Source organism: Musa acuminata, chromosome BXJ3-10 (assembly GCF_036884655.1).
Source record: "Musa acuminata AAA Group cultivar baxijiao chromosome BXJ3-10, Cavendish_Baxijiao_AAA, whole genome shotgun sequence".
Lineage (NCBI taxonomy): Eukaryota > Viridiplantae > Streptophyta > Magnoliopsida > Zingiberales > Musaceae > Musa > Musa acuminata.
In genome coordinates, this window is record NC_088358.1 from 28,489,546 (window position 1) to 28,558,616 (window position 69,071).

At 40.6% G+C, this 69,071-nt stretch overlaps 8 protein-coding genes and 1 long non-coding RNA gene across 16 annotated transcripts in view; 4 read left to right on the forward strand and 5 right to left on the reverse strand.

The window, feature by feature from the left end:
- Positions 1-4,528: 4,528 nt before the first annotated feature.
- Positions 4,529-9,918, forward strand: LOC103968581 (putative pentatricopeptide repeat-containing protein At5g13230, mitochondrial). 2 transcript variants are annotated; one of them, XM_065170664.1, is made up of 4 exons: positions 4,529-7,396; positions 7,548-7,631; positions 8,733-8,845; positions 9,431-9,918. In XM_065170664.1, exon 1 carries the CDS (start codon positions 4,690-4,692, stop codon positions 7,186-7,188), a length of 2,499 nt encoding a protein of 832 aa, XP_065026736.1. In that variant the 5' UTR covers positions 4,529-4,689; the 3' UTR covers positions 7,189-7,396; positions 7,548-7,631; positions 8,733-8,845; positions 9,431-9,918. The 2 variants fall into 2 exon arrangements, with proteins under 2 accessions (XP_065026736.1, XP_009380120.2); XM_009381845.3 differs by lacking the exon at positions 8,733-8,845.
- Positions 9,919-13,334: 3,416 nt separating this feature from the next.
- On the reverse strand, positions 13,335-15,243 carry LOC103969802 (basic helix-loop-helix protein 80-like). 2 transcript variants are annotated; one of them, XM_065170346.1, is made up of 7 exons: positions 14,799-15,243; positions 14,569-14,715; positions 14,348-14,482; positions 14,188-14,271; positions 13,992-14,093; positions 13,817-13,906; positions 13,335-13,717 (listed from the first exon to the last, which is right to left on the reverse strand). In XM_065170346.1, exons 1-6 carry the CDS (start codon positions 15,096-15,098, stop codon positions 13,856-13,858), a joined length of 819 nt encoding a protein of 272 aa, XP_065026418.1. In that variant the 5' UTR covers positions 15,099-15,243; the 3' UTR covers positions 13,335-13,717; positions 13,817-13,855. The 2 variants fall into 2 exon arrangements, with proteins under 2 accessions (XP_065026418.1, XP_065026417.1); XM_065170345.1 differs by having other exon boundaries at positions 13,337-13,717; positions 13,817-13,913; positions 14,799-15,242.
- Positions 15,244-16,812: 1,569 nt separating this feature from the next.
- LOC103968583 (protein TIFY 9) lies at positions 16,813-18,696 on the reverse strand. Its single transcript, XM_009381846.3, has 6 exons — positions 18,510-18,696; positions 18,233-18,389; positions 18,059-18,146; positions 17,865-17,946; positions 17,713-17,773; positions 16,813-17,169 (listed from the first exon to the last, which is right to left on the reverse strand). Exons 1-6 carry the CDS (start codon positions 18,607-18,609, stop codon positions 17,082-17,084), a joined length of 576 nt encoding a protein of 191 aa, XP_009380121.2. The 5' UTR covers positions 18,610-18,696; the 3' UTR covers positions 16,813-17,081.
- Positions 18,697-19,693: 997 nt separating this feature from the next.
- On the forward strand, positions 19,694-22,452 carry LOC135650460 (uncharacterized). Its single transcript, XR_010501536.1, has 2 exons — positions 19,694-20,192; positions 22,203-22,452. It is a non-coding gene; the product is annotated as an uncharacterized LOC135650460 (long non-coding RNA).
- Positions 22,453-27,325: 4,873 nt separating this feature from the next.
- Positions 27,326-28,691, forward strand: LOC135650572 (protein CURLY FLAG LEAF 1-like). The gene is made up of 2 exons (XM_065170045.1): positions 27,326-27,708; positions 28,236-28,691. The coding sequence occupies exons 1-2, from the start codon at positions 27,490-27,492 to the stop codon at positions 28,623-28,625; spliced, it is 609 nt and encodes a 202-aa protein (XP_065026117.1). The 5' UTR covers positions 27,326-27,489; the 3' UTR covers positions 28,626-28,691.
- Positions 28,692-31,554: 2,863 nt separating this feature from the next.
- LOC103968585 (uncharacterized) lies at positions 31,555-34,914 on the reverse strand. 3 transcript variants are annotated; one of them, XR_010501575.1, is made up of 6 exons: positions 34,644-34,914; positions 32,795-32,893; positions 32,609-32,717; positions 32,434-32,517; positions 31,978-32,194; positions 31,555-31,891 (listed from the first exon to the last, which is right to left on the reverse strand). XR_010501575.1 is itself a non-coding variant. In XM_009381848.3 (6 exons), the coding sequence occupies exons 1-6, from the start codon at positions 34,838-34,840 to the stop codon at positions 31,784-31,786; spliced, it is 591 nt and encodes a 196-aa protein (XP_009380123.2). In that variant the 5' UTR covers positions 34,841-34,910; the 3' UTR covers positions 31,555-31,783. The 3 variants fall into 3 exon arrangements, 2 of the variants coding, with proteins under 2 accessions (XP_009380123.2, XP_065026116.1); XM_009381848.3 differs by lacking the exon at positions 32,434-32,517 and having other exon boundaries at positions 31,978-31,983; positions 32,123-32,194; positions 34,644-34,910; XM_065170044.1 differs by lacking the exon at positions 31,555-31,891 and having other exon boundaries at positions 32,133-32,194; positions 32,400-32,517; positions 34,644-34,908.
- A 3,222-nt stretch (positions 34,915-38,136) lies between these two features.
- On the forward strand, positions 38,137-44,436 carry LOC103968586 (vacuolar protein 8). Of its 4 annotated transcripts, XM_065171723.1 has the most exons (4): positions 38,137-40,013; positions 41,784-41,881; positions 43,050-43,650; positions 43,737-44,436. In XM_065171723.1, exon 1 carries the CDS (start codon positions 38,266-38,268, stop codon positions 39,958-39,960), a length of 1,695 nt encoding a protein of 564 aa, XP_065027795.1. In that variant the 5' UTR covers positions 38,137-38,265; the 3' UTR covers positions 39,961-40,013; positions 41,784-41,881; positions 43,050-43,650; positions 43,737-44,436. The 4 variants fall into 4 exon arrangements, with proteins under 4 accessions (XP_065027795.1, XP_065027794.1, XP_065027797.1 ...); XM_065171722.1 differs by lacking the exon at positions 41,784-41,881; XM_065171725.1 differs by lacking the exon at positions 41,784-41,881 and having other exon boundaries at positions 43,740-44,436.
- A 772-nt stretch (positions 44,437-45,208) lies between these two features.
- On the reverse strand, positions 45,209-48,604 carry LOC135651559 (chloroplastic import inner membrane translocase subunit TIM22-2-like). Its single transcript, XM_065171726.1, has 5 exons — positions 48,360-48,604; positions 47,108-47,172; positions 46,918-46,990; positions 46,779-46,832; positions 45,209-45,616 (listed from the first exon to the last, which is right to left on the reverse strand). The coding sequence occupies exons 1-5, from the start codon at positions 48,556-48,558 to the stop codon at positions 45,378-45,380; spliced, it is 630 nt and encodes a 209-aa protein (XP_065027798.1). The 5' UTR covers positions 48,559-48,604; the 3' UTR covers positions 45,209-45,377.
- A 15,448-nt stretch (positions 48,605-64,052) lies between these two features.
- Positions 64,053-69,071, reverse strand: part of LOC103968589 (kinesin-like protein KIN-12C) — a 6,713-nt gene continuing 1,694 nt past the window's right edge. Inside the window, exons 7-16 of the mRNA XM_009381851.3 lie at positions 68,956-69,048; positions 67,957-68,052; positions 67,608-67,756; positions 67,215-67,364; positions 66,989-67,118; positions 65,940-66,908; positions 65,738-65,836; positions 65,584-65,646; positions 64,786-65,508; positions 64,053-64,612 (exon numbers count right to left, since the gene is read on the reverse strand). Of these exons, the coding sequence (XP_009380126.2) occupies positions 64,373-64,612; positions 64,786-65,508; positions 65,584-65,646; positions 65,738-65,836; positions 65,940-66,908; positions 66,989-67,118; positions 67,215-67,364; positions 67,608-67,756; positions 67,957-68,052; positions 68,956-69,048 (2,712 nt within the window). The 3' untranslated portion in view covers positions 64,053-64,372. The remainder of the gene's footprint in view (positions 64,613-64,785; positions 65,509-65,583; positions 65,647-65,737; positions 65,837-65,939; positions 66,909-66,988; positions 67,119-67,214; positions 67,365-67,607; positions 67,757-67,956; positions 68,053-68,955; positions 69,049-69,071) is intronic.

The following is a 69,071-nucleotide window of genomic DNA, read 5'->3' on the forward strand; positions in this document are numbered from 1 at the left end:
GGAGGCCTCCCCGTGCTTTTCCCCTTCCCACGTGGCTCCCTTCGTCGCCTGCCTGACCGTGGGACCCACGCCTCGGCAGAAGAGAAATTGTTTTTTCAGAGAAATCTTCTCGTGAACTTTGAAGCTCGCAATAATTGTTGATGTACTTCAAATTCATCTTGAATTTAACTTCAGCTTTCATGCAAACTCGGCCGGAAAGATGATCGACGATCCGAGAAGAAAACACCGGCTGTGTTTCTGCAACTTGCCAAACGCCAATGAGAACAATCCGAACATTAGACTGGCACCCTGAGAAAAGAGAATCATCCCCCCACAGTTTTCCTCAGAGGTAAATCCTGCAGCAAAAACTGTAGCCGCTGCCGTATCACCCTCCCTCCATCCTCTCATCATCATCTCGATGGATGATTGACAGGTGGGTTTTTGTCTTGGCTCTGTCAGATGTAATCCCACAAGGCTGCGCTCTCCGATGACGATGGCAGTCGTCTGCAAAGCTAGCGGTCAAGGACGTCACCGGCTCTCTCTCTCTCTCCTTCGAAGCAAGAGGACACGACATGGTTCCTGGTGTTAATTTGTTCATGCACACATGCGAGAATGATATGGCGTGGGAATCTCCACAGTCGCTGCTGCTCATTTGTTCACTGTAGCGTTGCTCTCTTCCTCTGTGCTGATGCAGTAGCAGTGGCTAAACGAATCTCCAGACTCTCTCGCCCGATCGATTAGAACAAGTTATAGGAAAGGATCAAACACTCGCCACCAACGAGACAAAGATTGCTTGTTCGTTTCGATTTGTATTCGTGTGTGCTCTCCTGCAAACTTTACCCAGTGGTCAGCTGGCATGGACGAAGGGACCAGTCCTCGCCTGGAATTCGAAACCATCAATCGGTCACACCTCCTGCTACAGGCAACCTCTGCAAGGAGCCTTAACCCGATTCCCCAAACATGCAAACACTTGCATTCTCTTCATCATCAGTGTATGTGAGTAGCGTGAGGTTTGGGATATGTGGGGAGTCGAACGCTACCCTTCGGCTCTTCCTCTTGGAGCCTTGCGAAGAAAGCAAAGGAGGAGAAGGCTTTTGGTGTTTCTCTTCCCTTCTGCTGCTTCAACTTTTGATCCCAGTCACAATCCGGTTCAACATTTACCAGCGAATGAATGGCACAACCGGAGACAGTAACCACACCAAAAGATTGGCATGGCATCGAGGGGAGGGGCTGACAACATAATGATTCCAACAAAAGGGGTTGCATGACTCAACAGCGGTCGGGATGGGGTCACCTTGGGTAACGTGAACCGGGCCGAACCGGGTTCTTTATTGCCATTGGCTTTTCGGTCCCCCTTCTTTTCGCTTTTTTTACTTTTCGGCCCCCTGTGATAATGCTGTCAGATGGCCGCCATCATTTCCAGCGCAGTGCGGGGTGGGAGACAGAATGCAAAAGCGGGGTGTGGCGTGCGGTGATGGGGTTGCCGATGACGCGGCGACCAATTCCCCCGGTGGGTCCCGTCCCCTCGCCCCACTTTGACCCCCTTTCCTTGACCTCCATCTACCCTTCGTATCTGTCGCCTGTTCAACGGAGGAATGGCTATTGGGCATTCGGTCAGCGAGAGAGCTCCCTAGGGTGGTCCATGGCGTCGCTGCTGCACCAGTAGATCCTGTTTGGGTCGATGACCGTGAAGGAACCACTCATCGACATGAATAATTGGAAAAGGCCGGTGTTAGTGAGGCTCGGCCCATTAGCCGAGCTACTTCGATCCACGAACATCGATGGGTATTCAATCTCAAACATAGATTTGATTTGAGTACAATATTGGGAATTCAAATGACTACGTGGCGTTCACTGGATTGGATCATTCATATGAAAAAAGGATCTAAACGACAGCAAATGCTTGTGAGTTGTTGGGAGGAAAGAACAGAACATACGACATTATGGTGAATCCGTAGCACCAAATGCGATCGTGAAAAGAGCCTTCATCTTGGAGAGAGGTGCACTGTGCTTGGAAATGAGAGCAAAAGACGTCGAACGGTTCCGTGCCTCGGTTTCACATGTTAGCTTTTGGAGTCTCAGATGAAGAGACCCATTGTCTTCCATCAACTTCTTCTTGTTCTCCTGCAGCGCCTGGTTCTCGTTCTGACTCCACAGATCTTTTATTGCTTCTCTCTTCCCCTCGTTCCTTCTCGTCAATTCATTCAACCGCCTACAGTTTTCCTCTACGTTGTTTGCACGAAGGATTGGAGCACAGTGGATGCTCCATCCACGTCTTCTGTACTCGTTTCATGTGCAGGAAAGACATGTTTGTGGTGCATCTCAAGTTCAGGATCTTCCACTGTGGATTCAGGGTATGAATCAGATGGCTACGACATGACAGCTTTGCTGACGCCATGGGCGTCGTAAAGCTGTTGCATGGGGGCTGACGAAGTGAGGATCGAGCAGAAGCTTGGCTGAAACGTTCTGCCAACGGACAATGTAACCCGTACAAGTCCTCGATCCTCTTCACCGTCTCTGGTTTCTCTGGGCGGTGGACCTCTTCTCCCTGAGCAGAGGAATCATCATCCTCTTGTTTTATGACTGCCAACAAAGCTGACATGGTTTCTTCGTACTCTGCATCAAACATCAAAGGCTGTATCAATCCACCTCAATCGTCAACATGTTTCTTCAGAAAACACATTGTCTAATAAGTGCAACGAGAGTATTAGCATAGAATTCAAGGATAAGGAACAGATGCAGCACAAGAACCTAATCGGGTCAGCAGAAACCTGATAGTTCTGATTGAAGCCATGGAGATTGGGGTGAGCCGTTGTGACCATTCCACCACCAAGTGTACACAGCATCCATTCCAAAGAGATTATATAAAGGCATAGGGTGGAACAGCGATGCCAGGATGACTTGTTAGCAATCAAAGAAATTTCAACGTTTGGGCCGAAAATTTTCCTTTTTATTTGATTCTTTGAATCGATGGAGACGAATTTATTGCAGAAGAGGTAGCCGATTGAAGCGTCACCCGTTCACCTACCTGCTTGTTTATTAGCGGCATCAATAGCCCCACGAGTGAGACGAGGGAGCGCAGACGGGTAAAGTAAACATTAGGGGGACGGAGAGGGAGATACCCTGATCACGTACGTATTAATGCAGAATTAGCCAATTATTATCTGTCAGATCTAAATGAAAAAAAATATCATGTGAATATGAATTTAGAATCAGATGATCTACTTTGTTAAGCAAAGAATAATCTATTGGTGATTCTATTCTCTGAAAGGATCACAGACTTCTTTCGCACGAGCACCAAATGAATGGAAGAACGAAGAACAAATCATGTCCGTGAACCGATCAATAGCTTCAACGGAAGCTTTGTTCACTGGACTGCGCCCCGGCTTTCTGCTCAACCAGCAGCTTCTCTATCAGTTCTGCTGCTTCTTGAACCCTGGTGATGGTTCTGGGAATTGTCTTCCTCGATGTTGATGCCAAACTGCTCCTCGGTGCACATCACGATCTCCACCTGAAACCTCAGGTCATGCCATCTGCGGCAATGGGAAGGTACGCAGTGCAGAAGACATGGGTGGATATGATTTAGATGAGCTACAATACCATGTTCAGTGAATCCGCTCCAAAGAAAGAATCTTTAATGTCATGTTCTTCCCACGCATTAGCAGCAAGAAGAAGAACAACAACAAAAAAGAGCTGAAAAGATGTGGACGAACCAAGACAAGACGATACCATGCAGCAGATGTGAAAGAGACGAGCTTCACTGGAGATCATCCCATTTGTCTGCATCACTCACGGTCATCAGGCTGTAGAGATCATTTCAAACGTTAAATTTATAGTCAACAAAAAGTATCGTATCTAAAGCATACTGTGCTTACAACGAGTAGAATGCCGTAAAAATGAGCCCTTTCAAACAAATAATATTCCCCAGGTTTGTGCGAGAGTATAAACTTGCTTTGATAGTTACTACAATTGGACTCCGAAAGGACTACTGCAGAAGCATTCATGCGAACGAGTCTTCCAGAAGAAGAGTATGTCACCTAGTTGCTCTGCCTCGCTGGCTTCAAGGATCAAGGCGTCAAAGTGGCAGCAGATACAGCAGCCATTGGAACCGGAGGGAATGGAGGAGACAGGAGTCGAGGTAGAGGAAACTAGCAAGGGGGGGAGGGTGAGCGGGGAACGGTGCAATCATCCACATTTGAAATGTTGAGAGGTCCACGTTGGCAATCTCTATCTGGTGCGTGGGTCCCCTTCGGTCATCAGCCATATTATGGCTGTGATTTTTTTCGATATTTATTTTATTTTTAAATATCGTTATTTTCAATTGTTTAATTAGTATTCATTTATGAATTTTATGATGCTGAAATTTAGATTATTAATTTGATACGAATGTAATTATGTGTCGAAGAAGCGATTATGTATATATATATATATATATATATATATATATATATATATATATATATATATATATATATATATATATTCTCATAAACAGCCCTATATATATATATATATATAGGGCTGTTTATGAGAATATGCCCGCAACAATTTCGCGAGCTCTTCGAACTCTTCCGGCCGTCGCCGCTTTTGCTGCGCTGCCGGAGGCCACTGCGTCGAGATGCGAAATAGTCTAATTCCGCTCAAACACTATGAAGATTGATTGGGATCTGATCTACGCCTTTTCTCATTCTCCCCATTGATTTCAGCGTTATGATCAGATTTTTGCGGCTCAGGGGACCCAAATTTTGGCCAGTCTTCTCGTTTGTCCAACGAAACACTTCTTCGGCTCACCTCCGTCGGCGTAGCTCTCTGTCGAGCGCCGCATTATATGCTGTAGAAGGAGAGGATTATATTGGCCGGTCACCGGTGTTCGATTCTTATGCTTATGCACGAGCATTTCAGGAATGCATTGCCGAAGTCGATCATGTTAGAGGAAGAGCTGTTCACTGTCATTCCCTGAAACATGGCGGCTGTTTGGATTTGTTCTGCCTAAATATCTTGCTGAACATGTATGCAAAATTTGATATTGTAGACGATGCGTGTCTATTGTTTGCAGAAATGCCCGAAAGAAATATGGTTTCTTTCGTCACCTTAATTCAGGCTTATGCCAAGTGCGGCAAGCTCATTGAAGCAGTGCAGCTTTTTCACAGGCTTCATAGAGAAGGCCACCAACTTAACCAGTTCGTGTTCACCACAGTTTTAAAGCTATTTGTTGTTATGGAGCTGCCAGAGCTTGGTCGTCATGTGCACGCCTGCATTTGTAGGCTTGGTCATGAGTCAAATGCGTATGTTGGTGCCGCTTTACTTGATACTTATTCGCTCTGTGGTTATGTCGATGAGGCAAGAAAGGTTTTTGATGGGATTGTCGAAAAAGACATTGTTGCTTGGACAGGGATGATTTCTTGCTATGCTGATAATGATTGTGCTGAGGATGCCTTGCAACTATTCTCTAGGATGACCATTTCTGGCTTGAGACCAAACAACATCACGCTTACTAGCCTGATCAAGGCATCTGTCTCCCTTTCATCATTAACATTGGGAAAGAGTATACATGGTTGTTCAATTAAAACTTGCTATGAGTTGGACCCTTATGTGGGTGGTTCACTGCTTGATGTGTATGCAAAATATGGGGACATCAAGGATGCTCGTGCAATTTTTGAGGCAGTTCCCCAGATTGATGTGATCCTTTGGAGTTTTATGATTGCACGTTATGCACAAATTGATCAAAATGAAGAGGCATTGGCGATTTTCATGCGGATGATGAGGGTCCCAGTAGAGCCCAATGAATACAGTTTTTCTAGTGTTTTACAAGCTTGTGCAAACAGTAGAGGCTTGGACATGGGAAGGCAAGTCCATGGCCGTGTTGTTAAGATAGGTCTTGATACAGAGATTTTTGTTGCAAATCCTCTAATTAATCTTTATGCTAAGTGTGGGAATATGGATGCATCAATGGTTATTTTCTCAGACTTGTCCAATAGCAATGATGTGAGTTGGAACACACTCATTGTAGGTTATATGCAACTAGGCTTTGGTGAGGAGGCATTGAAACTCTTTAGTCAGATGCATGTTGCTCAAGTACCAAAATCTCAAGTCACCTACTCTAGTGCACTTCAAGCTTGTGTGAGCATAGCTGCCATCGAGCAGGCAAGGCAGGTTCATTCATTGATTGCAAAGACCACACTAAGTGACGATGCTGTTGTTAGTAATTCTCTAATAGATACATATGCCAAATGTGGGAGCATCAAAGATGCTCACAAGGTCTTTGATGTAATGAAGGAATGTGATTTGATATCTTGGAATGCTTTGATCTGTGGATATGCACTACATGGCTTAGGTACCAATGCCTTAGGCCTGTTCAAAAAGATGAGGGACAACAAGGTTGAGCCCAATGGTGTGACTTTCGTCGGTGTCTTATCAGCATGCAGTAATGTGGGTTTAGTGGACCAAGGTCTGTCTTATTTTAACTCTATGGCTGAGGATTATGGCATTGTGCCAAGTATGGAACATTATACTTGCATGGCCAGCCTTTTAGGGCGTTCTGGTCGTCTGAATGAAGCGAAGGAATTTATTGACCGGATGACAGTAAAACCTAGTGTTATGGTCTGGCGTGCACTACTTGGTGGTTGTTTGATTCACAAAAATATTGAGCTAGGGAACCTGTGTGCAGAAAGGATACTTGAGATGGAACCTCAGGATGAGACAACATATGTCTTAATGTCAAACTTGTATGCTGCAGGAAAAAGTTGGGATCATGTGGCTCTTGTCAGGAAATCCATGAGAGCCAAAGGAGTGAAAAAGGAACCTGGTCGTAGCTGGATTGAGTTTCATGGTGAAATTCACTCCTTTTGCATGGGAGATTACTCACATCCTGACACTAGGGCGATCAATGCTATGCTAGAATGGTTACATATTAAAGTTAACAGAGCAGGTTATGTTCCGGACGTTAATGTGGTATTGCATGATATTGATGATGATAAAAAAGAACGAATTGTATGGGTGCATAGTGAGAGGTTGGCCTTGGCATTTGCGGTTATAAGACTTCCACCTGGAAGCCCAATTTGTATAATCAAGAATCTCCGTTTCTGCCAAGATTGTCATGCTGCATTCAAAGTAATATCTAAAGTCATTCAGCGGGATATCACTGTGAGAGATATTAATCGCTTTCATCATTTTGAAGATGGAACTTGTTCCTGTGGTGATTATTGGTGATGCTTATGTGCCTGGAAGAGGCTAGCAATTGCAGACGAGAAAAGAAAATTCCACACGTCAGCAAATATAAGGGGAAAATGTGGAATGTTCACTTTCATGATATGTTGCTTTTACATATCAAAATTTCCTATCAGAAAGGATGCTTGTAGTTGAGAGTGCATGTGAATTGCATTAGAATAAACAAGAACTTTTCGCTTGATTTGTTATGGTAAGAACATTACTGTGTGATGTGTATATTTTACCCTAGTTTATGTTATCATTATTGTGTAAACTTTCTCTGTAAACCCCCACCATTAGAGAGTCCTTTTTGGCTTAAAAACTGCTGCTCATAATACTTCTCTTTTCTCTCTCTTTGTTAGGTCCAACTCTAAACATGGATCACCAGAGTGGCATATTTCTTCAGAGATTCTTCCTTGGTGACTTATTAACTTGCACCACTATAGGTATGCCAGTTTTACCTTTTTGTCATTTGATTTTATGTAGCATATCCTTTTTTTTTCCACATATGCTTTTTCTGCCTTCCATCTTCATCCCTCCTCTCTTTTTTGCATGTATGTGAAAGGTGGGCATTCTTCATCTCATTTTATTGATTCTTCACCTATGTTTTCCTCTTGAGCTGTGAATTCACTAGAGATACATCATATCACTATCAGTGGATATCCAATACAGGGAATATATGAATTTTCTTCCATAACAAAAAGGCTTTTTTATCAACCTTGATGCCTGCTTTCTGTTACTTCTGTTGAAAAATAGTCATAGGCTTTATTAATCTTGCATATGTATACTTGGGAATATTCTTATTTAGTCATCAAACACAAATCTTGCTAACATTACATTTATGCAAGCTAAATGTTCCCCGATGGATTCTTCCTTTTCATGTTCTCTTCCAGTTTTGATTCATAAACCTATGCATGCCTTACAGGACTTATTACAAGTTGATTTATACTGTGAGTACCATATTTCTATTTAACTAAATCTGGTCCATACTAGCCCATTAAGCTTTTTATGACTATCAAGAAAAATCAAAGGTGGAAAAGGGAAAGAAAGAACTGAAGCCTGAGTAGTGTCCTTCATCCACTATGAGTCCAAACTATATATCGTTGAGTTCATCATGCTTACTGTTGTATGAATTATGGAATTAAGTTATCATGGCAAATGCACCTCATAGAAGATCAGAATCATGCCAGAAGGAAATTTCGAGTGGTATAGCTTAGCCTCTTTCAACTGAGTGAATTTTGCAGTTTTGTAATGATAGCTTTATGAAGGATTCTTGATATTACTAAAGAAAAACAATAAAAGCAGAAATTTTCTAGAACTTACGGTCATCTATTTTCTTGGAATTAAGTAATGCTGAATGCTTTTTTTATACTTATCTGGAAGCATAAAGAGGTTTTCATGACCACAGTCCATTTCCATTTACTTCCTGCCCCAAAGCAACGGTAAATTATTTCCTTCATTGGTGGTTCATTAATTATTTTTTCCTTCATGGTATATCTTCTGCGAGAAATATTGATTAAGTGCCATTTTTGATACAAAACTAGTAGGTTGCAAATGGCCTCATGCTGTGCCAAACAAATGAAGAGTTAGTAAGCTGATTTGATAAACTGCCATGAAGAGAACACTGGACCTTGTTCTTTCCCTCTTGCACTTCTATTTGGTATACATTTCAAAGATGTATCTTAGTTGACATTTATGAATTCCAGCAATCTTTACTCTATTCCTTGGATAAAAGAATTTGTTCTAGTTGTTGCAGCTGCAAGTAAAGTCACGTTGAATTAATCAAGTATTTATTTTGTAATGTGTGTCTATTAGTAACTTGTGACTTTGCTTTTTCAACTTCTAAGTAGGCCTTCACTGTTGAAGGCTGCAGAGGAAAATTACATGTGAAGTCAGTATGTCACAACTGTCTAGATGTAAAACCTTGTTTAGGTCATGGAACCACAAAAAAACTGTCACCCGATATGTGTGTTTGAACCTTTTTTCTCTCATTCTTTGACATTTCTTTCTTCTCTCTTTAGAAGGGTGCCACCTACAGAAACACTTTCGTATCAAAAAGTTTGTCCAGCCCTCAGTTCTGAGGAGTTGCGATTGTCATCATAAAGGTGTCAAGAACTAATGTAACCGTTAAAATCAACTGCTTCGCAGATGTTATTGCCTATGCATAGGTATTGCTTGTCTTGGTAAGCAGAGGCCACTGTTAATACCGTGTTAATTCTATTTATGTGTTCTTATATGTCAACAGAAGCAGCCTTAATGCTTTGAACCACTCCCAAGAGGCCCAGATGGTTCGACATCCCAACTGATGACCTATAGTTGCTACAGTTGTTTCTGCTACCACATCCAGCAACAATTCGGCAAAATGAGCACACCATTATAAGAAAGCAAGCCATTTGGAGGAATCAGACATGAAGAAACATGGAGCATGGTCATCTGCAAAGACAGGTTGCCTATGTAATCAGAAAATCACATGCCATCAGAGTAGCATTCCATGGCCTCCCAGAGCAGCATGACCCCTCGAAAGCTCAAGTGTTTATGTCCTGTCTATGAGTCTCCTTGTGGATTTATGCATCACAATTTAGTTTGCGATCATTTAAGATGGTAAGAAGTACGAGGGATGACACATTTAAACGTTTAGCAGTTGATGATTTGTAAAATTTATGATATAAGTTCTTTCTTCTGTACCATAAACATCTTCTTAGCAGTAAATTGACACTGCCAAGCTTCCTTCAAGAGACTCATTGCTCAATTGGTACCTATATTTCCACTTTGTGAAGGAAATGAATTATTATCTGGATTGCAGAAAAGATCAAGAATATGAAATGTGGAGATAATTATACTGGCTTTTGTGCTCCAAATCCTTCTCCCTTTGGCAACTGGCTTATATTGAATCATACCAGTGCATCATTTTCTTAAGCAATCACCAGGCCATGCAACCTTTGCATCTGTGGATGTGAGAGGCACTGTTTCATTACTGGTGGAATCTTTCTCCAAACATATTGGACAATGCTGGTTCTTGTCATGGATATAGCATGCTGCAGACCGCACTAGTAACTCTTACAGACAGAGTAGAAAAGATGGTGATATTTGAAGGCTCCTAAGAGGAACGGATTCAAAGTGGTGAAGACAAAAGAACAAGGTCAATTTGTTCCAACTATTATTTTTTGGTGTCTTCATTATTCATTTTTATCGGATGACACCTCTTTTTTTTCTTTTCCTTTTTCAAATTTGAACAAAAATACTCTCATTCTTTAGATTAAATTATATTGAAATTTATATAAAATTTATGGTTTGATTTTCTTTTTTATTAATCTGGTTCGGTTCTATCAATTCACCTCCTTCTCATTCCCTTTTACCATCTCTTCCTTTTTCTTCGTCGCCTTTTCCTTCTCTTCGTTTTAGTCTCGTCTCTTCTCACTTCGCTCTCCTTCTTCTCTTTCTTCTACTCTTCCACTATTTCTAATCCCTCGCCTCATCCTCTTCCTTATAGTTTGCTCAAAAGAGTCATTACATTTGAGTTATACTCATAACATATTAAAAGATATATTAATTTATATATAAAATTATCTTAAATTTATCATAAAACTAAAAACTATAAGGAATTATCCTCAACAAAATATTAATTTTTATATAAAATTATTATGAATTACTTAGAAGAGTTGTTACACTTGATTTACATTCATTCATAAAATATATTAATTATTATCTAAAATTATTTTAAATTCACCATAAAACGAATCACAAAAATTTTATATTTTATATTTTCTATTTCCTATGTTGACATACCTACACTTGAGATTGAACTAAGTTAGACTCCATCACCTAACCTATTTTAAATTTAGTAATATATATATTTTTAGATAATTTTAATAAAAAATACTAATTTTTATTTAATGATGAATTCAAGATAATTTTAAATTAATATATTTTTTAATAGATTCTATGATTTAAGTATAACTCGAGTACAACTTAATTATAATCCAAGTACAATTCAAGTATAATAAATTTTTTTAAAATAAATTATGAGTAATAGAAAATGAAGAAAGCAATGAAGGAGTAAAAGACAAACGAAAAGGACGAGGAAGGATAAGAAGACGAGGTAGAGTGAGAAATGATAAAAAGGAAGGAAGCCGAGTGAGAAAGAGAGAGGCCGAAAGAGATGGAGATGGAGGTGAAAACGGAGGAGGAGGAGGGTTGATCCGAACAGATTTATTGATCTAAACTTATTTATGGGTTTAAGAATATTTCAAAATGAGAATAAAATTGATGTTTATAAGATAAAAATGAATAGCGAAAATGTCATATGGTAAAAAGAAAGGAAAAAAAAAGAGAACAGTGGGGATGCTAATTGATACTTTGGCCCAGGAACAAACGCCATGTGGGGGATCTGTCACTCTTTTATCTGTTCCGAGGACAGCCCGCCCCTGCAGCAGTACGCCATGCCACATTAAGTCCATCGTCAGCTTCTCTCCCTCATCAGCCTCCCGACGCCCTGCACCATGCCGCCGTGCTCCCTCCTCGCCGCCAATACCGGCGCAGTCTAACATCAGTCCCAGGCTCCAACAGTGGACGTGCACAAGGATCCCACCCCTCGTATCATTCGATCTTATCCTTGGTCCTCCAGAGTAACAGGAACAGTGGAGAGGGACAGTGCATGAACCATGGTCGTCGGCCTCTTTGTGGTACTCGAAAGCTGACACCAAGTGTGCCTTTTCTTTTACCTTGGAGGGACCTCCTCCGGGAAACGTGCATATCAACAAACACTTTGTACCCTATTCCTTATGATTATGAGTGCATGGATTTCTCGAGCAATTATGAAGCAGCAGAAGACCCACAATGAGCTGGAGGCATACTACGGAGGCAGCAACGAGTCGACAGGACCTTTAAATGGGTGCGTCTTCTTTCTTCAGAATTCAACATCTTAAAAGGAAAACAGTAAAAAGGAGGGTTATTATTATTATTATTATTATTATTATTTTATTTTAACATAAGAGATAATAATTTAAATCATAAAAATATTTTTTTAAAAATTTTAAAAATAAAACTATATACATTGATCATCCCGACGAGAGTCTCGTGCATTGAATATATATATTTAAAATAATTATAAGGAACACAAATTGCTGCTGTTAAAATGGAATATAAGCTGAGATAAAAATGTTTAATAATCAGGATTAATCAACATTTTTTAGATCAAAATGCAAGTTTTTCTCTTTTGAAATGAATACCACTGTAGAGATTCTCTCATTTGTAATATACATAATGCAATATTGTTTGTTTGTTGGTACGTATATATATTTTTTCAGATCAACTATTTGATTTTGGATAGCTTCATTCACCGCAAAATCTCTATGTTTATTTGTTAAATCATGAGAAATCTTGTGACTGTCCAATCACTACAAAGCAGGAATGATTTTTATTACTTGACATTTATTTATAAATGATGGTTGATTAATGATATTATTTCCTGTTGTTAAATGATATCTTTTAGATGAGTTCATTTGATTTTGTCAGTTTGAATTGAGCCTCAAAGAACACCTCTTAGATTAAACATATTTAACGGTGCCCTCGATAAGGGAGTCGAGGTCTCGTGAACCCTCTTGTAACCTTAAGAGGATGTAATCTTAACATGATAGTTAACCTATGAGAGTTTTTACTGTTAGTAGTGAGACTGTTACATGTTGGATCATGATTGAAGGCATATATTCCTTATATCAATGTATATCCGTTATCCTAGTTATAATATGTTAAACACCTTCACAAAAATATTATAATCCTATAAAAAAAATATAATTAAGAAACAAAAACTTAAAAAAATAATATAAATTAATTTATTATCCTCTATGAGATTTCAAATCAGTAATCTTATCATTTAGGTATTTTCATAAAAAAAAAATATTGTGATCGAGACTCAAAAAAATAGAGAAAAACAAAATAAAAAAAACACCATTGGATATATAAGTTTGGAGTTTCTTTACGAGGACTGATCCTAATATCCTCGCACAAGTTTGAAAAAGCAGGCTGCATTGTCAAACCGGAAAGTGGATCACAAACTTTCCACAGGACAGTGAAGTGAATCCAAGCAAAAAGTAGTACAGTGGACAGAGCTTTCGAGCTCGTGAAGGAGAAGAGGTGATAGCAATGATGTAAGAATTTATCTCTCTCTCTCTCTCTCGATCTCGGTGTAATACTGTCAGACAATGAAGAAGAAAGATACCAGTAAACTAGCAATACGATATTATTTATGAGAACATATGCAAGCTAGTTAACATGACAAATTGTCTCCAGATATGTGCATCACTTCACTGGCCAAATAGCCAACATCGCCTCCTCATTTTTGAGTCTCTTCTCTGACTTCCTGCCTTGCCCTTGCTCTCTCTCTGCCTTCTCTCCTTCAGCACAGTGCAGTCTTGTAGAGAGACACTGTTTCACATGGGTCTTGAAATGATACTGCGACTGCAGAAGCCGATGCAAGAACATTGAGTGCTTCTGTCTGGGTCTGCAGCTGTGTTGTCCTTCGTCCATGTACATGCTGTGGTAAGAATGCACGATAAGAGAAGATTAATCTCTTAGGAATCCAACTAGGATGCAAATAATAATTCCATCATCGATATCCAAGTTTGTGACTCACCATTTATTCTCTACTCAAAAGAGTACATGTTGGTGAACCCTATTTGATCGACGAACCCTTGTGTTTGTTCACCCATTTGCAGTGCACTGCCTTCATCCTGTAAAATATCATCATGTCCAGGATTTGCTACCTGCGTTTGTTCTTGATTCGGATAAAGCTGAGTAAGAGACCAAACCTGAGAGAAGGTTGTGGTTCCACTGTCAAAAGCTTTGGCTTGAAGATGATTCATCTGGTCTACATAGGACAATGGTTGTGGTATGCTTCTCGTGATCAGTTTCTGAGATTTCAGATGCCACAAGCACATTAACATCACCCCGATTCACTGATGATAGCCAAACAAACACAAGAGAAGTATGAGGTTTGCAGATCACCTGTGGCTGGTTTATGCAATCGGCAAAACCGACGTCGAAATCGTATAATACGGGGCTCAAAGAAGCAATCTTCATGGAGAGAAACTGGACAAAACCTAATAGATTTAGCAATTGCAGAACAAGAGGGGTGCCCATCAACAACACATCATTTGCAGTTTACCTCAACTTGGTTCTGCAAGCACTGCACATAGTTAATTATCTCATCCAGGATCAGTGCTTTACCGGTGACCTTGTCACAGCCAGGAACAAGACCTTGCAGCATCTTCATCCTTTCACTAATCTTCTTCCTTCTCACCTGAAACCATGACATGGTTTGAAGCTTTGTGATTATGGAGGTCTGAAGCTATGGCGTCAAGTGTCATATAGTGGTAGTAGTAGTACCCTTTCCGAGAGGCTGTGGTTGTCCGTTGCTTGACCTCTCCTTGCCCTCACATGAACGTATCCATCAGAGGAGCTCCTCAGTTCCTCTGTTATCTTTAACCCACCTTTAGGCCTCTTCTGTTTCTTGCACTTGCCATCCCTGATCCCCTAGCAACAGAAAGAGAGGAAACAAGGTATTGAGGAAGCAAAACAGCTAAGCTACCAACAGTTCAACTTGATGATGTTCTTACCTCGGATTCACCAGTGACCAAACTAGCCTCGTCTTTGGTCTTTCTTTTATGATCCACACGGCCATGTTGGTTCTGGTTCTGGACCTTTTTAGATTCATGGAGTTCACTCGACAATGGCGAACTAATTATGACTCCATCAGCCGAGGGAGCATCTGTACCAGTATCAAGGGAGCTGCTGCTATCGAAGTCTGTGACAGCAGCTGCTGCTGCTGCCACTGCGACTTGCTGCTGCGGCATGAGGAGGAGCATCTCAGCCGTGGTCTTTGAAACGCAAGCAGAGTCCCAATGCGAGGAAGCCATAATGCAGTGACAGAATCGATGTCAACAGCTGAAAGAAGAAGAAGAAGAAGAAGAAGAAGAAGAAGAAGAAGAAGAAGAAGAGGCGAGAAAGAGGAGACCGATACAGCGAGATCAGTGGCAGCAATGAGTTAGCAGGGTTGGGACTCTGATGGCAGTCTTTAAGCTGGTTATAAAGAAGCTGGGAAGAGATCCATCTCAATCCTACAATTCCATCATTAACTCTTCCATCAGTTCCATCGTCAATAGAGGAATGATTGGCTATTGAGAGCTCAGCCAAATTGATATTTACCAGTATTATTAATCCTATCTCGATTTTGACTTGCATCGAAATAATGGATACAGCACTAAATGGTCCACTGTCATTTTTGTAAGCTTAAATATTTTGAATTGAGTTGGTCCAGAAAAATTATAGATATTTGGATGTAAGTTAGCTTTTTACGAAAAATGTCAGTAATTATTGAATTAGTTTGTCTTTATTGCATGCGGAACAAATCATTCGTATAGATTGAGAATATCTTATATCGAATTACATAAAGATCGAAATCGAGCGAGATTTTTAACGTAATATCTCCCACGATTAAGTTAGTAATGAAATAAAATAATAAATCAAGTAAATATTAATTGAACTCGATTATTGTAATATGATTAGCTTTTCATAATTGGTTCATCTTGAAAAAATATTTTACAATTTGAATAGAAATAACGTCGATACTCAATTGTTCACCAAAATCTTGACCATCTCGATCCGATTGGTCTATGACATGTGGAGTCCTAATTGAGATGGATATTTTCCCTAACGATCCTAAACCTTGTTGGAAACATGCAGATGAGTCTTTTAAGTTTTGTTGTGTCCATTGTTCCCCGTAAAGTATAATAAAGTTGAAACGCATCTACAGGAATCTTATCACCATTGTCAGTTGTTTCCTTGGCGTTGATCACCAAATGGCGTTAGGTGCCACATGTATTGATGATACTATATATAGTAATGGTAAGAACAGTAAGCACTTGAGTCAAATCACATTATATATAAATTTTCGTTTTATAATACGTATATGCTATGCTTCGGTTGATAAGCCGTATCCATAGCTGTTGGCCCATGTTCAACATGGCGGAATGCAAGTTCGATAGATCACTTCATGGAGAAGTTATATCATAAAGTTGATTCCATCAAATCATGTGATTGAGTGAGAGAAAATTGTGAAAATGAACGGTCGAGGACGAGTCTTCATAAGCCTGCAAGTTCCACTCGCCGATGTGGTGTTGCACGGAAGCTTCTTGCGCTGTCATAGAATTCTCTATGTTGAAGCTTCTTCCACTGTTGTAGAAATCGAAAAGTTAATTTGTTTGTTCATGCCACACGCACTTGTAATGATGTCTCGGTTATATTAAGATATTATATACAAAGGAGATGACCACGAGCTGTGGGCAACGCCGTACTCCATTAGAGAGAGAAGGAAAATACTGCGACGGTGTCATTTTTCTGGACGGCCCTCAGGTACGAAAGAACTCTGTTTAGTCACAGAAGAAATACCACGAACAGAACACACAAAGGTACTTCGTTGCCAACCAAAGAAAACAGAAGGAGAAATGTGATTTTGAGATATGATTCTTGTACTGGATCATCAGACAGCAGGTATAGATCAAAATTTAGAGGTATGAATTATGACGTTCCGTTCTGAGCAATATAAACGAAGGTTCAGCAGGAGCAAGTAGGGAACGAAAAAGTAGACCTTACCGGCTTTCTCTGTGCAATTCATACAAGCAAAGAAAACACATAGTCCTCCTCGTCGCTAAAACACATCCTTGGCAAGTATTCATTGCCACAGTCTTGAAGAATTAAATCTTCAAGTCAACATCCACGTCCATCAAAGAAGGTTAAACATACGGAACCATAGTGCACAAAATGGACCGGCAACTTAAGGCCACCCTTTCTACCTTAACGCAATGAAACCAAAGCAAACTAAAGAACGACAGCGTTGGATGTCAGAAGCCAGACAAGGGATCCGAAGTCGTCTTCTCCGACGAACCCGCCACCTCAGTTTCCCTGACGAATGGCCCGGACGCCGTCATCCTGCACATGACAAACAACCCATTAGAATCATGAAAACGATACTAAAACATACTACTAAATATTAGACTTTGTCCGGTCTCATCTGCACCACATATTCCTCGCTTGCCGTAAATATCTGTTCCAAGTCAACTTAAAGTAAAGTATTAATAATACGTAGGATGCGGTTGGTATAGGTTGTTCTCACGTTTTATTTTCCTTTTCGTATTGAAGCTATTATTCGTCAGTAAAAATATGTGGACAGTGACAACCATGCTGAGGTGCATTCGTATATGTATATCTATTACATGTGGTTAAGAAGGAACGTGCGTCCCGCTTATGTTAATATAATTTGAAACATACCATTCTCGTGACCTCGCCATGCCACCAACAATTAATCTGATCACGTGAAAATAATAATAAAAACTTATTGTTAATTACTAAATACACTCCTCTCCCGTACTTCGTTGGCCGTGAGATCCGCGGTCCGATTCAAGGCGGGAGGGACTGACGGACGGTGGATTCGAGACCCGCATGGATATTTGTAAGTGAAATAAATTATATTACCTTCGCTTGCGCTTCTCGAGGAATCGCTGCAGCGACTTCCTCCGCGCCATCGGCAGCGAGTCTGCACGAAGAAGAGAGGCTTCCATTTCAGGCAAATGCTCGGTTAACGCATCCTAAACGACGTTAGAGGAGTTTTTGGATTTGGTGGCTACCTTGGTTAAGTTCGTCGAGCGACCGATTCCTCCGGCCGTTACCCGCGTTACCGTCCTCCGCCAGCTTCAAAATAACCTCCACCTACAGCATTTATTAATATTTAGTGATGTTTCTTTGGATAAGAAACGGAGAGAAAAAGGAGACCGGAGAGCGCGAGAATGAGAGGGGGAACGGAACGGGATGGGGAACAAACCCTTTCTTTTGGGAGGTCGAAAACGGCCACCGCACCGTTGTAGAAGATCGTCAGCGGCGCTGTTCCCTTCGACATCTCCCAAATCGGCCTTGAAATTGTTTGAGAAAATAATACAAATCCGATTCAGTTTTTTGCACGAAGAAAAAGTTGAAGACAAATAGTAGAATGGCGAACCGGAAGGAGGGATTCAGAACCGGCAGCGGCGACGAAGACGGGGAGGGGAAGAACATGGCGGTCTCAGCAAGCGGCTGTGGAGTCGCGGCCGGCCATGAGTGGCCGGGGGCGATCGCGCTCCTGATAAGTTGGGGGTTGACCCTGGAGAGTTGTTTACCTTAACCAAAGCGCAAGACGATAACAACCATCAAGAACGACCACAAGATCCGAGAACAAACACGCCAAACGCAAGAAAAGGCCATATACTAAGAAAAAGAAGGGAGAGACAGAGGAGGACCTCGGGCGGGACTTGTTCGATCCAAGGCGTGGAAGCTGGCCGCCATCTCCTTCTCGATCCCGAAGAAATCGAGCTCCACCAAGGTATTACCCATCGCCATTCCTTCTCCCTTCGGCTGCTCCCTTTGCTTATTTCCGTTATATTTTTGTTGTCGTGGTGAGGAATGATACTGCAGAAGCAGCAGCGCGGCAGCGCCAGCAGCGAGAAATAGCAGCGCGCCTTCCTTCCATTAGTTTTTTAACTTCCCCGAATCACCCATCTACTGGCGATGTAATATCATCCGTTGGTGTCACTCGGTGGTGAGATCAAACGGCTGCAGAGTTCGAGTAACGGAGGGGTAATTTAAAAATTTTGGGAAAGCATAAGGGCGAGATATGGAGACATGCGATTTGATGAATCGCGGGTTCGGCTGGTGTCCACGCGGGCGTCGTGGGCGATCGAATGCACGTGACGCCAGCGTGTTTTACTGAAACGGACACGTGTCGAGAGAAGGAAGGTGAAACGCGAAACAACCTTGGGACTTCCGCGGTAGGTACGGATTCTGCTACGCAGTCTGCGGCATTTCTCTACGGACCATAAGTTGCCACGTAATGGATTCAAAGGGGATCCCTGAAGTCGACGTTGGACCGGATCCTGGGAGTCCTCGGGCAACCGTACCCGTACCAGCTGTGTCTGGTCACCGCCCGTATGTACGATGCATTTGTGATATTTTTCGCGGAGGATTGCACGGACGCGTATAGGGCCTGTAAAATACCCTTATTAGGGCTGCTGCACACGTGACAGTCGAATACTCCAAAGCATGGGAAAGTGATCGAATGAAACGAGGATAGGAATAGGCCGGGAAACGGGGAGAGGTGCGGACTATGGTCGGTGGCGTTTGGGTGTCCCGCAAGTTTCTAAGGTCAAAAAAGCCATCACTTGTGAGGCAGGTGTCCAATGCGAAACGTATGTTTGTTGATCGATAAGGTTCATTGGATGCTTAGATCACTAACGAGTCGGAAGAACTTAATCAGGTGTCGAATACGATATATATATATATATATATATATATATATATATATATATATATATATATATATATATATATATAACCCTCTTAATGTGTACACTCTAATTTCAAAAGCGTCCCGCAGGTTAACTATAAAATGGCACCACCGCAACAAGACCCAATCCAAGCACCGTCTTCCCGGAGCAAACCCCTAACTTTTCATGGCCAAGACCAATGGAGAGCCTTGTTCCCGAACCCTAGAACCAGAATGAAGCGCAAGCGTGATCTCGAACCCCTCGTGGAAGGGGAGGGCGAGCGAGAGCAGAAGCATCAAAAGCTGGAGATGGCCTCTGTTCTGCACCTCCTCCTACCCGCTGTCGATGAAGGGACGGGAGCTCTCACCTCTGTGGACAAGGGAAAAGGGATAGTGGTGGAGGAGGAAGAGGGGGATAAGGAGGCCGATGATGACGACAGCGACGACGGTAGCGATGTGGGTAGTGAAGACGAGAGTGGCGGGGAGGGAGATGATGACAGCGATTTCGTTGATGATCCGTTGGTGGAGGTCGATCCGGAGAACATCCTTCCTTCAAGTACGCAGCGGCGGGAACCTCCGCCGCCGGGGGTTTATGTCGACCCTGATCAGGATGAGGATGACAGCGGGGACAGCGAGTAAGATGATGCGAGGCGAAAAGGAGGTAACTTTGGCTGCAGATTCATGTCTTTACTTTTGGTTTGACGTTAATTCTCTTGTTAGGACTTGGGATTCTTATATGAATTCTGGATTCACCCCCGACTGGGTATCAGATCGTTCTCATCATTCGTTTCCTCTTAGAGCAACAAAAATGGGGAGTTCATGTAGCACATATGTATATAGTTAATGCATCAGAACTCGGCTCTTTGTAGTCAGTATTTAGCAGATGAAAGAGCCCTTTGGATTGATTTCAAATGTTTATCTGGTTTACTATTATGATTTGCTTGGTCTGAAATAGATTTTTATTTTTGGTTAGGTGTCTTGAGAATAGACAATTTTATGTTTTAAATTGGATAGTAACAAGAGTAAATAGTAGGTTTCTAAAACCAGATGAAACAACATACTGTATGACCTTAAGTTGACTGTTGACAAGACTGCGGATTGTGTTACAGCTTGCTGGGTTTGCATGTTGAAGCTTAAAAGACATGGTAACATAAAAATTTGACTATATTCTGAAGACTATTGCAAGATTACCACATGGTAATGTTACTACATGATAACGTAAAAGTAAATACAAAAGATGGGTATGCAATTTTTATATGAAGTTATTAGACCTAGTTCTTGTCCTGTTACTTTAAGTTTGCAAGAATGTTATTTTATTTTTTATGGTTAGTTTCTGTCAGTTTCCGAATTGTGCATGAGATCCCAAGAGCTGGTAGCACAGTGGAACACTGGAAGGTGCATATGCAAAATCTAATTGCGCATGGTTTTTCATTCTTTTGCCACCAAAGACCCTGGTTGTGTCATCTCACCGTTGCTCTAGTAGATATCCAGAACTATAAGAACACAACTTTGGTGAAAAGTGAAAGCATATTAAAGGATGTCAGAAATGCAAAGCTGATCTCCGTTTTATCAAGAACATAGCCTTGCATCCACTCCAAGACTGCAAGACCTTATTCTGACCATGCCAAAACAATATTTTTTATGGATCAGCCAAACTGAAATGTCTGTTCAGCAAGATTGAATTGAGTTTCAAGGGCAAGAGGAATCATAGTAATTAGTTAAGATTGTACTTGAAATTTGTGAGTCACTGAAAAGGGCATTTGTGTTAGCATGATACTTCTGACTTCTTCTTTACTTTCATTTGTCTTTAGATTTCAGTTTTTTGGGAGTGAAAAATGATATTCAAAAGGGAGGGTCATCATGGTTATGGAACAAAACTTGCTCTAGTCTAGTTTCGGGGGGCAGGGGCTATCTCAAATTTCTGGATTTTTTTTTTGGTTCAATCAATCAGAACTAAGATGCATTAGAAATAAGATCTTGTTTCGAAGAAGCAGAGATGGACATGGCACGCACCGATCTACAATCTCATCTAATCTCTGATCTGAAACTTTTTTAGTTTCCTTGATTTCAAGTGTTGAGAGGAGGCAAGAAATTAGCAGAGGAGAGGCATAATAGGGTATGCAAGGTGATACCTTCAGAATTTTCTTTTTAATGTTCTTTCCAGAATTTGTTTCTCTGCTTTGTATGCATGAAAACATGACATATTTAAACATTACTATTAAGCAACTCATTGGCAATGTCAGACTCGAATTCCATGGTTTTGAACTTAAAGAAATCCAAATATTTTACCCATACGGAGCTACAGGAGATTGCATTTCGGGGCATGAAGCGGTGAGATAGAATAAAATAGGGGGCCTAAACCATAGTCCACTAAATCCATAGAGGAGCTTGCAGATGCACCACCATGGATGAAAAGCATGTACTGACTGGAAAAAGAGACCTTTTTTATTTTATTTTACAAGATGTCTAATAGATATTTTCTGCATCATATTCGTTTCGACTGGTACTTATCATAAACACTTGCAGCAGCTTCTACATAGAAGCCTATTGAATACATTGTTATGCTTAGATGATGTATCAATTATCATAAGGACCAAATTATGCTACGATATTAATTTTCCTTCACTTGAGCACCTTGATCATTTGTCTTTGCCATGTTGATGTGATACAGGCCGGGTAACTACTGATCGAAGATAACATCTGCATTCTTCGTCTTCTTAATAGTTGGGACTGGGTGCAGAGAGTTGCCATGTTGAAGAATGAGCTTTATCGTCTACGAGTCAATAATTCCAAGCTACAATTTGTAAAACTTATGAGGAGGCATGTAACTTGTAATGAGATGTTTGAACTTTTGCTGTTTTATTCGGAATGATTGCCTTGTAAACGTTTGCAAAACCAAGTAATATGCTTCTCTGTGTCTTTTGATTCTGGATATGAACCTGGAAATCTGAATCAATTTCTCAGTAAGATTTGCTTCTCTTAACTATGTAACATATTGCATATCTTGTTGCTTGGTAATGTATTCTTTTGTAATGCAGGAATGTAGAAGTTGGCAGAGGACCTTCTCCCTGGAGATGTTTGCAACTCAGCATTATACGGTGAATTATTTGATGAGATATATCCTTCTCCCTGGTTCCATATGGATCAGATTAAGGCACCAGAGTGGCATAGATCATTTGGTGCCTGGTGAGTTTATCATTTTGATTTCTTTTCTATCGAGTTGCTAGAGTTTGTGTTCAGTTTCTTTTATTCTTCCACGTAAATGAACAGTGACATGGATACGAGACCGATAGATCTCTCTTTCCACTTCGTTTCTGCTCTTTAGCTCTTTGCATCAAAAGATCAGAAACAAGTTCTTCCTCTCCCCCTCCCTCGGTAATCTCTTCTGTTTTGCCCGACTGTTTTGAAGCGAGAGAGAGAGAGAGAGATGGGCGCGGCGCGGAAAGGAAGGATTTTGACGGCCGAATCGGTCCCACAACCGCATTTTTGAGGCTAGGGGTTGGGCATTTATGATCAATGATTGGCGATACGGAGAGGCGCATTTAAGGAGGGGAGGACGGGAGGGAGATCGCACCCGCATGTCAAGGCACTGCTCCCAGTGGTACGGGAGGGCGGTGTCGGAGTTCAGCTCCACCGTGATTCCCCCAGCGCTCTCGTCGGTCGCCTCGGCGAGGTGCGGCGGCGGCTGGTCCCCGCATCAACGGGCAGCTCCTCAACAAGGCGGCGATCATATCGATATTGGGAGCCGCCATCGCCGAAGGCGAAGCCCACAACCAATGCAATACGAGAGGAGGAGGAGGAGGAGGGGGTGCGAAGAAAGTCGGTGCAAGCAGTTGAAGAAGAAGAAGAAGAAGAAGAAGAAGAAGAAAGAGTTTTTTTTGTGTTTCAGGGGAGTGTTTGGGTGGAGAATAAAACGGAAGCAGAGTTGGGAACGCCGGTTTTAACGCGGCCTTCTCAAAATAAAAGAAAATAAAATTCATTTTTCTAAAAAGAAAAGAAAAGAGGATTTGTTATGTTGTGATAATAGGTTTGGAGAATGACTTCTTTCAATGAGTTGGCAAAAGTTCATAGGGGAGGTTTTTGAACTAATGTATGCTTGTCTTTTATCTTATGAACCCTAACGTAAAATATCGTTCAATTTTGATGATGGAACAATATACAATACCGATAAGTCCATCTCTACTCTTTTTGATGAGGATGCTCTATGGCACATCCACAAGGTTTAGTCTCTATCATGTAACTCAATCTATTATTTTTCTATAATAATTTTATTTTACTACTATAGCAGTCACGATTTTAGAAGGATCATATCATAGCAAAATATCTTCATGATTCTTCTGTACAATCATATAAAAACTTATTTATACGTGAGAAGGATATTCGAGAATCGATCAAGAGAAGAATAAAAAGAGCGAGGATGATAGATTGGGATTGAGGGATGCAAATATTCTTCATGACCTAAGAGCCTCTTCGTGACCTAAGGGATGCAAATATTGAGGGAGAAATCCTCATATGCGAAGGGGATAACTCTAAGAGGAATAAACAAGGAGAATCTTTATCTATACTTTACTATAAGTCTTTTTTTTTCCTTCTAATTTATAGTTCATTAAACTCGCGCAAAGTATCGAAAAGAATCATCCTTTGACACAGTAAAGCTGAGAAAAACCATTTGCCTATTAGTGGATTAGTATTTAGGGTGACAATGATTTGGATTGATTGTTTATCGATGGGAATCATGGATGGGATAGAAATATTTCCTAACTTGATCTATCTATCTACATGTTGTGCATGTCTAGGTATTAATATTTATTTTTATTAGATCAAATTCAAGTCGGCCCACATTTTGGTTGCAGGGATAAGAGTAAAGTTGACATAAAACAGAATGCTGCAAATAACACACGACAAGAGACAATCGATCGACATTGACATCGTATCATTGAGATTGAGAATCTACAAACATCATCATCGCAACTCCCACTATGTGCATTCCTGTTTCATTTTATATTTAATTAATAATAGTTAATTATGTAAGATAAATAATCTAATTTTCAAAGGAAAAAGACCAATTTGATCCACTAATTAGATTATTTGAAAATAAAAAATAAAAAAAAAACATTTCTAATCCCTTTTTTTATTATCTAGTACATTTATATTTTATTTCAAAGCTTTCGAGTCTTTTTTCTTTTACTGTAAGGTTAAAAGAGAAAAATAAAGTATTTGCTACTTTCTTTCACACACACACATATATATATATATATATATATATATATATATATATATATATATATATATATATATATATATATATATATATATATATATATATATATATAAAATTAAATTCAACAAATGAATGGAATCTTGACGGAGTCGATGTCCGATTTGATTATAATAATTATGCGATAGATAATTAAACTTGTATTAAGTGAATTGTGGGACCCAACAGGGTTACAGGGTAGTAGTCTTCGATGGGGTCTGGGACGCAATGTGATGCACACTCGTTCTGAAATCAACAAGAGCAGCGGTACCAGAAGGGGTACGTACCTCCAAAGGTCGCCGACATGAACATGGCTGACATGAGGGAATAAAACTTTCTTTGCATATGCATCGATTTTGGTGCTTAATAATTCAGACTCATCACACTCCGATTCAAATTAAAATCGGAATATAGGCATATATGATTCGTTACAGATCCAATATGATTTTAAACCGATAAAATATGAATATGTTTCATAGTGATTTGTACTTTAGATTTAATAGTATATTTGACTTGGGTGAAGTGAACTCCTCCTCACGCAACTAAAATCTAAGACTTTATTGCAGTCCACATTGTCTAATTCGCTTGATCATACGATGTTGCATTGGGTTTGATCGGATAATGTTTGACCAGCATTGACGTACCTAAGTAAAATAATTTCATTTTACTGCGATAGTGTTTTACAAAATAATTTCATTTTACATATATAAACCCATAAAATTAATAAGTAGGATAGGATAGGTTAGATTGAGGTGGAAGATGATATTTCGCAAAAGTGATCCATTAAATTGAAATCAGAGGTAGCTTTTTTGTCAGAGCAAATATTATACAAGTGTCGCGCTATTAAACACGTTTCACATCATATCGATAGTAAGAGAACACAAAGTCAATTTTTACCATTATAATTATTTTTTTGACTCATGTAAAATCACGTGGACCATCCAAAGTGAAGAATTTCTCACGAGTCCTTATGCTCATACTATAAGTAAAATCGTATGAGACCGTTCGAAGTATATAATTCCTCACAAGCCCTCATACTTGTATTGATAACGACAAATGATGATTTATCACTCGTATACTCATACTTTATCTTTACCATATGATATTTTTAAGTGATTCTCATATTATATTAGTATATTTGTGTGAAATTTGATGAGACCTTAATTCCATCATGTATAGGCCATCTATCTATTTGATAATGGCTGAGCTTGATAGCCCTATTTTGATGCTATATGATTTCGTTAATCTAGCTATAATTTATTCAACATTTGATATTCCATCCACATCTTTCCTAACTCATAAAAGGATATGTCATCTTATGTTAGAGTTATTGATACAAAACATGCAAGATAACTAGAGAAAGGATGTTAAAATTTGATTGATAATCCTCTTAAGTCAGAACGTATCATACTATGGCACGAGCTCAGTACAATCATGTCGATAATGACAAATGATGAGTAAAATCGTACGAGTCCATCCAAAGCGAAGAATTCCTCACATTGCCCTCGTACTCATGTCATAAATGATGACTTATCACTCGTGTGCTCATATTTTGTCTTAATCATATGATGTCTTTAAGTGATTTTCCTATTATATTAATATGTATGAAATTTGATGGGTGCTGAATTCCATTAGGCCATCTATCTATTTGATAATTTCGGAGCTCAATAGGCCTATTTTGGTGCTCTAGATTTTATTAACCTAGTCACAATTCATTCAACATTTAAAATTTCATCCATGTCTTTCCCAACTCATAAAAGAATAAGTCATCATGATCTCATATTAGAGTCATTGAAACAAAGCATGCAAAATAGTCAAATAAGACATGTCAAAGGTTAATTGATAATCCTCATAATTTAAGTCAGAGCGTATCGTACTATAGAAGTATTTCTCTTCGTTAGAGAGAGAAAGACTCGTAATAAAATATAGATAAAGGTTCTCTTCGTTTATTCCTCTTAGAGTCATCCACTTCCCATAGGAGTATTTCTCCTCATAGGAGGATGAGGCTCTTAGTTTATCTACAGTAGATTTCATCGTCTTCCTCACTCGAAGGAGATAATATTTTTTTAAAAAAAGATTTATATCCCTCGATCCCAATCTATCATACTCGCTCTTTGATCGATTCCCAACAAGTAAGTCTTTTAAATGATGATATAAAAAAAATAAAGTGTGGCTGAGAAAAAACTCTGATAAATCTTGTAGTGTTTGGATATATTTTGCTACGATACGCACCTTCTAAAATTGAGATTGTTATAATTATAAAATAAATTTATTGTAGGGAAATAATAGATGGAGTTACATGGTAGAGACGCAACATCCTCATATATTCGAAGAAATTTGGAGCCATGCAGACGTTAGTTTTAAAACCTCCTCTATGAACTTTTGCCAACTCATTGAAAGAAGTCATTCTCCAAACCAATTATCACAACATAACAAATCCTCTTTTCTTTTCTTTTCTTTTTAGAAAAATGGATTTTATTTTATTTTATTTTATTTTGAGAAGGCCGCGTTAAAACCGGCGTTCCCAACTCTGCTTCCGTTTTATTCTCCATCCAAAAACTCCCCCAAAACAAAAAGCCTCTTTCTTCTTCTTCTTCTTCTTCTTCAACTGCTTCCACCAACTTTCTCCGCACCCCCTCCTCCTCCTCCTCCTCCTCCTCCTCATCTCGTCTTGCATTGGTTGTGGGCTTCGCCTTCGGCGATGGCGGCTCCCAACATCGAGATGATCGCCGCCTCGTTGAGGAGCTGCTCGTTGGGGGGAGGCGGAGGAGGGGACCAGTCGCCGCCACGGCCGCCGCCGCCACGGCCGCCGCCGCCGCACCTCGCCGAGGCGACCGACGAGAGCGCTGGGGGAATCACGGTGGAGCTGAACTCCGACACCGCCCTCCCGTACCACTGGGAGCAGTGCCTTGACATGCGGGTGCGATCTCCCTCCCGTCCTCCCCTCCTTAAATGCGCCTCTCCCTATCGCCAATCATTGATCATAAATGCCCAACCCTAGCCTCAAAAATGCGGTTTTGGGACCGATTCGGCCGTCAAAATCCTTCCTTTCCGCGCCGCACCCATATCTCTCTCTCTCTCTCTCTCTCTCTCTCTCTCTCGCTTCAAAATAGTCGGGCAAAACAGAAGAGATTCCCGAGGGAGGGAGGGAGGGAGAACTTGTTTCTGATCTTTTGATGCAAAGAGCTAAAGAGCGGAAACGAAGTGGAAAGAGAGATCTATCGATCTCTCTGTCTGCTGTTCTCTTTCTCTGTGCCTTTTGGTGCTTATCTTGTCACTACTTTCCTTGGTTGTCTTGTAGATTCCTCTTCTGTGCAGTTTTGTTCTACATTTCTTCGCAAAACAGTGCCAAAGATTCGATTTTTTACTTCTGTAAGATGAACTTTTCAGCTAACTTTTCCTACTGGTAGATCTCTCCTATTCCAACTCCTCCTTTCGGTTTTGCAGACGGGAGAAATCTACTACATCAACCGGGAGACCGGCGTCAGGACCGCCGAGGACCCTCGCACCGCCGCTGCCTCTTCCTCAGCCTACTCTTCGAGCTACTACTGCGACGGAGACGGGACATCCGATGAGTACAGCTGCTCCCGTGTCGGCAGCGAGGACGTCGACTACGAGGAGGAGGAGGAGGAGGATGACGGCGACACCGCTGACTCCTCCACCCTCTCCTGCACTTCCCCACCGGAGTCCTCCGCCAACGAGGAGCCCGGCGGCCAAATCCTCGTCGCCGCTGGCTGCAAGGCCTGCTTCATGTACTTCATGGTCCCCAAGCGCGTGGACGCCTGCCCCAAGTGCGGCGGCGGCCTCCTCCACCTCGGCCGCAACGGCTGCGTTTGAAACTTCGATCTTGTTCTTATATGTTGGAGCACTTCAGTGAGAAAAAGATCGAAGTTTTAGCACAAAGTTCCAATTTTTTCGCTTCCGTTCGACGCGAATCAGTGTGAATTCCTCTTCTCCTCTTTCCATGCTTTGCTTCTCCTGCATTCGTTATCACATCCACCAACTGCGTCCTCTGTTTCATTCTTTTCGGGATTCCTCTCAGGATGCTTCCGTCTTCGTCCAAGGAGCAGCGATGCGATCTCTGCATGATGGATATGATTCGTCTTCTTCTGTCTCTTTCCATCTTTGTTTCTCCACGTCGTACCAATCCACAATCCATACTATGGCCTGCCTCTGCCGCTGAGAGTGATTGCATCCATTTCTAATCAAATCTGTATACTGCATCATCATCATCATCATCATCATCATCATGTAGTATAAAACCTTCTCCAGTTCTTGGATTGTTGATCATTGTGCATTAATTGCCTCTCGTCGACCGCTTGCTTGAGGTCTGCAGACAACGCAGATTCGACACCGGACCCACCCAAGTACCAAAATATTCCTTTTCCTTTATCTCGTAGTTCTACTCTGGATTGCCTCATGCCAAACAAAGGGAGTCTGAGGAGTGAAACCATCCGTTACTATCGTATTGTTACTTACATTGGGCTCCTTACTGCTTTCTTCAGCCACAAGGAGAAGCCCTTGATGAACATGAAAGAATTGTATCATAAAAGAAGAGATGGAGAGGAGGTAAATAATAAGGCGTGAAGGGAGAGAGATGAGTGCTTCAGACAAAGGGACCTTTCCTCGGTTTGGCAGCAAGGAATCTGCGCAGAGAGGAGAGGCATTGAATGCAACCAGACCAGATCACGGTCTACGCCACTGTGGGTGGGGGTATGAGGGGGAGGGAGGGAGGGAGAGAGAGAGAGAGACACACACACACACACAAACACACAGACTGACACGAATACCACCAACAGTGGCACAACTCTCAGCTCTCCTTTTGCCTTGGGTAGGGGAAGTCCCCACCCCTTTATTTGAGGCCAGAACCGAAGACAGAACTTTTGATGGAAGCAAGACAGTAGCAGCAGCAGCTACTGCTGCATCAACTTTCCTCATTGCTGAGACCCCATTAATCTCCTACACAGCCCTATCATCTTTTTGCTGTTGTGACTTGGGGGTGATGCCCTCTACCCGAGGGATGCTCGGTGGCTCTTTCTACTGTTTACTTTGGTGAAACGACTGTGGCTGGAATCATAGCCAAATGATGCAATCCTAAGTCTCTACTGGCTCCTTTCTTCCCTCAGGCAACGCAGGCCCTACCTCAGCTCTCTCAAGTACCGAGTGGGGGAAGTGAGATAGCTTTACGTCGAGAGGGAGAAGACTTGCCAAACTGTTGACCACCTTTCGCTTGCTTGGCCTTGAGCTTTCTTTCTTCCGGTTCCACCCACAGCACACAACTCGCAGTTGCAGAAACATACATCATTTTCTGATCAAAGAAGCTTAAAGGTTCGGACTACTGCAACCATGTACTGATTTCATAGGGGAGCAGAGGTTGTGATTCCCACTTGGTGATGACGGTCCGACATCCAATCACACAGCACCAGTACATGAAGAAACCTAAACATGTCATGTGGTAGGGTGGCATTGCACTCCTGTGCATGAGAAAGGTTATGATGAGGTGAAGACAGGCTAATTAGTAGGACAAAGCTCGCGACCCACTGTGCGCGTCTCCAGTTTCCAGTTGACACCAGCCATCTCTCGAGGGCGAAACACTGGAAGCAACGGTAGATCTCATTTCCATCTCATCGGATGCTACAGCGAGGAATCTCGATAGAGAATATGAGTGTGGTAATTGCAACTCTATATATATATATATATATATAATCCCATACGACACCTATCACTCGTTCAGCAATGCATGAACCATACGACACCAATCCCATACTAAAAAAAAAATACTATTATCCGTAGATGCATTCTTTTTATGAGAATTAAAAAAACGAAGAGATTTGAGAAGAAAATTCTATTGTCGATAACATTGGAGTAAAAAATATTTCCTCTAAAACATATATTTATAAAAGATGTCGCTTATAGACTGATGACATAGTTTGTTGTCCGATATATTCTTATACCAAAATTATTTATTAAAAATCGATATGATGATGATGATGCACTAAATTAATTTTTAATAATTTAAAATTTTCAAAAAACTCATCCACCCCTTCTCATCATTTACTCTTTTGCCGAAAACCAAAACAAAAAAAGGATAACGATTGAAACGCCGGAAATGAACCCTTAATCTTAAACAAAATACACATGTGATGGTACAGCTAAGATTCGACAAGCGTCGTGGGGCCATCTAAGATTCGGGCAGGGAGCCGGTGAGGTGGCAACGGGACCACCCGATCCAACGGCTGCCGCGAAAGCGACTGGTGGAAACCCACCCTGCCCACCGCAAACACAGTCGGGTGCACACAGAAACCCTCCACGAACCAGTAATTTAGACAAGCCATCTCACGTTCATTTTTATTCCCTCAGCATCATGAGATCGAGTACCCTATTGCAGGTGCATGAAATCCTTAATCCACTGATAAAAGCAAAGCATGCCAAGAAATTTCAAACCAAGGAATAGGGAAGGGGGGGAAAACAGCAGACCTCGACAGCGGCAGTACTATTTTTTGGATGCTCTGTGATTACCTGAGGATGACCATCGAACACCTTTAAGTACAGCCACCAGGCGATGGCCTCACGCGTCCATTTCCAGACAGCTGGGTTGTGCTCAGACGCGGCAGCCGGACAGTGGTGGTTCCAGCGGGGTCCACCTTCGCGAGCTTGGGCCCCTGCAGCCTCGGCCAACGACCGGTTACCGTGTCCTGCGACAAGCACTGAGCCAGGACAGCAGAGCCACGCCCCTCAGATCTGGATGGCTTTAGACAGATGCCTGTGGGAAGTAAAAGTTTCGATGCATACGTTTCATCCAAATTCAAATTCTAGTGGATTTAAGAACGCTACAAATATCAGCCAAGGACAAAGGTTAAACACCCTTGAAGCCTCTACCAGTCCTAGCGACGGCACAAGGTTATGTTTTAAGCATGACGAAGCAAAACTCAGCTTACAGTCCTCCAGGGTATCTTCAAAGAAAAATCAAGCAAACATCCACCAGATACTGCAATTTACCGCCTCTTCTTGCTCGTCATCTTCGATGGAGTTGCAATCACATAGATGAACAATCCGACCAGTGTCAGAACCGACACCAGAGATCCATACTTTGCCAACAGCCTCTGCATAACAATGGTTGCTTTTAGGTCGAGAAGCTCATGGATCATAAGCTCTTCTACTATAATGAACATACAGCAAGGAGACTTACCTTTGCCTGCACCAGGTTGGATCATAGCATGACGGTTTTTAAAGTAGAGACATCACATGAAAGTTGCAACCGAACATTAGTAAGTGATAAAACAAAGGAAACAACCAGTGTACAACGGATGAATAGTGGTATGTGGATAACTCACCCATTCTAACTTCTTTTCAGGAGGCTTGTCAGCAAGAACATCTAATGGCAAAATGGGAGTAGAATACGCTTCCTACGAAAGGGAGACATGAATTTTAAGCCACAACATTCAGCAACAATAATAAATCACTGTGCACATCAACCAAAAGTTCAGAATATATGTATGAGTCGTTATATACCAAAAATTAATTTAGAATTTCTACGATTTCTGCAGCAAAATATCTGAGAAAGGTTTCTGAATAGATTCCGTGAAAAATCATTATGCATTCCAGCAATACCTAGAATGGGCTAAGGAGACTAATCATAATTTACACTGATATTCTCTCGCAGATTTCTCAAGCAGTAACTCAGGGAAATGAAACACCAAAGGTCTTCCTTCATGGCCAACATTAATGACTGGAAGCCAAAATGGCACGCATCATAAACTCAAAAATGTATCTCTCCAAATTTTATTTACATGCTTTTACGAGCAAGATAAAGACCAGACCTGCAGTGCAGCCTTTGTGGGGATACGGAATTTGATGACAGCGGGAGAACCATGGAACATGCCTTTTGTTTTAGACTCCAAGATAAAGGAGTGAGAAGCAGAGGAACCACTGAAAAACACAAATTATGTTAATTGCGAAAACTAATAGTTTTGTCATGCAAAGTTATAGGAGGAAAAAATACTCACACATCAAGCCTTTCCCATGTCTTTGATGTGCTGTCAGAGACGAGATTAAACATATCTTGGGACCAACTATCATCATTCAGACTCACATCATATGCAGTCCTGAATGGTTCAACATAAGTTACCATGTGTTTAGACATATGAAGTACATCATTTGAAATCCTAGCAAGATAGCAAGTTAATCCCTCGTCTCTTATGTGGAAGTGATACACTTGAGAAGACATTTCAGGATTTAATGATAAAAATTTGATCATGTAAATGATAACGACACAAAGAGAAACAAACAACTGCAACAGTGTGAAGTAGCAAAAAGCCACAATTATGTGCATATCAGTATTTAACTTGAATCAAGTATTCAGGGTTTATCTCCTGAAAGCATTTTGAGATGAACCTAGAACAGTTCAATGAGTCATTTTCTATGGTTATTTTCTATATGCATAAGTCATGTGAGTTCAGAATCTAATTGGGACTTAATAAGATGCATCCATCAGCTAGGAATAGCAAAAATAGTCGTCCACTGTTAGCTGAATTTTCTGCTCTATAAACCATCGGTAATCTTCAGCTATAAGTTTTCATCAAGTTAAATATTTTTTATATAAAATGTAAATGACATACATTCCTCGATTAGGTTCTAGTCGGTAAACATAATACCTTTGACTTGTTCCCCGTGTTCCTAAATTTATCAGGCACCAGTGATGAACAAGGAAATATCAGCTGTTGAGGGAAGTATCTTGTACATCGATGATGTAAAAATAAGATCGTATTTGATGTGGCCACTTTCACCCTTATTAATATTTTTTTATCCTTTGCCTTCTGAATATCCAATTAATATCAAACACTCTATTCATCATACTCATTTAGTGATTTACTCATATAGAAGAAGATTTCTTGCCGTTTAATTAACGCATCATTACTTAAATTGCTAACGTTACTACTGTCAGCGTTCTTAATAATACCAAGGCCACAACAATAACCTATTGGAAACAAACACATATATGTCTTCATAATACTTATTAAAAAAGATACAAGACCAACTAAGAAAATTTGGACAATCCAATAGCTAACCTAGTGACAATAAATGTCACATTTTTCATTTCGGACTGGATTATCATCAGTCAAAATCAGAATTCAGGAAATTTAAAAAGATCAGCAAGTTCTGCAAAAATTACGAAATGAATGTGATAGATTTGCATTGGAACGAGTAAAAGAAGTCCGAGAATGAAGGTTGATGCATTTTATATACCTAGTATGCAAAGAAAAAAAAAAGGAAACTAAGTAAAATAAACAAAAAAGTCACCACCAAAAGAACAGGTGACACCACTAGCTTGTAATCCCAGAATGTTCACCCTTGCCACTACGCTACGGACCTTATTTAATATAAGGAAAGACCAATCAAATTTTTACAGCTGACCACTATTGATATAGTATATTACATAATAACTAAGTATTTGATATCTCGGGATCAATAATGAAGGCATCACTCACAGGTTCACACTCACACCAGAGAGGTTATTTCACGCATCCAACCCCATCGGATAGCAAATCATTCGATCAATCATTTTAGACCCGGAACAGAATCTAGAAGCCACAGTACGCTACATAATCGAACATAAGCCAAAACCAGATCCAAGCATACCAATCTACAGCAAAATTAAACATATCAAGTACATCTGTACAAACATTTATAAACAAAATCAGTGTATATGGAAGAAATACAATAGCCAAGATAAAAAAGGATCACGGCTTTCTTGGATCTGATACGACAAGCATAAATCCTAACATATCAGACGATTAAAAGGCGCAACAGAATTCTAGAAAGAACAGGAAACCGTAGATCTCTGGGGTTACTCACGAGGATCCTTGGTTGTAGAGGTCGATCGAGACGGAGACTCGGTCCACGCCAGATTTATGCCGCGTGAGGCTCACCTTCTTGTGCGCAACCATGAAGGGGGCATCGGAGGTCGCCAACGCCGCAGGAGAGGCGGCGAGGACAAGAGCCGCGAGGAGGAGGACGACGACGACGAGGAATCCCGATCTAGGCTTCGCCATGGCTAGGGTTCCGTGGGGTCTCGGAAGACCTCAACAGAGAGCCGTAGCCACGTACTACCGCTCATAATAAGGCCGCCATGACTTTCAAAAATGCCTTTTTTTTCTTTTTTTTTTTTTTCCCTCTTTTGACAAATTCCACCTTCTCCTTATATAAATGATAAATCGAAATTTCAAAATAATATTTTTAAATCATTGTTTTTTCAACACCAATCATTAATTAGGAACTCTAAATTCAATTAGTGAGAGATTAATTTAAGGCATTTTTGAAATTAACCAGGAAGATAACTTATTTTCACTACTGAACATTAATTAGGAACTCTAAATATTAATCAGAAATATATATATATATATATATATATATATATATATATATATATATATATATATATGTGTGTGTGTGTGTGTGTGTGTGTGTGTGTGTGTGTGTGTGTGTGTGTGTGTGTGTGTGTATCAAAAGATTAGTTAATTTAACTCGAGCCCAATTCGTATGTTGGACTCGATTTGGGATCGGAGACAAGTTAATCTATGGATGTGTGCATATATCAATCGATGCATTATCACCAAATATCAAATGGATGATAAATCATGCACCGAATCAGAAGGAGACACAAATAAACGTTGGTTGCGATGAGCAGTGCTCCACGTGCTTCCTCTTCTTCGTCTTCGTCTTCTCCATGACGACAGCCGTGAGAGAGAAGGTAGAACAGTCCTGCGTCTGGATACGAGCCTCTTAGAGTAGCCAAGGAGACTGCCTACTGCAAACTCAACGATCTAATGATGTGTTTGGGATTCACGAAGAGACTGTAGGCAAGTCATCCTTGGCTTATCAAAGACACTCTTATCCTCTTCTGCCCAAATGTGAGATGCTGTGGTTTTCTGCTCCATTCGCTGCTATTTATAATGCAGCAGAGAGAGAGAGAGAGAGAGAGAGAGAGAGAGAGAGAGAGAGAACAGATGGCACTGATCTGCTTAATCCATCGATGAGCCTTTTCTTCCTGATGCATCCACTAACACAGCATAGTCTTGTAATCTTCTCAAAAACATTCATCCTACTAATTTGATAGGGTAGGAACGAGTGTAATCCTGTACGCAGAAAGAGAAACATCCAATTTCACAATCTCTTCGTCGTTTCATCTTTTAGCTCCTTCAAGTGGCGGCATCATGTGGAAGAGGATTCCACATCTCACTTGAATCCATGCATCTTACTGATGAAGACAAGGTGGAAAGGATTCATGAACTGATCATGCCTTGGGGCTATGCTATCTGAATCCAAACAAAGTCTACCCGCTAATTACGGTTCTTTGTTCCCATCAGGCTTTCCAGGTGATGGCAATTGAGCCAAAACGTGGTGTGAGAGATGACCGGTTGCGTATTGCTTTCGGCCATGCTAACCCTGCCAACATTCACTGAATTGAGAAGAGATAAGATAGTGCAGGTGTCTCAAAGCAGTTCTTCATCTGCTTGCCTTGGATTCATCTCACAGACTGACTCCTTTGATGCATGCATGTTCCAGTCTCTGCGATCAACCCAAAACCTTATCGTTCTCCCTCTCTGCTCTTGTCAATCCAATTCTTTGATTCATCTCTTCGCAGCATCATCGAATACCACCTCAGACCGGATCGCAATGCACTGAAAGTTACCTACCCAAAGTGAACCTAAGTATGTCGACATAAATGCACCATCAATCAGAGATCTGACTGCAGATCTTTAGTCAATGGCTCGAAGAGGGAAGAAAGAGCAAACAACAATGCACTTCTGGGAGATGCGAAGAGTTAGTAGATACAAGATCCCCGACAAGAACATTACAGTGACAGAAGACCGAGCTCCTCCTCGTAATAGGAGTCATAAATTTGGGGGTTACTGTTGGCCAGCACTTTAGTGCCGTGATTAATGTCTCGACTGTGCAGATATATATACATATCAGAAACGTCCAAAGATGCAGCTTAGACATTATAATCCGTGCCAGAACAATTAATAGCTTTAGCACCCCGCAGTGTCCGTCTCTATTTGGACAACGTATCTTTGTTTCAGGCTTTGGAAGCCATGGGTAACTTGTGCTTGCCGACATGACATGGTAAAAAAGCTTCATTGAGTCAGATCGATGATCAAAATCAACCACGTCGATATCATAATAAGCCAGGAACAGATTCCACAATAGAATAGCAAACATGCGCTGTCTTCTTCATCGCTCGTCAGTCTTGCTCGAGAAACTACTGTTGGTATGACACTGGAACAGTCTTTCGTCATTAATCTAGCATTGTACAGCTGCCTTGTCCTTCCAGGAGTTCATTACACAGGCGATCCCGTCTCCAACACTCATCAGTCCGGCAATGATTTGTTCTCTTAATCATGTCTAATCTCAATTATTAGCCACCTTTGCAGATTCCCTTCATCAAACGCCAACACTCCATCTTAGATGAGAAATCTATAGTCTATTTAAGCTCGTTGAATTCTCTTTTACTCACTCCAACAATTAGTTGATGTGTATGACCTGTAAACAGCAGCACAGTGTTAATTGGCATCATCTTTGTTAGTTGACATCAGCACAGTGTCGATGTCACGAAACGGGCACACTGTCCGACCGTGCAATCGAAGGTGACGATGCAGTGTGAGTCGAGACTCTCGTGGCTGTTGCCGTGCGTTGCACTGTTTGACCATCCCCATCGAGTGCAGCTTCTTCTCTTGGTGTTTCAATTATTGATCGATGATCACTTTAAGGCCATCTCATCTTTTGTTTTCCTCTTTTCTTGAATCATGTGACTGCTACAGTTCTGTTGATGTGGATCGATCCCCAGTAACTCTACACAAATGACATCAACGCTTTTCCATGAGATTTTTTCCTTCGACTTCACGAATGACATCAGAAAAAGAAGAACCACAAAGAGCAGCAGCATTTCCTATTCGTGAAATCCTGTCTGTGTCCGGTGAAGCATTAGTCGCCTCCTGGAGGTCATGGAAGTCGAACACAGTGGCCTCCTCATTTCCAAAAGTCAAAAAAGTCGAAAGTCAAAAAAGTCGACGCAAAATGGAAAGGCGGGTCCCACAGCATCTCCGCGTCACAGGTAAAAAGTTGGGTTCGGCAATAATGTAGCCATCATTCTTCTTTGCTCTCTGGGAATCCATTAAATACTTCTGAAACCACATGTTTCCTGACCGAAAGACCTGAGGCCCATTTACATCACCTGCAGAGTAAGTCATCCGACAGGACAACAATGTGGGACCCACGTAATATATCTTTTTTGCCTCCGTCTTTTTCGGTGGTGGAAAGGAAGGTGATCTTAACGTTTCCTCTTTATACTTTCTCATGTGCTCTGTGGTTCCTCTGCTGCTTTCTCATATTTCTATTGTGTCGTGTGAACGAACACTCCGTGGTGGTGCTCTTAATCCTTTTTTTTGTGTTTTCCCGAACTGCCCCTGTTCCCGCCATGGAGGCGACGCTTCCCGCCGACGAGGGCGACGAGCTCGGCCGCTGCCGCCGCCTCCTGGCCTCTCTGTCCGCCGCCGCCTCCGACGCCCAGTCGTTCCGCAGCAGGTGGACCTCCGTCTCCGTCGCTGTCGCCCGCCTCTCCGCCGCTCTCGACGACCTCCCCGCACTCCCAACGAACCCCCTCGCCGCGGACCTCCTCCGCTCCCTCGCCCAGACACTCGCCCCAGCACTCGATCTCGCTGCCCACTGCCGCTCCCCCGAACCCCCCGCCGCCAGGCTCCGCACCCAGAGCGATATCGCCGCCGCCTCCGCGGCCCTTCACCAGCTCGCTGCCGACGCCGACCTGCTTCTCCGCTCCGGTACCCTCCCCGAGCCACCTTCGCCGCCGCCGGAGGCGGCGGGGGGGAGCTCGCGCCGCGAGCTCGTCCGGGTGGAGGCCAGGAGCCTCGTGACACGCCTACAGATTGGGAGTTCCGCTTCGAGGATCTCCGCCTTGGATTCTCTTCTCGACCTACTCCGCGAGGACGACAAGAACGTCGTGGTCGTCGCCGCCCATGGGGTGGTACCGGCGCTGGTCCGCCTCCTTGACTCCACCGCGGTCGCCGCCTCCTGCCACGAGGCGAGGGACAAGGCTGCGGCGGCGATCGCGAGGATCTCTGCCGTGCCGAGCTGTCGCCATCTTCTGCTGGCTGAGGGCGCAACCCTCCTCAATCACCTCGCCCGCGTCCTCGAGTCCGAGGGCGGCGCCGCCAAGGAGAAAGCTTGCGTGGCCCTTCAAACCCTAACGCTGACCAGGGAAAATGCGATCATCATCGGGTCCCGCGGTGGAATCGCAGCACTCCTCGAGATCTGCCGCGCCGGAACACCCTCCGCCCAGGCTACCGCCGCTGCAGTGCTGAAGAACCTCGCCACAGTTCAAGAACTTCGACAGAACTTCCTGGAAGAGAACGGAGTCCCCGTCCTCCTCAGGGTTTTGGCCTCGGGGATTCCTCTTGCCCAAGAGAACGCTGTTGGTTGCCTCTGTAATCTATCAGCTGGCGAAGAATCACAGAGCATAAAGCTGTCTATCTTTAAAGAGGGGGCTTTGGAATGCATAAAGAACTACTGGGAAGCAGGCGGCAGTGCAGATGATCGAAATCTCGAGCCTGCAATCGGTTTACTAAGAAATCTGGCATCGTTTAGGTACATTGCTGAGATCATTGTCACTGCTGGCTTCCTTCCTCTCATTATTGCTGCACTGGAAGACAGCAAGCCAGGAACAAGAACGGAGGCAGCCAAGTCAGTCGCTGAATTGGGTTTGGTCATACGGAGGACGAGGAAGGAGCTTGGGGATGCCGTGTCTCGACTAGTCCGCATGTTGGAGGCCAAAGCTGTGGAAGAGAAGGAAGCTGCCACAAGGGCTTTGGCCTCACTCATGTCGTTCCCCGGATACCAAAGATTGTTAAGGAAGGAGGAGAAGGGGATTGTAAATGTAGTGCAGCTCCTTGATCCCTTGGTCCTTGATTTCGATAAGAGGTATGCAATCTCGGTATTGCGATCAATTTCGCAGTCAAGGAAGTGCAGGAAGCAAATGGTGGCTGCAGGAGCTTGCGGGTACCTGCAGAGACTTGTGGAGATGGAGGTGGATGGAGCAAAGAAGCTTCTTGAGAACTTGGGAAGGGGAAAGATATTGGGGGTGTTTCCAAGAACTTAGTTACAGAGTCAGCAACAAGAAGGATCCAGCGTTTGAAGGTTACTTCTTGATCTGTATGTAACATTCACACTATCCCAGTGATTGTTATCTGATGTCTATTCATCCTTTCTGTAGATAATTTTGTTATGTTTCCATCGTGTATATGCTCTAGATTGTTGAGTTCTGGATGAGATTGTTGATGTGTAAGTGAAAATAAAGGAATTGTTTTGAATCCAAATGAAGTAATTTTCATGTCATAGTTGTATGTCATTGTGAATCCAAATGAAGTTTATGTTTTGATTGGTTTATGTAGTAGAGGCATTTCGCAGTCAGTATAGCTCTAAAACTTGAATGCACGAGAAAGGACACTCTTGAAGCCTAGGTTGTATGTGAGATTACTTGCTCCACTTTTATTAGGATCTTCATTGGAGAGATCTTGTCTCCCTTAATCTTTTGAAGTCAAATAAATTCTCCCAAGTGAATCTTTATGTCAAAAAGTCCTTTTAGAAGGAATCTACTGCCGTTGGTTCTTTTTTTCTTTTAGGTTATTGAAGAAAGACATTCAATAGGGTTTAACTTCTCCACCCACCACAAGATACAAGAATACATCATGGAGCTAAATAGGGAATTTGGTGCTATGTTGTACCACAAATTTGGAATATTACCACATGACAAACAGAAAGTGTCGAGAATAGGAAAGTATTCTTTGCATGTAAGGTACATTTGTTTTGGCCTTTCCACTGAAGCAACATGGACATATGTCTGTTCTGTAGTTCCTGTCCCGGTGCCTCCTAATCAGGCAGGTACATATTTTTCCTACATTTTGGATGATCATAATAGTCGGTTAGAATTTATTATGAACATTGACTATCATGTAAATTAATTAGCATGTGAATTGGTTGGGAGCTCCCACTTGCTCTTATGTAGCTACTTACGGATTGAATATAGGTGTTGTTGGGGTAATAATGTTTTGGTATCTGCTTTATGAGTTTACCTTTAGGTCTATGATTACTAAACCATAGACTTTGCTGATTTCATAATCACGGTATTGCATCGTTCATCCAGTTATGTCTCGACTCAAAGGCTGATGAGTGAGTGACAAGTGAAGATGGAGATAAACTTCTGTGAAGTTGTTCCTGTCATAGCTTGATGTTTTAAGTACAAGCTAATTTCATCCCTTAGGACACTACTATATTTGATTCTGGTGCCCTGAGGCTTTGCTACGCCTATAGATCTGATTCATTGCATGTTTTTTTTTTTCAAAAGTTGAATTTCCTATATTTTCAAACTATTGCCTTCTTGTCCAAGTGCCATGCAATAAGTTGAGGAAAATTTGAACATTTAGCTTTCCTACCTACCACAACTTGTCTATGGTTAGCAAAAGATTAACACGAATCCTTTCATGTGGTATCCTGGAAAGAACTCTGAAGCTTTCACTCTTCTTCCTAACAAGCAACTCAAGATACTTTGATACCTTGTATCTTTCTTGAAAAAGTTAATCTGTTCATGCCAGGAAAAACCTTTTAAGTCTGTATCTTTATTTAATCATGTCAGGAAGACATGCTGGTGTCATTTACCACGAAGGATTTTTAGCTGACCAAATTGTTTGAACAAAGGCTTAACCTCTAACATTATGACTTATGATCAACCGGGGAGTCTAGTCGTAGCATAACTACAAAGCCTTTGAGTTGTATTGTCATAGGCAATATTTTGAACCAATCAGGATTAACCCGAAATGACACTTTTCTTCTGGTCTTATACCGATTAAAATCATCTACATTTTTCTTGAGAAAATGCTAGTTAATTGACCTCTTCGGTATCCTAATATTTCTTTTCTGTACAAGGGATTACAAGACCTTGGAGTACTTAAGTAGTGGTAAAGCAATGGCAAGATTGGGAAGGACTAGAAGAGCCTGAGATCTTATTATGTCCAGTCTAAGCGGTACTGTTCAATCTTGGTTTTTGAGTTATCAAATGTCGGCTAGCAAATGTTGCAACCATACCTGAGGTCAACTTGCAGTGACTGTCTTAATCGAGTTCTGTTTTAAATGGAACATAAGTTAGATTCACGTCATCTGATTTTGATTAATATTTCAACTAGCAGTTCATCCCACCCAAGCATGACATTTACTTATAGTTTTGAATATAATTCTTTTATGTTTGGCACAAATCTTAAGCTAACTACTTGCCCTTAAACTTAATTCTTTGGTTTCCCAAGCTAAGCATCAGTTTTGTGCATTCCAGAACAATATCTACTGTACTTGTAAAGACAGCCAGTGTGAGAAAGGATTTGCTTGAAGTATCGGTATCCGGATTGTTATCAGTATAGATCACCACCCGTTTCGCTTTTCTTGAACTAATTTCATAATCTTCCTTCTGTTCTTCTCCATTTTCTTGATCCAGTCCTTCTAATTCATCGGTCAATTTGTATGACCACCGAGGAACCTTTTTACTGATTTCTTCTATTCCAATGGATTTTTTTTCAGTTGTTGTTTGATCATTTGGATTGGTTGTAATTATGTGGAACACAAATATCAAGGATTTTGCTTTACTTTCTGAATTAATTCTTCTTTCTTCTTCCAATAAAAATAAAGAAGACGGCATGTTATCGAACAACTTAATCTAGGAGGGCCATAAAATAGAGATGACGGCATATATGATGATCATGCCACATAACCTGATGAAAATAATACTTGGCAAGTGCATTTGCCTTGTACCATACTTCAATTCCACACAGATTAATTGTTGATTTCTTATTTTTATATTGATAAGATCTTGTAGAGATGACTCTGCCACATGACCCCATAAGCATAAACCTTGGCAGATGCATTTGCCTTACATTTCACTTTACTAAACCAGATTGTACATAGATTGACTTGCTGAAACATTTTTTTACTGATAAGATCTTCTAGAGATGATTGGAATCATTGTAGACACAATCAACTTTGATGTTTTTTTTATCAGATTGCTACCTACTGTTAGGAGTGACATATTTTAGATACCAGCTACTGATACTGATTGTGAAGTGGACTTGTACCTGGTTTTTTTTTCTCTTAATCTCAGTCAACTCCACACTCAAATGCTCAAGTTGGTTGTATGATATTGTGCAGCTACAGGAAAAGATATATCAGGAGCGATCAGGGTTCACGTCATGGAAATAACCTAATGACTTCAATTGCCCGCATGGATCCTCCTTGCACCCCAACATTGTTAAAGCCTCGGATTGGGTCATCTATCCAAAGATCAAGTTTCTTCTGCAAAAACCGAGTTTATTTGTCTTCCTTCCCAGCCTTTCTGAGTTTTTGTATGCTAAGTATCCTGCATCACTGATGCAAGTCCTGCAGATGGATTGAAACCTGAAAGGTGGAGAGGATGAAGGGAAGGCACTGATGGAGTGGTGGCAGCTGCCAGAAGCAAATTTTGTGGTTCTCAATGTTCATTACCTACAGGAGAAGACCATATTGTATGTGCCTACTTTATAACTGCTGCAACTTTTGGCATCTCTGTTTCCTTGGAGGACAGAGGTTGACCAGTAGAAGTGCCATGCTTCTATTGTTCTTCATTTGCCAACACCCCATCCTTGGTACATGAACACAACTAAACAAAAAGGAGAAGACAATGCATATTATAGACCTTTCCCCAGGTTACAGTATGAAGAACATGACCATCTCATGTCTTTTACAGCATAAACCTAGCAATGACAGAAACTTTGTAAGTGGTGCCAATCTTCTTTTAGTCCAAATGATCAATCGCTGCAACCTTATATCTTATTCATGCATATTTTGTGTCTTTTGCAGCAGAGGAAAAGATTTCTCCACCTGGTTCCGTCAACATAAATCCATCTTGGTTTGCAAAACTCCATCATGAGTCCTTCCACTTCAAACAGGTAAAAAGAGAATGCAAAAAAAGGATCACCGAAGCACAAATTCATGGTGTTGTGGCATAAAAACAAGAAAAGGAAACCAAGAGACTAAAACAACAAGAAGGCCAATACTGATTGCTTTCAGGAACAGCGGTAGACTCTGATTCTTCTTCTCGGTGGAGGCTGACACAGGAGCTGAACCAGCACTACAACCAAGACAGCCACGAGAAGGCTTAAGAGAGCAGAGCCGACATCACCACCACCACCACCACCACCCGAAGAGCAGCAGAACATCCCCATCTCCTTCACCCTCCAGTCTACTACGACACTTTTAACTTAGCAGAAAAGGATGACGCCCATAAATATATAGGTGGCCAAGGCATAAAAAAAGCTCACCTATCTTTAATGTCACAGCTGAACCAACCAGTGAGTGGCACTTTGTTTCTCTGGTAGAGACGCATGCATGGTGGCAGCAGCCATGTCTGTACTCTGCTTCTGCAATTAAACAGGATGCAAGGAAAGTAAGAAAGAGACGAGGCCAAATGATATCTCACTCGGTCACCTTTGGTAAACCATCACTTGCAATGTCAAATGATTCCTCATTCTCCAATAGTTTTTTAAGGATAGTTCATTCATATGCTTGAGAGCACATATACAAATAAATTAAGGTTTACTGTACCATATCGATTATGCCATATCGGTATATTGATCAGTAAGACGAACTATTACAAACTCATGTTGTGCAAAAAATTAAGTTGAGCGAGAACCCAAACTCAATTGCAATCAGCTTGAGAGATTTCAGTGCTGCTACATTTGGATCTAACCTGCAGTCAACTCCACAGAAAACTGGCATCAAACACCACAAGAAACAAAAGGTTTGGGATTCCCAAAGCTAATATGCATTTGGAGACACTTCTACACAAAAATCTGCATGAACATCAAGATGCATCATCTATCATTCTAGATGCATAGATTTACCTTCTCATGTAGACTTACAAGAACACCAAATTCATAATTGCCTATGTCTGTATAGGCACCCAGATATTATCCAGAAGGAATTTAAGATACCCATCCACAAACTCAATTCCACATGCATGAATTGCCAACCCAGATAAATGAGCACATTTTCCATCCCAACTGGGCAAATATTCACCAAAAGACAAAGGATCTCATCGGATGTAGATTGCACTGACTTTGAACACTTTCCATCTGTGGCCAAAGAAAGCCAGCAAGAAGTCAGCTGAAGCCAACAAAACAAGACCATCCGGTTATGCCTGGACTACTAAAATGTCCCGGAAGTTTCATCATTCTGCAATCAAATTCCAAAGACACAGCACCTGACAGCACTTCCACACAATCCGAAACCTAGCACATACTCCAATATATTATGAAACCAGATGCCCAGGATTATGGCTATGCCAAAGAGAACTTCACATATCAAGGTAGCTACAACAAGCCGTTCATATCTCCATGTAACTCGATCAAATAAGATCAACTTTGTCAAAACTGAAAAGTTTGACTTTTTCTTCTCGAGAAATTATACATTCAATAGTCGGATTAAGCTGGTGGTCTGCACTCAGTCGCTAGCTATTCCCTTTGATTTGGGTAAGGATTGGCAGAAGGATGAAAAGCCTTCCCATAACTGATGGGGAAACGGCAGCGTGAATGGAGGAAGAACATCATCTGGACCTTTGAAACTACCTTGACGAGCCAAGTAAGGTTGAGCCAATGCAGCTTGTTTTCTATAAAATCCTTCAATGATGGATGAAAATGCTCCAAAGGTGAGGCAACTCTGAAGGAGGGCATGTGGTTGACCTGGCATTGAGAACAAGTTCAAGCATATAGGCTGTTCAGCAAGATTATCCATTATCTGGCAGCAAGAAATCGCTAATGATGAGTGGAGACAAATCTCCTTTGAGAGAGGATATAACATTGAATCAAGTTGACTAATGAAATAAAGTATAAAATTAAGACCATTTAAATGTTTAAAGACTTCATCTGTAGGCCATAACTGGAAGGACAACAGCTAACCTCTAGAGATTGCAGATATATAATCCCAGCAAGAGCACAATTATTGTTTTAACCAGAGGTCCAACACCCGTGAAATATTACTCAGTGATAAAAAGAGAACATCAGGACCACACTTAACAGTGTCATCATAACAATTCAAAATTTTCCAAGAAAAGTCCCAACAACTTTTTAAGTAAACCTGCTAAGTAAGAATTAGAAGAGGTTTAAGATGAACTATGATAGCCATCCAGGGTCAATGCCATCTAGCTTGTTTAATTTTTTTCTTTGCAATGTTGGTTCACCAAGAGAAACATCAGCAGATACGAGCTATTTAACGGCTGCTTTTCTTTAAATATTTAAATGTAGACATCCCTTGAAAAGCAACACAATTTTTCAGTGCATGATTACATCATTTCATTATTACTTGAAGCAAACTACCTGTCCTACTCATGCATGCAAGTCCTAGCTAACTTTCTAGGTTCAGCAGACACCTAAGTCACAAGCTCCTACTGCTGCATGAAGTCCTAACTATCTTTCAAGGATCTGCAGACCCCCAGTTCATATGCTACCCGTCACCCCGTGCATACAAGTCCTAGTTATCTTTCTAAGTCCAGCGGACCCACACTTCACCATAGTTGTTAAGAGATACATCCTCATGTGCATGTCCTCTGTACTAAGTGTGCTGAAACTCAACACTCAGATACAATTTTAACAGAAATGTCTTTTATTCTCAGAAGAGACACCACAAGAACACCAGTCAAATTAAAATTACATTCACACAGTATCTCATTATATATTTCTGGCCTAACTCTGAGAAATCATAAACTAAGATATAACATTTTACTTGGAACATTTTAATCCTTCAATCGGTGCCATATGCACCATTAAGATTGACAATAAGTACAAATGACACATGCAAAAGAGGACAAAGAATTTGACATGGATCTTAGGATTAAACTAAATTTACCTGGAAAGCTAAAAACAAAACCTGTACAACACCCTGCAATGCCTGCATTGATAACTGCAAACACCACAATGTTTAAATGAGGTAAGATTATTCACTTATCAAAAGTTTCTGAAGAATTTGATTCTCACTGATGCCTTACCATCATCCTTTCCTCTGAGACGCTTTAAGAGACAGGAAACAAGACTGTGGACACCGGACAAAACTGCAAATGTCTAGCATAAGAAAGAGTACTAGTTAAATAGATCTGATTCGAAGTGGCTGAGCAGGATCAGTATAAGAACAAAACAAATGACCAGATAAGAAAAAAATTTCACTACTAATTGCAAAACCTTAGCCAAGGACCCAGCATCTGCAAAAGAACCTTTAAATCCTTTCTTCTTCATTAGGCCTGATCCTGCAAAAATATCCATCGAAGTAGCTATAACCATTCGTGAGTTACCAATGCTAAAAATTCAGAAATATTAATCTAAATTCGAGGATTTCATAACAAACAACCTTGAAGATGCAATCACCACTAAAAATAATTGCCCAGTAAAACACAGGCTGAATAAGATCGGACCATAATCTACCACCTGAACTATGCCCCAAACCACAAGTTTTTGGCTCCAATCTAATTACAATGAAGCAGGGCCTGGTCAATGTGAATCCGTGTCTCAAGCAGACCGGCAGGGCATGGGGCACACAACAGTTTGTGAGGCTGACATGAGCTTCTACCAAGTGGCATTGATTATGCCTAGACATGCATCTTCCCAGAGCATGTCCTACTGATTAGAAGCCCAAGAATCGAGACATGGCATCTTCAGCTGCCGCCTCTCTTGTATCAATCTCTGCTCTCTTAATTCTTCTAATACCTCTCTAGATACAGAATCCACTTTGTCTTTTCGTATCAGTTTTTGTGTTCTCATTACTCCAGTCTTTCTTCTACTACTCTCATCAAAACTAGACATACAAAGAAGATCAAAGTTAATTCAGATTTAAGGCCTCTAACATTTTAAAATCATACTTCGGCACTTAATGCAAGCTTCTTAACTAAAGCCTAAATAGACATTCAACTTCCCAAAGCATACCCTACCGATTAGAAGCCCAAGAATCAAGATATGGCATCTTCAGCTGCCACCCCTCTTGTATCGATCTTTGCTCTCTTAATTCTTCAAAGTCCTTTCTAAATACAGAAACCACTTTGTCTCTTCACTCATGAAAACCAGACATATAAAGAAGATCGAAATTAATTAACATTTAAGCCCTCTAACATTATGAAATCTTACTTCAGTAGTTAATGCAAACTTCTTAACCTAGTCTAATCATCCAATGTCTTAACATAAAATGCGAAAATTAGAAGTTAAGAGTGAATCCAAGATCCCGCCCTCCCGTCTTGATGGCAGTGTACCCCCTGACCTCCTAATCCATCTAGCCATGGCTTGCCTCTGAGCATATATTACTAAGTTCCAGTTCGAGCCGATTCAGTATGTTCTTGGTATCTCTTCGTTCACGAATTCCACGGTACAGGCTGTAGGCGAATGAATAAAGCAGTTGGGACAAAGAATTGGTGGAGAAGAGGAAGAGAGACGAAGAGGGACAGACCGTAACCAAATACGGATCCCATTAGAGCGCCGGCGGCGGAATCACTGGCAAATCGGATGAGGCACAGGAGGGGCGGACCCGAGACACCCGCACCCGAAGGCTTGATCTCAGGGTTTACGCCTCCACCGCTGCCATAACCCTCTCCCTCTTCTTGTTCGGAGTCATCCGTCTCGAGCTCAGGAGGGTTTTGAGTCGCCATCTTCGCCGGAACCCCTGTTTCAACCGGTGTCACCTCGCCTCGCGCTCGGCTCTGCCTTATCGTTGCAGATGTCTTTTTAGGCGAAGATTTTATTACCCGTTTAATCGTTACCCACTCAGGTACCTTTCTTGTGAATGGTGCAACAAATGACCGGAGAACAGCGTCCATCTTAATTTTACGTAAATTTTATTTACGAGTGCAAATTCGGAACGACATCGCCGAATGTATTATCCATTTGGTTTCAAAAATCTCATTATTTCAGTATAATATTTTGTTTTCGAGAAACTTTCTCATTTTCAGAATTTTTAAATAATATATATTTTTTCTAATATCTCAAATAATATTTTTTTTATTTTTTTCTTATCGAAAAAAAAAGTCATCCTGATCAACCCGACATAGTCTGAACTCATAAACATGGGATTATTTGAAGTGCTTTCAAGGTAAAATGTTGAGCTCATGTCATTTACACAAAGACTGAGATCAGGAGAGGTTTCTAAACCTAATCCCTCCAATACTCAAATCAGTGATCCAAGATATATGAGTACAAACACGAGTGGTTAAAAAAGGTAAACCCCATCTCATTGTGTTGAAAATGATCTTTTATATCTGATCGTCCCATGATAGAATATTTCATAAAATATTCTATGGGGATGCAATTTCTAACCGCCTCCAATAGTCTCTCCTTGACCTCTTATCTATGTGAGTGACAAGTGGAGATGCACAACCTATAATTGTTTATCTTGGATCATTGCCCACGTGAGCAAACAAATGGATATCATATGGCAATTACGTGTCGAATGATGATTAGCTCATAGTGTACTCTCTATCATTTGTCCCCTCTACCCCCCCTTCTAAACGACATGCTTTAAGGCCATTGTCATAGGGGTTTGAAATGTGATGTCTAGTTCATCTAGCATGTCAAACTTATACCTCTTTGATCTATCATTGACCTGGTGACAACTTTAGTTCGTCTATCATAAGTTCACCTGACATGTCTAATCCATTTTGCCTCTCGTATCATCCAACATATTCGTCTAAGATCACCTCCCCCAATGTTGCTAGTGGCGATCTAGTGTTGACCTACCCCTTGTGTCATTCAAGGATGCACATTGGTTGGAATGGGTTGGGTTTTTCGACCTATCCGTCACTCTCCCAGTCTTGTCTCAGGTGGAGACGGGGTTAGGCTTCCTGATCTTCATGTCTCGAGTATATTTTATCTTGTGTCTCTTATCGTAGTGGATTTCTTTTAATGTAGATCAGTTTTTCCTAACTTATATACCTTTGATCTCCATGTCTCGAGTATATTTTATCTTGTGCCTCTTGTCGGTTTTTTTTTTATGCAGGCCAATTTTTCATGACTTATGCACCTTGAGCATATTTTGTTTTGTGCTTCCCATTATGACGGGTTTCTTTTGGCATTTGTTAGGTTTTCTTAACTCATGTGCCTTGAGCATATTTTGTCTCGTGCCTCTTGCCATAGCAGGTATCTTCTTATGCAAGTCGGGTTTTTCTCACATCGATCACTTTTGTGCTTTCCGAGGTGCCCCATCATCAATTAATGTCCCTTCAGAATCAACTTTAAGGGACACTTATGTTCATTGTAGGAGGAGAGAGATAGATTATTTCCTTATAAATCCCCTTTGACCATGAGGAGTGAGGCTCATGCTTCCATTTGAGCCTCAAAGGCCCTCTTGGAGCCACCTCTACTTAGCTTTGATTTTTTACAACGCGAGTTAGTTCATAGGTTCCTCATCTTCTCGGTATGTCAGCTCAGTAACACCTTAATCTTCCAACATCCTACTCTTTTGCTTTTACTGGTCGAGATATCTTTCATTTCTCGCATAAGCTCCTCCCAATCTTATAGTCATTAGATGGTCAAAGAGATTGATGCTTCATCCTTGGATAGTCCAAGGGCAGAGGAAGTCCCGACCTCCCCCTTATCCTTTATCCGTAAACCTGAAGATTTTTTAAGAGAGTCATAAAAAGCTTGCACAATAAAGACTCAGTGGTGAGTATACAACTCTTGGATCACTTGTGGACCAAGTATTCCATCTCGATTACGATTGATTTACAAATCCCTTAGCTTGATTATCATTCATTCGACCCTATGTTTAGATCATTTTACTTGTCTTCTCATGCTCTAGAGATTAGACTTCATTTTCTTCTCTACTTAGGGATAGTGTTTTGCCTCTAATGGTGGAGGATATTGCCCTCACATATAGTACCCAACTCGTGACACTAATTAGTAGTATTTATCGAAGAATGCTAGCGCATCAATATTATCTTGAACCGTAAACTTTTTGTTGTCTGCTTTCAACTATGCAAGGGGAAAGTGACTACTACATGGTTGCGCATGAGGGCTTCAGAGTTAGTGGTGCCCCTTATAATAATAAGGGGATATAGAATGAGCATTTCTTCCTCATATGTTCAGCTTGAGGTTGATAGTTCAATCTTACATGATCGACACGCTCCATAGATAATACATTTCCATTCTTGTCGAACGAGGAGGTAAATCAAGTGTTTCATTTGAGAGATATACTCTCTTCTTCTGAAACTATTCGAAAGATGAACGAGGACTGGCTGATCAGCATGGGTCTCAACTTGACTTCTCAGAGTATGACTTAAATACTTCGTCTTCTCACTTTCTTTTGTACTTTTAAAAAAATAAACACGTGTAGCCTCATGATTTTGATTTTCTATAAGTATGGACTTTTGGACTTTGTAGAAAAAAGGAGTTAATTCCTCTTCGAGCATGATAGTGGCCTTTTTAACTCCTTCAACTAATATTCGTGAGCAGTCGATCGAGGCATCAAGCTCAACTCAGTTCGATTGTCCTTCTAGAACTAACAAGTCAAAGAAGAAGATCATAAGGTGCCCAGCTTTCGCGTGAGATAAGGAACACGAGGAGGAGCGGATTCTCACAAAGGAACTAAACGAATAGGCTCCTACCTTCAAGGCATCGACATTTTTAGAGGTCAATGTTCGACCTATGAAATGTTAAAGTCTTCCTTGAGAAAAAGAAGAGAGAGAGAGAGAGAGAGAGAGAGAGTTTCATGTTTGACCAATGCAAGGGTAAGTTATTGCCCTACACGACATTGTAGATAGTCGACCTACTGAACTCTATCTCGAATATACCACTACAACCAAGATGGGAGGGATCTCGAATATACTACTACAACCAAGATGAGAGGGTTTACAAGAGGGACAAAAAAAATGAGGCGATGGTAAAGCTACATAGCAATACTTTTGGAGGTCCTTGTGCTTGGGGCTAGTGAAGTAGATTTGTTATCACCCTTAGTCTATTCAATATGGGTCAGTCTATTATTGCATTGTATGTCGAGAGGATATTTACCATCATGAATCTAGCCAGTAATATTTTGGAGCAAAACTTATCTCCTAATATGGCGTGCAGGTTCATGGTCTTGAGAAGAGAGATAAAGCCACTAGTAAACCTTGTCAATAAAGAAGTCATTGGGGTAAGGTCATTAATCGAAAGCTTAGGTTTCTAGAAGGCATCAAGTCGAGTATATCGATAGAGCTACCTATGTCAATCATGACTATCTTCACCCGAGCATTAATCATCCGAATAGAAACTACCAAGGTATCATCATGGTTCGAGTCAAGGAACTTTGTTTCTTCCTCGAAGGTTATTTCCAAGTCATCCTTTGTTCTAGGGTACTTTTCAATAATAGCTCGTGCATAAGCTTTATAACCTGAGGAGTTATCTCCTCCCAAGGCTAATTCATAAATTATAACATCAATCTGTCTCTCCATCAACCCCTGAGGTCGGGGTGAGGGTTCCTAGTGCTTTTGGATGAACTGCACTATGTGTCCTTAATGTGTGAGTTCTTTAATTTGTTCTTTCAAGTCATGATAATCCTTTGTGTTATGATCGTAAACCTGATGAAATCGATAATATTTTTACATGTCTCTTTTTGCTAATGGAGTCTTTATCGGGTGAGGGTCTTTCAAGACCTCATTCTCTTTTATTTGTGGAAAAACTTCATTTTTATATATATTCAGAGTGGTCAGCTTGGACCTTGAGCAAGGTAACACGGGTCATTCATTCCTCTTTCACTCCGGTGACCTCAAAGTCGGGGTGGGTTATGATTGCTCTTGCTTTAGCCTCTTGCATGACTTATGCTTACCAGAGACCATTACTTAAATGATAATATATTGATTGACCCCTTGAAGTGTTAATGGTAGCATCGTTGGTGGCCTCCCCATTATGAAGGTCTATATTCTAAGAGACGGATGGGCATCTATCATGCCTCAAATTTTATTGGTGAACCAAGCAGCAAAGTCTGCAAGCATTTCCTTCTCTCCTTGTCTGAGTCCGAGAAGCATTATCATTAATGGTCATAAGCGCATATTCCCAATAAAGTGAAGTTTGAACTCTCTTGTGAGTTGATTAAAAGAACTGATGGAAAGCTGCTTCAGGCGGCATACCATTCTCATGATCGGGAAGGTGTAACACATCAGAACATCCAAAGTACAATACAATAACATTTGGGCACGAAAAGCTATAATATGCTCTATCAATTCAGTACTGCCATTAAATGTCTCCAATGACGGGAGGTGAAAGTTTACTAAAATTAATTTTTCTTGGATTTTCTGAGTGAATATCAATCGACCTAAGGTGGGGTTGACTAGGGCTTCCCCTTTGATTATTGGAACTCTCATCGTTTCTCCTCCAAACATCGATCCATCTGCCTAGTTGGATCCACATGAAATCTTTCATTGAATCGACCGATTGGATCTCAGATTTAGGTAAGGTACAATGGTGCGGTCCACTGAATTTTATGGTTAGGGATGTTAGGATCGGAGCGGCACTAAAAGGGGGGGGTGAATTAGTGCAGCGGATTAAAACTTCGATTTTAATCAAAATCTTTCGTACGTTAAGAACGAAACTTGAGAAATTTAACTTGAAGGCGTATTCTTAAAGTTGCGCAGCAAGAGTAATACAAACTAAAGCAGTAAGAAGATTTGCAGTAATGTAAATGACAATAATAAAAAGCAAACCAGAGATTACGCCGATTTTTAGAGTGGTTCGGTCAAATGACCTACTCCACTTGCGAGGCCCCTCTTCGATGAGGCTCCCACCTTCCACTAGCAAGTCTCTTGAAATGGAAGGGTAAACACCCCTCTTACAACCTTTTACAAGCAGCTCAACCTCTTACAAATTTTCAATAAAAAAGAAGGAGGAGAACTCTCTAGCAAATTGAAAACAAGACTTGCTAAGACTTTCTAAGACTTTTCTCTCAATCAAAATGCTTCTCAAAAGTTGTAACCTCAGCTGAGATTTGAGGGGTATTTATAGGCCTCAAGAGGATTCAAATTTTGGGCTCCAAAATTTGAATTCTCTTAGGGTTCCCGGTGCTGGCGGTTCCACCGCCCAGCGCTCGGGTGCTGGACGGTGCAACCGCCCAGCCAAGGAGGTGTCACCGCCCAGCACTCGGGTGCTGGGCGGTTTCACCGCCCAGCCAGGCGGTTCCACCGCCTGGCTTTCCGATTCATTGGTTTGGCTTATTTTTCGCCCAAACCAAATTTGACTTTGGGCCCAGTTGGCCCCTAACCAGGATATAGGATTATCTCTTAATCCTAATCCTAATTACAGGTGAACTACATAAAAAAAACATCCTAAGCAAGTTTTTTAACCGCGAACGTCGAGTCTTGTTCCGGCGAGCTTTCCGACGAACTTCTTCCGACGGACTCCCTGCAAGCTCCCAATCTTTGTGATGACTTTAACGAGTAGCCGAGCCTTCTTGGTGATCTCCGCGAGCCTCCGACGATTTCTTCGGCGAACTTCCGACACGTTCCCGATTTCTTCTCGGACGGTTCCGGCAGCATCTCCGATGATTCTTCGGTCTCTTAAACGTCCATCGAGCTCGACTCCGGTATCCTTGCTTTATGTTTTCTGATTATCGTAGTTAATCCTGCACACTTAACTCAATAATATGGATTAGATCAATTAACCCACCAATTGATTATATCATCAAAATCCGAGATTCAACAATCTCCCCCTTTTTGATGATGACAATCAATTGATGACGGAGTTAAACATAACTCCCCCTATCTATATGCCATATTATGAGAAAAAGAAAAAACACTTGAATTCCATCCCATTGGATTCAATCATAACCCGATAAGTTCTAATCGTGGAACTTTATCGTTATCCTCATTAAACAATAGTGAGTACGAAACTTCGATGAAAATCATAAGTTAAATGATACGGGACGAGTTTTGCTACGATAGAAGATAAAGATTTTCAATATAAATTTCATGATATCAATCTTGTGATATTTTCAGGGATTTGCAAGTCATATAAGACATTCATATCACAAATTCATATTAGCCATGCTATCGTTCTGGTGTAAGTCATCACTTCTCCCCCTTTGTCATCAACAAAAAGAGACAAGCCAGCTAATTGATGATCATAGAAAAAGGTTTAGCATTTATCAAAGTTCTTCATTCAAATTTTCCAGAAATAGTTTGTCCAAAAGACATCATCATCTATGCAGATTAAGACAGTAGTTATCTAAAGGAAAGATCAGTTATCGTACAATCGATGACAAACATGAACTTGTTTTTTAACAGCAAACAGGACAGAATAAAAAGATACATTAATTTAATCCTTAGGAGGTAATCCACAGTGCTGATACATGATATCTATTTTTTCATTCATCTGTCGTAGTGTCTTCAAAATTTCAACTTGTTGATTCTGAATTTGTTCTTGCTGTGATTTGATCTGAGATAGCTCCGCCATAATGATATCTTCAGAGGAGGAAACAGGAGCTGAAGGTGCTGCTCCAAAGGGACTAGGAGGAGGAGATTCATTTCCCATAAGAATTGGTGTTTCGGGTTGTTCTATTGGTGTAGGAATTGGATCCGTTCTTCTAGGCTACCTAACCCATATGCCATTGCTAAAAGTGCACCTAAGTTTTTTTAGCAGGTTTTTATTTATTATGTTATATCGATCATTTTGAATAGATTCTTCATTGGGTGGAATGCAAATGTCATAGGCATGAAGGATTCTAGTGATTAACCTCCCATATGGCAATATAGTATCCTTAGTCATAATTTCCTGCATGTGTTGGCGAATCAAGTACCCGAAACAATTATGCTGACCGGTCATAATCCAATACATGGTTCCTATCTCTAATTGACTTACTTCGTCAAGATGAAATTGTTTGGGGAATATGATGCTCGTGATAATGTGATGAAGAATTTTAGAGTTGAAAGGCATTAAGTGTTCACAGCTCTTGGGTAGGAAGTCAAGGTTTGGATTTGCAAAAATTGTTTTCACGGCTTCGGAATAGGTTGCTCCTATTTTTTTGACGTCCCATTTACCTTTAAAATAGCATCCCCTATCTTTTTCAGTTATGCCAATTAGCTCACAAATGGTGCTGTCAAAAATTCTAATGGGTGTTCCTAGAATGTAAGTGCTTAGGCTATCATTGTCTTCATATAGGTTGGTATAGAACAATCTCACTAACCGTGGATAGATTGGTTCATCTATTTGTAGTAGAGGTAGAGCTTCTAGTTGAGCAAACCATTTAATTGGATCTAAGTCTTCTAGTTCATCCAAATCAATGTATTTTCCCTTATGGACACATCGTATTTCAAATTTTGGAAAGCTAAGGGCTACCTCTTTTGATCTAAAAAGGTCATGGTTATATGAATCTCCTTGAATCCTTATTCCTTTTGATCTCTTTGGAGCCATTTTCTAGACAGGATGATGATACCAATTGTTAAAAATAAGCAAGAGAAAGAGAAAAGAAAGGAGGGATTTCAAGAGTTACCTTGTGGAGATTATGTTGAGAGATGGAAGGCTTGGACCACCAAGAATCCTTCTCCAATGTTTCTAAGAGTTAGAATGAGGGTTAGAGGAAATGAGAGTGGGTTTTGAGAACTCTCTCTTCGGGTTGGGGGCGGTGTCACCGCCGGCCCTAACCCCTTGGGCTAATAAGGGTCGCTCGGTCGGTGCCACCGCCAAACCGAGCGGTGTCACCGCCTGGCGCCCGAGCGCTCAGGCGGTGCAACCGCCAAATCTGGCGGTGCCACCGCTGGCATCCCGTGGAGGAAAAAATTTTCTTCCTCACCCTCCTTTTTTTTTTGTTTGCTTCCCTCAAGATAATAAGTTATACTTTAATGGATCATTTTGAATTGAAGAAGAAATCAAATCCATAAAAGAAAGGAAAAGAACGAGTCATTTTTCGTGAAGCTCATTTTAGGGACAATTTAACATGCCTAATTCCCTTCTAATGAATTCAAATTGATCTTCGTTCAGAGCTTTTGTGAATATATCTGCTAATTGATGCTTTGTGTCAATGAATTCTAGAACAACATTATTGTTAAGGACATGATCGCGTATGAAATGATGCCTAACGTCGATGTGCTTAGTTCTAGAATGCTGAATTGGATTTTTAGTAAGACATATGGCACTAGTATTATCACATTTTATGGGAATATTTTTAAAGTGAATTCCATAGTCTTCTAATGTATTTTTCATCCAAATGACTTGTGCACAACATGCACTTGCAGCTATGTATTCGGCTTCTGCCGTAGATAGTGCAACTGAATTTTGTTTCTTGGAAGTCCAAGAAACAAGTGCATGTCCTAAAAATTGGCATGTTCCGGATGTACTTTTTCTATCTATTCTGCATCCGCCAAAATCGGCATCCGCATAGGCTATTAAATCAAATTTTTCAGATTTTGGATACCATAATCCTAAATTTGGAGTTCCTTTAAGATACCTAAATATTCTTTTAACACTTTTGAGATGAGATAATTTAGGATTTGATTGAAACCTAGCACAAAGTCCTACACTAAACATAATATCCGGTCTAGTCGCGGTAAGGTAGAGTAGACTACCTATCATTCTCCTATATGTTTTTTGATCGAAATTTTCACTATTTTCATCCATATCTAACTTAGTCGCAGTACTCATAGGGGTGTTTATTGCTTGTGAATTATCCATGTTAAATCGTTTTAACAATTCTAATGTGTATTTAGATTGGTTAATAAATATACCATCCTTAAGTTGTTTGATTTGTAATCCTAAAAAGAAAGTTAATTCACCCATTAAACTCATTTCAAATTCAAGACTCATACATTTGGCAAATGATTCACATAGTGATTCATCCGAAGAGCCAAACACAATATCATCAACATAAATTTGCACAATAAGAAAATTATTTTCAAAATGTTTAATAAACAATGTAGTATCAACCTTGCCTTTGGTAAAATTATTTAAAATAAGAAAGGAACTAAGCCTTTCATACCAAGCTCTAGGAGCTTGTTTTAAGCCATAGAGAGCTTTAGTCAATTTGAATACATGATTAGGAAGAAGAGAATTTTCAAATCCGGGAGGTTGTTCGACAAATACTTCTTCGGAAATAAAACCATTCAAGAAAGCACTTTTAACATCCATTTGAAATAGTTTAAAATTATTACTACTAGCATAGGCAAGGAGCATCCTTATGGCTTCTAATCGAGCCACGGGAGCGAAGGTTTCTTCGTAATCGATACCTTCTTCTTGGTTGAAACCTTTGGCCACTAATCTAGCCTTGTTTCTAACCACGATACCATTTTCGTCTTGCTTGTTTCTAAAGACCCACTTAGTACCTATGACTAAGTGGTCACTTGGTCTAGGAACAAGCTTCCATACCTCATTCCTCTCAAATTGGTTCAATTCTTCTTGCATTGCAATGATCCAAAAATCATCTTTTAAGGCTTCGTCAATGCATTTAGGTTCAATTTGAGAAAGGAAAGCGGCGTTAGCACAGAAATTTTTTAAAGAAGAACGAGTTTGAACCCCTTTTGATGTATCTCCTATAATTTGCTCTTTTGGATGAGCATCTACATACTTCCATTCTTTTGGTAAAGAAATTTCGGAAGAAGATGCATTCAAATGGCTATTTTGAGGAGAGGGTTCATTTAAATTCAAATTATCAAAGCCAAGATCATCATCAAAATCATTTTTCTTTAAATCAGAAATTTCATTAAAAACTACATGAATAGACTCTTCAATTACTAAAGTTCTTTTATTAAAAACCCGAAAAGCTTTAGAAACGGAAGAGTAACCAAGAAAGATGCCTTCATCGGATTTAGCATCAAATTTTCCTAAAGCATCCCTTTCATTTAAAATAAAGCATTTACAACCAAAAACTTTAAAATAGGAGATGTTTGGTTTTTTGTTATTCCATAATTCATAGGGAGTTTTGGATAAGGATGGTCTTATTAGGACTCTATTCATGATGTAGCAAGCCGTATTTACGGCTTCGGCCCAAAAGTACTTAGGTAAACTTTGTTCATTCAACATAGTTCTTGCCATTTCTTGTAGGTTTCTAATTTTCCTTTCAACTACTCCATTTTGTTGAGGATTTCTTGGAGTTGAGAAGTTGTGATTGTACCCATTACTTTTGCAAAAATTTTGAAAGTCACGGTTTTGGAATTCACCACCGTGATCACTCCGAATTGATGAAATCATGAGGCCTTTTTCGTTTTGAGTGAGTTTACAAAATTTAGAGAAACACTTGAAGCAATCACTTTTGTGAGCTAAGAAATAGGTCCAAGTGTATCTAGAGTAGTCATCCACAATCACAAAAGCATATTTGCTTCCACCTAGACTTGTTGTATCAATTGGTCCAAATAAGTCCAAATGGATCAATTGTAATGGTCTAGTAGTGCTAATTTGATTTTTTGGTTTGAAGCTTGTTTTTATTTGTTTGCCTAGTTGACATGCATCGCATACTTTGTCCTTAATAAACTTTAAATTTGGAATTCCTCGTACTAATTCTTGAGATGAGATCTTAGATATTGTTTTCATGCTTGCATGGCCTAATCTCCTATGCCAAAGCCAAGCATCATCATTTACGACGGAGAAGCACATTTCATTACTTAGTTCATCAAGATTGATGGTATAGACATTATTTTGTTTTAAAGCAATCATAGTCATGTTATGATTTGGTTTTTCAATAATGCACATATTTGATTCAAATCTAACGATGTAACCTTTATCGCATAGTTGACTAATACTCAAGAGATTATGTTTCAATCCATCAACTAGTAAGACATCATCAATGGAAAAATTAAATTTGTTACCAATAGTTCCCTTGCCAATGATTTTGCCCTTGTTGTTGTCTCCGAAGGTAACGTACCCTTCTTCTTTGCTAGTGAGCATAGAGAAATGAGATGGATCTCCAGTCATATGTCTTGAGCATCCACTATCGAGATACCATCTCTTGCTCCTAGCTTGTGGGTTTGTCTACAAAAGAGGATGATTTTTAGGTACCCATTTGATTTTGGGTGCCTCAAAAATTGACCCACTAACTTTGTTATTTATGATTGAATTCTTTATAGTTCCTTTAGGAACCCATATTAATTTTTGTGAACTAATCTTCCTAAATGGGCATTTGTAGGCAATATGTCCGGATTTGCAACAAAAGTTGCATTTCATATAAGAGGAAACATGTAATGTAGGTCCTTTTATGAAAGTGGTAGGATTTTGATGTAATCCTTTTACAAATCCAATTCCATTTCTATTTGCGATGTGACCCTTGTGTGCAAGGATCATATCTAATCCTTTGCTACCAACCTTAAACTTGTTTAAGGTTTCCTTAAGAAGCAAATTTTCATTTTTTATTGCTTCTAAGTGCTCACACTTAGAGCATGAAGGAGTTTGAAGACTATCAAACTTATCTTGTAGCAAAGCATGCTCTTTCTTTAAGATACTTAACTTCTTGCTAACAGTTCTACATTCATCAAATAATTCATGAAAAGCGATAGATAGTTCTTCAAAAGATAAATCATCATTAAATAAATCACATACCTCTTCTCCTAACGCCATTAGCGCGTAATGAGCAACTTGCTCGGTGTTGGACTCCTCTTCTTCGGATGCGCTTGAATCATCCCACGTTGCCTTGAATGCCTTCTTCTTTGATGTTCTCTTTTTGGCTTGAGGACAATCGTTCTTATAGTGTCCCGGTTTTTTGCATTCATAGCAAATCACTTGGTCCTTCTTTTGTTCAAATTTATTTTTTGTATTATTTTTAAATCTGTTCTTTCTTAAATATTTTTTAAATTTTTGAGTCAAAAGTGCAATGTCATTGTCACTGTCCTCATCACTTGATGTTCCTTTCAAGTGGTCTTCTTGTGATTTGAGTGCCATATCCTTCCTGTTCTTTGGAAGGGGGTTCTCGAGCTCGTCATGAGCTTGACATGTCATTTCGTAGGTCATTAGAGACCCAATGAGTTCTTCAAGAGGGAATGCTTTAAGGTCTTTGGCCTCTTGAATGGCCGTAACTTTTGGATCCCAACTTTTAGGGAGGGATCTTAAGATTTTAGTTACTAGTTCAAAGTTAGTAAAATCTTTACCAAGAGCTTTGAGTCCATTGATGACATCCGTAAACCGGGTGTACATGTCTCCGATGGACTCACTTGGTTTCATTCGGAAAAGTTCGTAAGAGTGCACAAGGATGTTGATTTTGGACTCTTTCACTCGGCTAGTGCCTTCATGAGTGACCTCAAGAGTTCTCCAAATATCAAAAGCCGAATCACACATTGAAACACGATTAAATTCGTTTTTGTCTAGTGCACAAAACAAGGCATTCATAGCCTTTGCATTTAAAGCAAAAATCTTCTTCTCCGATTCATTCCATTCGCTCATCGGAAGAGAAGATTTTTGAAATCCATTCTCGACAATAGACCAAAGCTCAAAGTCCATAGAAATGAGGAAGATTCTCATGCGAGTCTTCCAATATGTGTAATCCGACCCATTAAACAAAGGTGGTCGTGCAATAGAATGGCCCTCTTGCATGCCGGAGTAAGCCATCTCTCTTGGGTATTAAACCAAATATGAGAGATAACCTTGCTCTGATACCACTTGTTAGGATCGGAGCGGCACTAAGAGGGGGGGGTGAATTAGTGCAGCGGATTAAAACTTCGATTTTAATCAAAATCTTTCGTACGTTAAGAACGAAACTTGAGAAATTTAACTTGAAGGCGTATTCTTAAAGTTGCGCAGCAAGAGTAATACAAACTAAAGCAGTAAGAAGATTTGCAGTAATGTAAATGACAATAATAAAAAGCAAACCAGAGATTACGCCGATTTTTAGAGTGGTTCGGTCAAATGACCTACTCCACTTGCGAGGCCCCTCTTCGATGAGGCTCCCACCTTCCACTAGCAAGTCTCTTGAAATGGAAGGGTAAACACCCCTCTTACAACCTTTTACAAGCAGCTCAACCTCTTACAAATTTTCAATAAAAAAGGAGGAGAACTCTCTAGCAAATTGAAAACAAGACTTGCTAAGACTTTCTAAGACTTTTCTCTCAATCAAAATGCTTCTCAAAAGTTGTAACCTCAGCTGAGATTTGAGGGGTATTTATAGGCCTCAAGAGGATTCAAATTTTGGGCTCCAAAATTTGAATTCTCTTAGGGTTCCCGGTGCTGGCGGTTCCACCGCCCAGCCAGGCGGTGCCACCGCCCAGCGCTCGGGTGCTGGACGGTGCAACCGCCCAGCCAAGGAGGTGTCACCGCCCAGCACTCGGGTGCTGGGCGGTTTCACCGCCCAGCCAGGCGGTTCCACCGCCTGGCTTTCCGATTCATTGGTTTGGCTTATTTTTCGCCCAAACCAAATTTGACTTTGGGCCCAGTTGGCCCCTAACCAGGATATAGGATTATCTCTTAATCCTAATCCTAATTACAGGTGAACTACATAAAAAAAACATCCTAAGCAAGTTTTTTAACCGCGAACGTCGAGTCTTGTTCCGGCGAGCTTTCCGACGAACTTCTTCCGACGGACTCCCTGCAAGCTCCCAATCTTTGTGATGACTTTAACGAGTAGCCGAGCCTTCTTGGTGATCTCCGCGAGCCTCCGACGATTTCTTCGGCGAACTTCCGACACGTTCCCGATTTCTTCTCGGACGGTTCCGGCAGCATCTCCGATGATTCTTCGGTCTCTTAAACGTCCATCGAGCTCGACTCCGGTATCCTTGCTTTATGTTTTCTGATTATCGTAGTTAATCCTGCACACTTAACTCAATAATATGGATTAGATCAATTAACCCACCAATTGATTATATCATCAAAATCCGAGATTCAACAAGGGATCGAAGTACCCTCTTAACCAATAGTTCGATGGGTCTTGGGTGCTCCTGAAAAGTCAATACCATGTCAGGTGGAGGAACCTCGATAAGTGCTAGTGTCGGTGGCAATTAAGCATATGATTGCATATGATTGCAGTTGAGCTAGTGGCGTCGCCTATTGGACTAATTAGAGAAAATGTGAAGCAACGACTTGTATCATTCCCACTAACATCTGTACTTATTGGGTAAGATTCAAGATCACCTCGATAAGGATGAGCAGGTGACTCAGGTCATCCTTAAGAATGAGAGGCTTGGGTCATTAAATATACACTAGTACTGCATTGGTGTTTATGCCAAGATAGATGCGTCCATGTTTAAAAATGGTGATTGTGATTCTCCCGAGTGAAAGAACTATGGGTCGGGGGCAAGCCTCCTTGCTTAAGCATTTATTGGGAGGATCAATAGACAAACATTTATGTGACATCAGACCCTCCTTTTAACACCAAAAATATTGAGAGAAGAAGTCGTTGACATCCTAATTAACTCAACGTAATCCAGACTCATATGCATTGAGGTGCATTTGAGGTGGAAACTCCGAACTCTCGAGGTGTCACCTACACAAAGACTAAGGTTGGATGAGGTTTCTTGACTCGATCTTTTTGCCACCCAAGTTGGTAACCCAAGGTATATGAGTGCGAATGCAAAATGGTTAAAAAAGATAAGTCCCGATCTAATTGTGTTGAATATAAAATTTTATACATGGTCTTAAAAGGGCAAGATATTCTATGAAAAATTTTATGATGATATAACATTTAATTATCTTTTCTATTTTTTTTTGTGGCAGGAACGGGGACAGCTCATAACCACCTACTTTGAGATTTTTTTTAAATATATTTTATAAAATATATTATAAGTTTTTTAAATAATATTAAGAAAATATTATTACGTAATATAAAATATTTTTATACTATCTCATATAAGTGTTTTTTAATATTATCAATATAACACAGCATAAAAAAAATGTTCCATGGTGTAAAAATACTATAACTAGTTTGTTCACAGACCGATCCACAGGAGAGAAAAAAAGAAAAAAATAGATGAATATGGGTACCACAGGCATTAAGGAAGAAAAAGAATACCATTTAAAAATTTTAGAAATATTCAACATTATCTTCAATTTTAGTTTTAATTTTGAGGTTCAAGCAACACACATATAAACATATCTGTCATTGTAATCGTCGGAGTATATGAACCAAACATGTTATAAAATCATTCTAATTCCAATTTCATAAAATTCTGACATTTATTTATTTTTTGAAATCTCATTCCCGACAATAATCGCATGATTTCAATATATGTTATTTATTTGATTTTGTAATCAAGAAGATAAAAAATACAACAAGGAATTCAAGAACCACGATTCTGATTGCAGGAGTACATTGACCAAGAAAAAGGATCATTCATTCTAATTCTGATCTAGTTTTGAACCAACCACGAATCAAATATCCAAATCAATCAAACGAAGGCTACAATAGGACACACCAAATCGAGAGGGTAACAATGCGTTGATGTCGCCAAAGGGAAGTGGCCTCGCTCCTGAAGAAATATTACAAGGGCAACAAGTAAAAGCAACTCATCCCCTCGAGTCCTATCGTATCATCCCCCCCCCCCGTCCCCCCCGTCCAAGACATCTTGGATTAGTCTAAACTCCTCCATTTCCGTTGATCTATTGGTACGAAGGCCGGAATGCAGCCCTCCATGATTGATCATCATCAGTCGCAGTAGCTTTGCCCTCTTCCACTATCTCGGACTCGTGATGGTAGAGCGGCTTCAGTGCCGATTCAGGCAACCGACTGTCGGCAAGGAAGTGTTTCATGGTGACCAGCTCCATCGCATGCTTTCTCTTCAGCTTCTCCATCTGCTTCCTCATCTTCTCCACCTCGTGCTGGGCTTTCCCATGCTTGTCCTGTGTCAACAAGATTAGACATTTGTTTCAATTCTCAGCAAAGCATTTCCAAAGAAGCATTAATGAGTGAATTATATCCAAAAACCAAGGAAACTTCTTGCTTGGTAAGTTCACTGTGGTCATACTAGTAGAAATTGAGATGCCGTTCACAGTATAGGATTCAGAGAGCTCACCTCTGCTAGAGCAGCTGCTTCTTCTGCTTCTCGCAGTCGAACAAGAAGCTCTCCAGCAGCATGTACAGCTTCTGCTGTATCACGGAGTTGAATTGTTAGTCTCCTGTTCTGCTCCTTGAGATAGGCCCTCTCTTTCTCCCTGTCAATTCTCAGGGTTGACAGCTCTGCTGCAAGAGCTGCAGCAAAAGCAGAACCAGAACCCTTGCCTCCTGCCTTTGAAGCTGCCTTCTTCACTTCTGCAATTCCTTCCATGATTTTCCGGTGCTTCAGTAGCAACTCGTCATACTTCTCCTGCAGTTCTACGTAGTGTTCGACAATTCTAGCATGCCCAAGGATCGCTCGCTGCAGGGCATCGTTCAGCTCCGTAGTGCATTTCTTTTCCATGTTAAGTTCAATCTCTTTCTTCTCTGCAAACCTGCGGTTTTTGTCGAGGTCAAGTCTCAACTCCTCGGTGAGAGAGATCCATCTGCTCTCAGACTCCATCCACTTCCGCTTTTCCATCTCAAACTCCTCCACCCCTATGCCTGAACAAGAGGTTCCACCATTTCTTATCTGCTCAAGAAGACAATTATTTTCTGAAACATCCTTCACAGACTTTAGCTGGTTTTTTAAGCTTTGAATTTCCATGAGCAATGCTTCCCTCTCATCATCACGATGCAGGTGATCCACAATTTCTTTCGACGAGCACTTCACCATCGACCCCTCGAGATGGTTTTCAGTGATCTGCAAGATTAATTAGCCTTAAGATCATTTGTTAAGGGATCTAAAATAACAAGAAAGTACTAACTGAAGACGAACCATGCAGTTGTCAGCTAGCACATTCTGTTTAGCTTGGACCTCTTCCTGCTTTTGTTTGTCAACCTGCAATTTCATCTACCAGTCATTCAACAGAAGTTTACTGCCGAAAATAAAATTCCTTGTATTCGGAAGCTTGTATCCGCACATGACATACCAAGCAACTCAGATGCTTGATCGTTGCTGCCTGCTCTGCACATAGAGCTTCGAGTTCCTTCTCTCTCTTTGTGATATTGGCTAAAGGCGCATTTACATCCTAGTTAACAAGAACAAATGTTTAATCACAAGCAGAAATAAAAGTTAAAAAGTTCAAACAAAAGTATGGCAGTTTTCTGCAACATGAAAATAATAATGCTTGCCTCATTGACTAGCACAATCTGCATATCTGGTGTCTCACTTGCCTCCTTGTATCCGATAAAATCTACCACATTCTTGCAAGCTGAACAGAGTAAAGGAGAAGCAGTTCCCTCATCGAGTACAGTTTGCATACCGACATCAACCTTATCCTTGGAATGGCTTGATATGTTCGTCAAGTGTTCAAAAGAGAGACCTACAAAAGAGCTTCTTGCGGCTGAGTTCCTCTCATGATAATTTATAATCTGCAAGCCTCTGTGTAGGCTGACAGCCAAGGAGTCAGTTGGGCTGGCCTTACTTGACTGCAAGGAGGAGCGGATAATGTCAGATCTTCGAACTGATTCTAAATGTAAATTAGGCCTAGGATTCTCGGATGAGACACTAGTTTTCTCCAAAATCTTTGCGAGTTTAGGAGATGAACATAAAATAGGATCTTGAAGCATCGGCCTTTGTTGGCAGGGAATGGACAGGCCAGATTTTCCTAGAGAATCTTTGCATGTAATGGTACTTGTGATCTTGGAATCGCCCTCTTGTGGTGTAGCGCTGTGGTTGTTAGCTGTTTCTCTTTCAGATACTTCTGAATGCATTTCCACAAGCCTAATCTCCTTGGAAGAGTTAAAATTAACTTCGTGGCTACAAGAATCAACCGTAGCTAAGTCTGTTCGACTGTCTTGGTCTGCATTTGGACCTTCAGTATCAGCAATTATCATTGCATCCTTGCTTTCTAACTTATCTTTTGACTCGTTTTCTGCAGAATAATTCATGTTACCCAATTGAATGCAGAGTTTGCTGACATCTTCTTCATCAACGTCCATTTCTTCATCTGATTCCGGATCAATATGTGGTAAAATTAAAGAGCGATTGAGGCTCATTCTTAGAAGATTTAAGCTTTGACGGCCATTTCGCCCTTTAAAATGTCCATCTGCTGTCGCAACAGATTTGCCTTCATCCAGCCTTGCGCTCATAAGCTCCTCCTGCAGTCAGGGAACAAAGTATAATGATACTGCAGCTAACTAATGTACCTCAAAAGGTTATAGTCATGTAAAGAATTGACCTTCAACTGTCGTATTTGATCACTCAAATCATTAACGTCGTCTTCAGTTATTTCATTTACCACTGCCTTGTTTTGTATCTGCTTTGCTCGGTCTCCAAATCTGAGTGTACTCAGTGTTCCACCTCGAGAACTGTATTCAATACAATATTTAGATTCATCTGCACAATGATATAGGTTTTTTTTAAGGGTACAATATGGTGTTTCTGTAGATTGTCTCATGAAGTACCCGCTATCTGGAGAAATTGCACATATAACTGCAACCTTCGCATTACCACCGAGTGTCTCCTGCAATAGATGAGTCAAACAGGAACCCATGTATGTGACTTTGTGGTCTTCTGGAGGATGTTCGGCGTCTCCAAGGATGTTTACCAACTTTCTGTATTTATTTAGATAAAAATGTTAGAGAAGTCCATCTAAACAAGACTACATCTTATGAGTAAACTAGGAGTAAACATGCAATGGACACGGTTTGATAGACTAATGTATGAGGTAGCATATGGCACATTCATAAAGTACAATAAGATGCTACAGCATAAAGCATGTTGATAGAAGAGCTGATATCTTCTTGTTGTTTCGCTAACTGTAACCATAATAGATAATGTGAGGTGCAATTTCTCACCCAAGTTTTGAAAGAGACTTCTTAATATGCCTCCGTTCTCTAACACATTGTTTGCCAGCAGCATCAAGTATGCCATCATCTGCTCCAGCAAGATCAGCAAGGATTATTTTGCTAGTCTTTGAACTGCTAAAACACTTTGATGCTGACAGCTGCAAATAAATAAAGGCCAAACGGGAATGATGTTAACAATGACATTGAGGATGGGGAAATCCATATAGTTCTTCTTGTGAAAAGATAAAAATAAATCATTTACTTTCATATCTCATAAAAAAATCACGAATGTAGAACAACAAAGAAAACCAAGAGACCAAAAATGTGTTTAGAATTTCAGAAAGATCACAAAATATACCTTGCACCAGGATTCCACTATGCAAGTGAAGATGATATGAGAACGTGAACTCTTGGAGTTTATACTCGTTGCACCTACTTTTCTGTTTGCAAGCCCCTGCACCATAATTATGCAAAATGCTGAAACCCAATATAAATTAATTAAAAAAAATGCAGTACAAATTTATTTATTGAACGTGTGACGAAATTACACAAAGTACAATGGGTATTTGAACAAAAAAAACTCCAGCTGATTGTTACAAAAAAATGCTACTTAATTTCAAATATAGAATAATATATTCAGGTTACACGTCTACCGGCATGATAAAGGTTTTAGTTTTTGTGTCACGTCGACATTGTATGATTGTAAAGCTCAATCCATAAATAAAAACTAAATATCAAGTTTCAAATTTGGAGAGACAAAAAACCACATGTCAGTGTGATGGATTGCATGCTAATAAAAAAAAATTTTAAAATAATCGAGAGAATTATAAAGAAAAAAAATCTTGATTTTAACGTAAGTTCCTTTTGGAATTCCAGTCAAAATCATGCCAATTCATTGATATGGGTGATGAACAAATGAAAGTTACAAAATTAGAAGACTATAACGTGTGTCAATGCATGAACATACATGTATCCGTGACTATCGGATATACTTAAATGGAAGTGTCAAGACGCTTGCTTGGAGAAGAAAACACTTTCTATCGTCAAGGAGCAACACAAAAGAGCGAGAGCAACGATGAACGCATCAAAGTAATGGCTCAAGATTCAAGAAACATACGACGGAAGGCATCATAATCAACATCAAACTCGAGTCAGACTTAGTAGACAGGTTGAGAAAATTTTGCACATCGAAAAATGGTTTCCTTTTTGGTCTCCCTAAATACTGAAGAGGCTGCACTTATTTTTCTAGCTATATCTGTCCTCAAGTAACAATTATTTTTCTGGCATACACAGCTACAAGTGCCAATCATGTGACAAATGCAAAGCAAATCATACAAAAGATATAGGGTATTGTTACCTTGACCAAAAGTTGGGTAACATCCTCAACCGTGGTGACATACTCGTCAGTCAGGTTCTCCACATGGGAACCATTCCTAGCATCACCTCTTATCTGAGAGAGAAAAGAACCGACTC

Coding starts and splice junctions, on each gene's coding strand:
- LOC135650572 (XM_065170045.1), top strand. CDS start 27,490: ATGGCGGCTCCCAACATCGAGATGATCGCCGCCTCGTTGAGGAGCTGC. Junction 27,709..28,235: donor AGCAGTGCCTTGACATGCGG/GTGCGATCTCCC, acceptor TCGGTTTTGCAG/ACGGGAGAAATCTACTACAT.
- LOC103968583 (XM_009381846.3), bottom strand. CDS start 18,609: ATGGCGATGGGTAATACCTTGGTGGAGCTCGATTTCTTCGGGATCGAG. Junction 18,147..18,232: donor GTTCTGAATCCCTCCTTCCG/GTTCGCCATTCT, acceptor AACAATTTCAAG/GCCGATTTGGGAGATGTCGA. Junction 17,947..18,058: donor TCGACCTCCCAAAAGAAAGG/GTTTGTTCCCCA, acceptor TAAATGCTGTAG/GTGGAGGTTATTTTGAAGCT.
- LOC103968585 (XM_009381848.3), bottom strand. CDS start 34,840: ATGGCGAAGCCTAGATCGGGATTCCTCGTCGTCGTCGTCCTCCTCCTC. Junction 32,894..34,643: donor CTCTACAACCAAGGATCCTC/GTGAGTAACCCC, acceptor TGAACCATTCAG/GACTGCATATGATGTGAGTC. Junction 32,195..32,608: donor CCACAAAGGCTGCACTGCAG/GTCTGGTCTTTA, acceptor TCCCTTTCGTAG/GAAGCGTATTCTACTCCCAT.
- LOC103968581 (XM_065170664.1), top strand. CDS start 4,690: ATGATCAGATTTTTGCGGCTCAGGGGACCCAAATTTTGGCCAGTCTTC.
- LOC103969802 (XM_065170345.1), bottom strand. CDS start 15,098: ATGGCTTCCTCGCATTGGGACTCTGCTTGCGTTTCAAAGACCACGGCT. Junction 14,094..14,187: donor ATTGCATAAACCAGCCACAG/GTGATCTGCAAA, acceptor CTGAAATCTCAG/AAACTGATCACGAGAAGCAT. Junction 13,914..13,991: donor GAACCACAACCTTCTCTCAG/GTTTGGTCTCTT, acceptor GATATTTTACAG/GATGAAGGCAGTGCACTGCA.
- LOC103968586 (XM_065171723.1), top strand. CDS start 38,266: ATGGAGGCGACGCTTCCCGCCGACGAGGGCGACGAGCTCGGCCGCTGC.
- LOC135651559 (XM_065171726.1), bottom strand. CDS start 48,558: ATGGCGACTCAAAACCCTCCTGAGCTCGAGACGGATGACTCCGAACAA. Junction 46,991..47,107: donor ATGCTGGGTCCTTGGCTAAG/GTTTTGCAATTA, acceptor TTCTTATGCTAG/ACATTTGCAGTTTTGTCCGG. Junction 46,833..46,917: donor TCTCAGAGGAAAGGATGATG/GTAAGGCATCAG, acceptor TGGTGTTTGCAG/TTATCAATGCAGGCATTGCA.